Source organism: Coffea eugenioides, unplaced genomic scaffold, assembly GCF_003713205.1.
Source record: "Coffea eugenioides isolate CCC68of unplaced genomic scaffold, Ceug_1.0 ScVebR1_66;HRSCAF=323, whole genome shotgun sequence".
Lineage (NCBI taxonomy): Eukaryota > Viridiplantae > Streptophyta > Magnoliopsida > Gentianales > Rubiaceae > Coffea > Coffea eugenioides.
In genome coordinates, this window is record NW_020864529.1 from 210,598 (window position 1) to 282,686 (window position 72,089).

Below are 72,089 nucleotides of genomic sequence, written 5' to 3' on the forward strand. Positions count from 1 at the left end.
TAAAACTTCTTAGCTTGTCTAAGTGGGGCTTAGGGCAAGGAGGAAGTGCTCCCTCCATTGTACATCTAGTTGATCATCTTTCATCAAAGAGAAGTTGCTCAACCTAGTGATTGGTCTTCAAGTTTGAGGAAAGCTTGGTAGACAATCGGTTTGATATTCTATCTTATTCTTTTTGTTTAATAAAATTCTCATTGCTTATCTATACTTGTTTTTCTAATCAACATTGCTCACTTCTTCTAATCTACTTGGTTGATTATTACTAGAAAAGAAGGTAAATTTTTATTAAAGAAAAATTGCATAAATTTGATTAAGATTTTAATCAACCTAATTCACCCCCCCTCTTAGGTTGTCTTTGGGCCTTACAGAAAGAATCTTCATGAAACTCCTGTCACCCCTAGGACTCCTCGAGATCAGTCCATGTATGTATCACCCTTCACTATCCAACCTAGAAAGTCAGCCACTAAGTCCTCTTCATCCAACTCTGAGGTCATTTCTTTGCTTGAGGACCTCAAACAACACATCCTACTCCTTGAAGATGGTCTGATGATGACCATGTCATTCGAACAACAAGCCACCTTCATTGACAAAAGGAATCTGCTTGTGCCTCCCATTCCTCAAGAAAATGAAAATGCACACCGAAAGGTGCCGAGAACTGAGCCAACTACTGAAACTACTCCAGAATACCGTACCTCCAGTTCTCAGCCACAGGACAAGGGAAAGGCTCCAGTAACTGAAGAAGAAACTGATGATGATGATGAAGACACTGAAGAGGAAGAAGATCTTGCTCAGTTTCGCCTAGCAAGAAGAAGACCTGGATCCTCTAAAATCACCATTTAGGCACTTCTAGGCAAATGCACTTCATGATTAGGATGGTAGTTCATAATAGGCTTTTGGCATTTCCTACATTTTAAACATTTCATGTGTTCTGTACTAAGGATTCTATTTCCCTTCCTCTGCTGGTCTGTAAAAACTATTTGGTTATCTTTTGTGGTTTGAATTAATGTTATTTTTATGGATTATCCCTTTGTCATGGATTATCCCTTCTGCCTAACTCTGTTTGACCTCTAATTTCTGATATTGACTGCTGTTGACAATTGCTGGTTGCTGCCTCTAATATGGACTGCTGTGTTTTGGTTTCTAGTTTTTTGCTGATAATGGTTGATAATTGTTGATTGTATTGCTGATTGATTACTGGCCTTTGGTTGATCTAATGATGACAAAAAGGGGGAGAAATGGATACTGGTCTCTAAATGGATACTGGTCTCTAATGAGGTCAAGTGTAATAAAGGGAAGTCATTCTGAGGGGGAGTATTCACTCCTCGATACATTAAGTAAGGGGGAGTTGTGCCTAAATTATTTTCCTCCATCCATTGTTTTGTCATCATCAAAAAGGGGGAGATTGTTTATCTCAGTTCGCAACTTTTGATGATTACAAAACAAATGGATGTTACTAATGTTCCCTAAATAGACCTTTTCAGAAATGGAGCAAAACAGGGTCAAAGATTAAGCACAAAAGATGCTGAAGCTACCGTCGGACGCACAAGAAGACTGAATCGGCCGTCCGACAACCTTTGCACAACTTCGGACGCATGAAGAACTTAACCCTCGGACGTCCGAAGATATTGAGTCATTCCTTCTAAGCTCACTGACCTTGATCGGACGCATATTATCAGAGCATTGGACGTCCGACAAATGTTGCGACACTTCGGACGCAAAACTTTGGAAGCACCGGACGTCCGAAGAGAATTGAAGTAGAATTCTCAGTTTCACCCCTACCCTCGGACGCATACATTGAAGGTACTAGACGTCCGAAATAATTCAAGAAAAATTCTTGAGCTCACTACCTACGATCGGAAGCAAGAAAGTGGTCTACCGGATGTCCGACACTACCAACGGCTAGTTGACTTTTCAGCTACCTTCTGTCTGTTGGAAGCATTAATTGAGGAACTTTTGGTCCCATATAAATAGGACAAAGTCAACCACTTCCAGGCTACTTTGCAAATTGAGACTACATCATATCTAGAGTGATTCAAGTGCAAGAATACTCTTATAAGAGGATTTGTACTCTTAGTTGTGTAATTTTCGATTAGTTCTTCAAGTGTGTTTCAGTTACTTCAATAGTGTAGCTTTGTGAGGGTTATCTGAGTGATAGTAAAACTTCCTTACTTGACCAAGTGTGACTTGGGGCAAGGAGGAAGTGATCATTCCCTTGTACACAAGAGATTGGTTGTAAGTTGATCAACTTGAAGAAGCTTGCTCTATAAAGTGACATTCAAACTCAAGAGGAGTTTGGTATTTGGTTTGATACTTTATCTCTTTTACTTTCTATTTTGATATATAAATTGCTCATCTCTTCTACTCATAAGCACTTGTGCTTTCTCATTCATTGCTCCATTGTGTGGTCTTTTAGAAAAAGAGGGCAAGTACTCAAAAAGTGACTCATAACTTGGCCAGTTTTTAACCTACCTAATTCACCCCCTCTTAGGTTGTCTTCGATCCTTACATTTCTTAATTACTTAATTATTAGTTATTAGGAATAAATGGCAAGCTAAATTAGCTAATTGTGCTGTTAGATTAGTAGTGTTAAAGTAATAGATGATGTAATCTATGACCAGTTCGAATTTGGACAAGTCTTAGGACTTCGGCTATTAATAGGCTTACTTTTACATTGTAAAAGGGAAGATGTTTTATACAATGAAATTGAGAGTTTATTCTAAAGTGTCTTGCAAGCTAACTTTGAACATGTTAGAGGGATCTAAGTGTTATTTTGACTCTATCAGTCAAGAAACGCGCTTGATTACGGTGTCATCTACCTATGTTCTTCGTTCTTGAGCAATCCCAAGTTTGAATTAGATTTCGCTGCCAAACTAGATACCAAAATTCTAGATCATGTGGCTTATTGCGATTCGGGTCTCATCTAAAATAGGCGAGGTTTGTGTCAAAATAATTAAAGTATGAAACTTTATAAATAAAAACACTATTGAAGAAATTATAATAGAAGCATTAAATATATTATTAGAAATAGAAAAACAAAATTTGGAAAAGGTTGTAAGTGAAAGAAACTTATATTTAATAAGAACGCATACATGAGTTCGAAACAATACAAATTATTAGAATTTGGAAATTTAAAAATAGAACAAGATTTACTTAAAGTATAGAAAACTATGTTGTGGATGTACAAAGATTTAAAACAAGAAATTCAGCTAATCAAAGAAATAATTAAAAAAAAATCTAGAAGAAAGATACTTAGAAAAAGACATAAGACTACCATTGAGTATTTAACCGAACATATTTCTAAGATAAGATGAGTGACTCTGAAAATACATTTACTTATCTCTCAGATTCTGAAATAGAGCAAATATGTACTAAATTAAATAAAATGATGATAAATATAAAACCAGATGTAAAACCTGAAATGCATGAAAATCCAATATAAATGACATACTCCAATCCAATTATTTTAATCTAGCAACGTACACTAGACAAAGACCCGATTCAGGAAATTCATCAATCTCTTCATTAATGAATATAGCTAAACAAAAAGGATATTTAGATAACGAAACATATACATTTTTAGAAAAAGCAACACCTAAAACTATATTTCCTTTTGCAACATTTTTATATTTAAACTGCGTAAAAAACACAGAAGAAGCAAAGAGATAAATGGAAAATTGGATTGAGGTTAGCAACTTCAACAAAATAAGTTAACATATGAAGATGCAAAAGGATTTTTTAAAAAATTCCTTGTAAATAGTGCATCACGAGATCAAAAAACACTCCCCAATGAAACAAAAGCAGCAATATATATGGAGATGATTAAGATACAAATGGTATGATAACAAGAGCATTTGAATTAATTCACCTTGAATTTGTAGGTGAATGAAGTTATTTTAAAGACATCAACTCAGTTCAAAAATGTGAGGACTCGAAAATTATTTTTATTTTATTTTATTTTTTTGAGTACATTTTCTTTACTTTACTTTATTGCCTTAATTTCCTAGATATTTTTATACGTGAGTCACGTTTTTAAAACATTTTTCTTCTATAAGTTAGTGCATGTTAAGTTCGTAGTGCATTATGGAAGTAGGACCCAGTAGTGAAGTGTGTGCGATAAATTTTGAAGATTAGGAGGAGTTTTATACAAAAGGATATTATTTTATAAAGTGTTAAGGGATAATTAGAGGTTGACTAGATATTTTAGTAATAGGAAGACAATAGGATGAGGATTAACCCTTGGAAGACATTTGTCATGTGACGACCCCACCTCCCCCTAGGGCGTACCCCAGGGTTTAGCGGATCGCCTGCCCAATTCTCGCCAGGACTCACTCATGCGTAACTCGAGAAAAATACTGTGTCCATAGCGAAGAAATGAAACAACAATATCAAACTTAACATATACATTGATGTTCAAATCCAGCTACAAGGTTTATACACGCCCAAAACGTTAAAGTATTTACAACCCAAGTAAAATCAACCCTAGTCGGTTGTTAGCGAGTACAATAGCAAAATCCAAAAACTAGACTACGCTAGTCTGTACAAGTCTCACACCTCGCTCGTACCCCCTGTAAGGAAAATAAATGGAATGGAATGAGTTAAAAGCGCAGTGAGGTTCCAAATAGCAAGTTGACCATTATTTAAAAGTACAAGTATCAACGTAGCAAAAGAACGAGTATAACAAGTTCATAAAAGTGAACAATACACTTCAAGTAGCGAATTTCCAAGTGAACAAGTGAAAAATTCTTTTCTAAAAGAAACACTAACATTACGAATAACAATCCAGATGTAAGGATACCGATAGCTCTCAGGAGCCAAATTTCCCAGTGCTTCACCAGAGCTTGATCAAGTATTAGTTGACACTTCGTCAACTTTCAAGGAAAGTAACCAGTCCAGTAGTACTTCACTTAACTCCAATCCATCCACCATTCAACCCCCTTATCGGGCCCGAACACCAACTAAACACTGGTGGTAATACTCGAGTATACCGATTAGTCGAGGAGATAACACTCCACTCGACATCACTAACTACCCATGGTTCGTTATCTAATCGACCAAGTCCTTGCCGGCTCGACTCGATTAACTAGCCAGTAGGGTTTGGGTTCCCAAGATTGTCGATGAGATAACATCTCCAATCGACTGAATCAAAAAAAAAGTATGGAGACGGGAATAAGAGGTACCTCCCACTCGGATTGAGTGTGGTACATACTGCCGCTCTGTACTTACAACTCAAGTACAAGTATATCAAGTTAATTGCAACAATAAACAAGTATATACCATATTAGGACAAGTGCGATAAAGTACACTCTTGTCCGATCAAACAAATCACATATCATGTATTTACATTGATCAAGTATTAACAACAAGTGTCCAGTTCAACCAGGTATTTGAAAGCACTCACCAAAATGTAATGCTTTTCAAAAATCACGTTCAGGTCCAACTCCTTGGTTGGAGTCCAAATCTGCGATAAAATATCATTGACGAATGTAAACTCTCTAGAGTTCAAAACATAGGAGTTTCGCTTCAAGAAAATCAAATAAATGCAACTCGTTTAAGTAGTATTCAAGATACTTGTCAAATCCCAAAAAATTTATGCTCGCTCGTTTAGTTTCGGTAAGGAAGCAGTTAAAACTTTAGAACTCCCATTGGAGTCGAAAGAACGAGGAAAACGTATTTTTAGTAGTCGTTATTTCATTTCCCAACGGTACAAGTTCGGCCAAGTTCTAACTTATATACCTCGATAAAAGAAGACGCAATAGCCTAGATGGTTCAAGTGGTATCCACTCTCAAGCCTTACTCAAGTCACAAGTATATCTACCTAACCCTCGAGCGTAAATTTGGGCAGCATGCCTTTTGTATTTACCTATTTTCCAGCCATTTATGGTTTCATTCTTTTCCTCAATTAGTCCCAAAGTCACACACAAAATAATCTCATTTCAATAGCCGTTCAATAGGCTCAATGTCATACAAGTACAAAATCAAGCTAGGAAAATGTCCGAAAATGAAGTTTAAGTCATAAAACAAAAGACAGATTTGACGTCACTTAGTGTATCGGACACAACCGAAGCTACGCTTATCGAATTGGTGTGAAACTTATAGAATTTCAAAGCTAAGATAAAGGGTTACAACTTTGATGAGGACCACTCAGTTCAGTTCATAGTGTATCCAGGTCAAAATTTCAAATTACAGAACCAGAATCTCACAATCAGACTAGTTAACTGCACTATGCGTAAACGACAATAACTCAGGTTACCGAAGTCCAATTGAGGCGTTTTTAGGGCTGTTGGATAGCTAAGACATAGCACTACAACTTCTGTGTTTTGGCCAAATGCTAATTCAATACAGATCAAGGTGAACAGACGCGGTCAGATTGGTGAAATGTCAACACTGTCCACAGAGCTCTACCTATGACAGTCAGGGGTATTTTTATCTTTTCATGTGCTAAAGTGCTTGGATTGAGCTGAAAATTTACAGGCAGTTATAAAAAATCATTCCCTACAACTTTTATGTTTCGGCTAAGCCTAATTTGGCCTCCATCAGGGTCAACAGAACCAGGAAGAACAGGGGAATTACAAAACCGAAAACTGGAATTCATGAATACAAGTGCTAATCTTCACAATTCTAGCTTGAAACTCTACTTCACCTCCTTGTCTACACTTATTCACAGCATATGCCATCTAAACAAGAAGAAATATGGCTGAACAATACAAAACCCTAACTTACCAATTCTCCAAAAATCATCACAACTACTTGCATAGCTATCAATCAACCAAAAATATGGGTTGTATAGCAACTTAAGCAAGAATAAAGGAACTAAAGATGATGGACAGCCAATATACCTCAATAAAAGGGCTTGCAAGAGTTATCCTTCACCTTTCCTTGTGAAATTTAGCTCCCTAAGCTTCCCAAGCTCTCAATTTGCAAGTTAATCAGTTTAGTTTTCTTGTTTTCTCACTTAATCAAGCAAAACCCAAGATGGAATTGAAGTTCTTTTCTCCCTTTTCTCTCTCACAATTTTTGGCCACCATAGCTGTAAAATGAAGAGAAAGTGAAGTCCCAGAGAGATAAGAAGCTTGGACTTGAATTTGGTCAAAGATGGCTAGATGTTCTCCAAGTGTCACTTCAAGATCTTCCTCAATTTTTTTTTCTTTTCCTTGGCTTTCTTAGTCAAGAATTTCGGCCATGACATGCTGATTATGGCTGATCTTTTGGCTCTAATAACAATGAGATTAAGTTAATGAAGTGGTGGTCAAGTGGTGTGTTCAATCGGTAGTGAACGATACCCGTCGGTTCGAGCCGATTTTCCTTAAATCGCGTATACTAGGGTTTTAACTTATAATTCACTAATTTATTATTATCCCTTCTAATTATGCACTTAATATCATCTAAAACTCACTCTTAATCACCAAATTTGATCCACCCTCCGTACCGAATAGTCACACTACAAAAAGGCATAAAAAACCCTAATTTACGATAACTTGAAAACGAAAGGGAAAACCCTTAATTCTATGTTCATTTGCACTTATTGTGGGGTGATTGAGTAGTAAGGCTAGTCTAAAGCAATAAAGTTCAAATAAAAGGGAATTTTTAAGAAAAATATATGGAATTTTACGAGTCGTCACATGTCACCAAAGCCTTGGAGCTTTGACTTTGACTACAACCATTCTTAGCCTTTAATAAAACAAAATTTGACAAAAAACCCTTTCATCTTTCTTCTTCTTTGGCCGAAACTTTGAGAGGGAAAAGAGAGAAAGAAAACTCCATTTTAAACCTTGAATCCTTGGAATTTCATCCTAAGCCTGCAATTCCATCCATAGAAAGTGATATCAAGGTAGGAAGAAAGGCTTTTGTGGAGGAAGAAACTTTTGCTTACATTTCTTCATAGGGTTTGGAGGTAACTATGTCTAGAAGCCATCTCTTCTCTTTTAACTAGCATTTGTGTGACGGCCCCACTTTCCCCTAAGGCGAACCAAAGGGTTCGGCGGACCGCCTGCCCAACTCTCGCCGGGGCTCACTACAGTTCTCAAATAAATTACATCACTCCCTTCCAATAACATAGGGTACAATCCTCAATAATAAATGAAATAACATTTCCCAAGTTCAGAATGTATATTTGCATACATTTCCATCTCAAAAGTAGTACAAACCCAAATGTACAAAGGTTCTCAATTCTTCATACATCCAACCCTTGCCAAGCGCTGCGATACCCCAACTTTTAGGATACTATTGTTGTTTAGTTTCGAAAGAAAAAAAAATATTAAACTTCCTTTAGTTTATTTTTATTTTAAGATATTATTTTGTTTTAAAGACTAGAAACCCTAAATTCTAGAAATAAAGTCTAATCAGAACCCTAGTTTCATTTGTGACTGACCGTTTTCTCAAATTTCTCATATTTTAACCGAAATCCTAAATTCAATTTATGGAATTGTAAAACCCCTCACGTTTTCTTAAAAATGCCCTTTTTATTGGAAATTATGATTTTATAATAGCCCTACCACCCAATCACCCCACAATAAGTGCAAATGAACATGAAAGTAAAGGTTTTCACTTTTCGTTTTCAAGTTGGAGCAAGTTAGGGTTTTCACGTGTATCCGTAGTGTAATTATCCGGTACGGAGCGAGGATCAAATTTGGTGCTTAAAAGTGACTTTTGGGTGGGAAATAATATGTGATTAGAAGCAATGATATAAAGTTAGTGAATAGGAAGAAAAAAAACCTAGTACGTGTGATTTAAGGAAAAACGGTGCGAACCGACGTGTACCGTGCACTACCGATTGAACGCACCACTTGACCACCACTTTCTTACCATACAAGCTCATTAATATTTGAGCAAAATATCCTCTCATTTTCCAGCTAGCTTTGACCAAATTTTAGGGCTAAAAATGCAAGAAAGAAAAAGAAAATTTTGGTTGGTATTAGTGGTGACAAGTGTCACTCAACCATGGCTACTTAAACAAGCCAAAAGTCCAACCTTCTTATCCTTCATTTTGCTCCATTTCCCTCCATTTTTCTGCTGCTTGGCCGAGACAAGAGAGGAGAGAAAGAGAGCAAGAAACAAACTTCCTTCTTCTTGAGTTGAGCCATCCAAGTGAGGAATTAAAATTCTAAACCGATTAAAGTGTGAGTTGTGAGCTTGAGAAGCTAGGGGAACCAAGAATTCCAAGAGGAGGTGAAGTATTACTCTTGCAAGCTTCATTTGTTGAGGTATAAGGCTAAACCATGGCTTTGGTTCTTTTATTTTGGTTTAAGTTGTTGTATAATTCATGTTGTGGGTGGATTAGTAGTGATACAAGTTGTTATGATGATTTAAAGGTGATATATGTGAGTTAGGGTTTGAGGTATTTGCTGCCTATACTTGCTATATGGATGATATATGTTGTATCTAAGCTTATATAAGTGGTTGTAGTGATGATTGGAGCAAGAAATCAAGAAAGGTTGCATTGAAAACGAAAAATTCCAGATTTCTGGAAAATTTTAGCCCATTCTGTCCGGTTTTATTGCATCATGTTAGAGGCCGAATTAGGCTTGACATAAAACATTAAAGTTGTATAGAATGATATTTTATAGGTGCCTACAAAATTTCAGCTCAATCGGAGCAACGTAGCCTGTGAAAAGACCAAAATACCCTCGCTGCCCTAGGATGTTTCCAGTGATCTGTTTTGGACAGTTCATCCAATTGACTGTGTTTATTCACTATGATCCGTGCTGATTTAGCCATTTCCCAAAACATGAAAGTTTTAGTACTCTGTCTTAGCTTTTAAACGCCTCAAAGAAAGCCTTAAACGGACGTTGGCAGCCTGAGATATGACCATTTGAATGTAATACGGTTGATTAGCCGATTAGTTGGAACCTGGTTTGGTGAACTGGGAATTTGATTAGGTTACACTGGAAATTTGACCAAGTGATCTTCATGAAAGTTGTAGGACTTCGTCTTAGTTTCGAAATGGTGTAAGTTGTACACCAATCCGATAAGCGTAGCTTCAGATGTGTTCTTTCCGCAAAAACCCATCAAATCTTGTCTTTTGTAAACTTCATTTCCGCATTTGTTATTAGTTGATTTATGTCCTTGTATTGTCTTGAGCCTATGGAACGGCTATTGAAATGCATTTGTGTTGTGTATAAACTTGGGCTTGAATGAGAAAAATAATGAAGCCAAAATGGCTGGAAAATTAGGTAAACACAAAGGGCATGCTGCCCAAATTTACGCTTGAGAACTAGAGAAATATACTTGCGACTTGAGTAAGGGTTAAGAGTGACTACTACTTGAATCATCTAGGATATTTGCGTCTTCTTTTACCGAGGTATATAAGTAAGGATTTGGCCGAACTTGTACCCTTGAGAAATACAACTATGACTACTAGGAATACGTTTTCCTTGTACTTTCGACTCAAATGGCATTTCCAAGTATAAATGTTACAAAGTTATACAGTTTGAAAAGCGAGCGAGTGTTTCATGAATACTCTCCAAGTGAATTTTCATTTCTTGATTCTTATTGAACGAAACGTCTACGTTTCGAACCTTAGTCGATTTTTAAAGTTCTGAAACAAAGTTTTATCGCAGATTTGGACTCCGAACCCGGAGTATAACCCAGACGTGATTACTAGGGGCACTTCATTTTGGTGAGTGCTTCCAAATACCTGATTGAACTGGACACTTGTTTCCAATACTTGATCAATATGATTAAATGATATATGATTGGCTTGATTGGGCAAGAGTGTACTTTATCGCACTTGCCCTTATTTGATATATACTTGTTTATTGTTGAAATTGAATTGATATACTTGTTCATGTTGTGCGCACTTCCTGGAATTCCAGAAACCCTGCGGTAAGTTACTCGAGTCGATCCGGCAAGGGCTTGGTCGATTGGGTAACGAAGCCTAGGTCTCTTGTTTGTCGAGTGGAGTGATATCTCCTCGACTAATCGGTATACTCGAGTATTACCACCCGTGTTTCTTGAGGATTTTGGGCCCAGTAGGGGGTTTGAATGGTGGACGGAGAGTAGAGTAAGTGGTGTTCTACTGGATTGGTTACTTACTTGAAAGTTGATGGAGTGTCAACTATTACGTGATCAAGCTCCTGGTGATGTTTTGGGAATTTGGCTCCTAAGAGCCATTCGTATCCTTATACTTTGAGATGATTGTTACTTGTATTGTATTGTTATTGTTTCATTTAAAACTTTTCATTCGCTCATTTTGAAACTGCTACTTGACGTGTTATTGCTCACTTTTATGAACTCTTCATGCTCGTTACTTTGCTATATCGAAAACTTGTACTTATAAATAATGGTCAATTTGCTATTTGGAACCTCACTGGGCTTTTAGCTCATTCCACTCCATTTGTTTTCCTTTCAGGGGTACGAGCGAGGCGTGAGATATGTAAAGACTAGCGTAGACTAAATGTTTTTACTTTTGACTTGTACTCGCGCTATTACTCGAATAGAATGTTTTGTATCTGGATTGTATACACTTTGAACCAGTTTGGGTATATTGAGGTTTTGTATCTTGATTGTGCGTCAATGTAAATTATAAGATTGAATTGCGAAGTTATTTATTGTCGACGGTTGTATGCACGTGATACGAGTGAGTAAGTCCTGGCGAGAGTTGGGCAGGCGGTCCGCTAAACCCTAGGGTACGCTCAGGGGGAGGTGGGGCCGTCACAGATGGTATCAGAGCTCCTATTGAGCTCGTGCCGGGAGAGAGTTCTCGGACTGTTGGGATTGACTTGTTAAGTATGGAACAATTGTCTATTGTTGGGGACCTTAGATATGTATGTTGGGTAGGAATCTCTAATACGGGTGATTTGCTCTTGAGCCTGGCCAGCTTGAGTGGTGAATTATCATATTTTCGGATTCTTGTCCCCGAGTACCAAAGAGTGATACCTTTACGATAAGTTGAGATCTCGCGTAATATTAGGATAAGTTTGGATGGCGAAAGGAAAGGCACGGGAATACGAATAGTCTGCACTTGAAATATATTGAAGATATTCGTGGGATTTGGGATCCTTATTATTCACGTGCTTCGAGTTTTGATTAAGTGCTCGCTTTCCCCTGTTAAGGAAAACAAAACTAAAGGAATGAGTTAAAAGCTCAGTGAGGTTCCGAACACATAGGCAACAAGAAGTTCAATGCATTCATTACATATAACCAGTAATTCAAGATACAAATACAAAATAAAGCGATAAACACATTCATTAAAAGGATACGGGCTCACAGGGAGCCATATATTCGTTCGTTCGTTCGTTCTCCTGTCATTCCCCTTATTCCTCCGGTCATTTAAATAAAATACATTTTTGGTAAATAAAACCCTTGTTCGTTATTTCGTTTCGTTCACCCCCTCCTAGAAATTGGCCAGGCTCCACCAGACTACAAGGTAATACTCGAGTATACCAAATTCACCCAGGGTCACCATATTGCCCGACCGAGTCCGCTTCTGGCTCGAGTCGATCGGTAACGAAGGGCAGGGCCCAGTTCAGCCAAAAGGCTTACATCATGCGCAACTAATGTAGCAATCATTAAATCATTGAAAATTTCACGTTTCATTTAGGTCGAGCGCGGTAAAGTACACGCTCGCCTAGAAAACTCGTTTTGGAAATCCTTGAAAGCACTTAACACATTATCAAACAAGAACACAAGTCATGAAGTCAAGAAAATATAGCAAACAAGGAACACTCACCTATTTACGCAAAACAACGTGCAAATATCCTTCCGGATATTACCTCAGTCACCGAGAAAATCTAAGAGTAAATGAGAAAGAATATTACAGTCTATCTAGCACAAACATATCTAGCACAAACAATTAGGTGAAATCGAAGAAACCCAACAATTGATGAATAAAACGTATAGAAATGACTTTAAAGTGAAACGAGGGCATTTGGACCGGTGGACGGAAATAGCTAGGGTTTCATAAACTAAACGCAAAACCAAACAAAAAGGGGTATAAAATTTCCAATGGAAAACACTTGAACCAAAGACATGTCGGAATCCAACTATATAGACTAAGAAATATTGTTTTCGGGATTGTTTATGTGGTTCAAAATCATCTCATATTCAAGTAGATATTATAGACTAAATGTCTTAATGAAATTCATGTAAAAGGGAGGACAAAATACCCAAGAAAACCCTAAACCACTCCTTTTTATTTGGGTAAGAGTAAGTAAACATTTGGAGTTTCCAATTGAAGAAGGATCATGTTTTAAGATGGAAAAACGGTCATAGTATTTGCCAAACGAAAATATACAAGTTCAAGTAGAAACTTAGCCCTCGAGCGAAAATTTGGGCAACACGCCCTTTGTATTTACCTATTTTCCAGCCATTTATGGCTTCATTATTTTCCTCAATCAATCCCAACATTACACACAATATAAATAGCCACTCAATAGGCTCAATGTCATATGATTACCAAATCAAGCTAGGACATGTGCGGAAATGACGTTTAGGTTGGAAAACAAAAGGCAGATTTGCTGTTGCTTAGCGGAACTAACACAACTGAAGCTACACTAGTCGGATTGAGGTGAAATATACACCGTTTCGAAGCTAAGAGAAAGGGCTACAATGTTGAAGAAGGCCACTCAGTCCATTTTGCAATGTATCTAGGTCAAATTTACTAAAACAACCCCAGATTTTCCAGTTCGCAGTTCAACTAGCAGTCCGGATTCATTCAATCATATCTCAGCACATACAACTCCAATTCAAGTGATTCCAAAGCCATTTGAAAGCTAAGATAAAGGATATAAGTCTTAAAAAAACATTGACAACCAAATCAGTAGTATTCCTGGTCAAAACAACCAATTACAAAAGCTGATTAGCATGTTCGGATAGAAACAGGGCAGCAGGGGTATTTTGGTCTTTTCACAGGTTACGTTGCTCCGATTGAGCTGAAATTTTGCAGGAATATATAAAATATCATTCTATACAACTTTTATGTTTTGTTCCAAGCCTAATTCGGCCTCTAACATAGGGAACTGAAACCGGACAGAACTGAAGCATACAATTCCAGAAATCTGAAATTTTGGGATTTCAAGGGCAATCTCTTCATTTTCTTGATTCAATCACTACCACAACCTCTTATACAAGCCTATATACATCATATACCACTCCTACAACAAGTATAAGAATGAAATCAGTCAAACCCTAGCTTACATACATCACCCCAAAATCATCACAACAACTTGTATAGCTACTAATCTAACCAAAACATGAGTTATATAACAACTTAAACAAAAATAAAAGAACCAAAGCCATGGGTCAGACCTTATACCTCAACAAAAGGGCTTGCAAGAGTAATACTTCACCTCCTCTTGAAATTTTTGGTTCCCTTAGCTTCCCAAGTTCACAACTCACAAGTTAATCGGTTTAGTTTTCCTTGGTTGCACTCAAATGGTTGGATTCAAGATGGATTGAAGGTTTTTCTCTCTTGCTCTCTCTCTCCCCCTTGCTCGGCCAAAAGACAGAAATAATGAAGGAAAATAAGGTGAAATGAAGGATAAAAGAACAAGAAAAAAAATTTATTCAAAGAGCCATAGGGTGGTGACACTTGTCACCACCAAAGCCATGCAAATTTCTCTCTCTTTCCCTTGCATTTTTGGCCACAAATTTTGGCCATATGGATGAGTATGAGCGGGGGATATTTTGCAAAAATATCAGGGGTATGTGGTGGTAAGGAAGTGGTGGTCAAGTGGTGGGTTCAATCGGTAGTGATCGATACCCGTCGGTTTGACGCGATTTCTCTTAAATCGCGTATACTAGGATTTTTAGCTTATAATCACTAACTTATTATTATCACTTCTAGTCATTTAGTATTCCCTCATGCAAAAGTCACTTTTACCTATCAAATTTGATCCTCACTCCGTATCGAATAATCATACTACAGGAAAACGTGAAACCCTAATTCGCTCTTAACTTGGAAACGAAAAGTGAAACCCTACTTCCTAGGTTCATTTGCACCTATTGAGGAATGATTGGGTATTAAGGCCATAATAAATGAATAATTTCCAAGTGAAAGGCATTTTTAAGAAAAACGTGAGGAATTTTACAATTCCAGTGATTAAAATTAGGGTTTCAATTAAAATATGAGTGATTTAAGAAAACCGATTAGTCACAAGTAAATTAGGGTTTTTGATTAAAATTTTAGGGTTTCTAGTCTTTTAAACTAAAACAAGGTTTTAAATCAAACCCAAAGAAATAACTTTAGTTTCTTCTTTAAAACAAAATAATGGTTTCAAATAAAAATAAACTAAAAAAACCATAATATCCTCTTTGAGACTAAACAAAAGATGATCCTAAAAGTTGGGGTATCACAAATAACACCTTAGATAATCACAATTAATGGTACCAAATTAATTATGATTTATAGAGCTAAAGTGCTAAATAACTTGGTCAAATAATAGCAATCAAATAGTCAAATAATAAACACTAACAATCATAGAAAGTTCAACCAAACCCAAGGCATAAACTTTAAAGACAAATAATAAACATGAAATCCCAAACTTGCATATTAACCATATTTAAGAATCCAATTCAAAAGATTAAGAGTTGGAGAAGAGATAACCCATGTCAATTGAGTTTCAATTCCTCCTTCTTCATCTCCATCTTCATCCTAATCTAGCTAATATACAACAAGAATGAACTTACTAGCTAAACTATCCTACACCAAGGAAATGGAAGAACTACATTTTTGCAAACTCCAAGCTTGTCCCGTATGATGTCTAACCTCTATTTTCTTTCTGCCTATAAACTGATCAAAAGCTCTCTTTTCCACCGTTACATCTCTTCTTGATTGATCCTCAAATCTTCATTTTGTTAAGAAAGTCAAAAACAATGGTTTTTGACTTGGAACTTTGGCTATACCTTTTCCCTTTTGTCTTCTGAACCATGTGTAGCCGAATTCCCTTACCAAAAATAGCTGGAAAGTGGTGTGAACATAAGAGAAATGGCTGAGCAAATTGCAGAATTTCGGCTACAAAACGCGACTTGACAAAACTCAGCTTCAAGCCACGTTTTGTTGACTCGCGTTTTCAACTCTGTGTTTTTGGCCTCGCTTCAACTGTGATTGTCTCTATGATGGATGCTGAACTAGCTTTGTGCAAAACACAAAAGTTGTAGCCCTTTGAATTAGCTTTACAATGCTTCAAGAATCATCCAATTCGGAGCTTTGTAAACCAAGATATGACCAAAATACGAAAGCCTTGTCAGAGCTCTGTTTTCAGTCTCGTCCATAGAATGCAGCTTCTGTATTTTGACTTTTGTCCATGATAACAGTAGAATTGGATTTCGATGTCTTCATACCAAATATAGATATATCTCTTAGCTTCAAAATGGTTTAAAAATCACCTCAATCTGATATGTGTAGCTCCAGATATAGTCGAAATACAAAAATATGTCAGAGTTGTTTTCACTTGCATTTCTTCAATTCACTTCATTTCTTCTTTATCACTTAAATTCATCACCAATTATCCACTTTTCTCCTCAATTGACATCCTTTGGTGATTGAATCATTAATCCTGTATGAAAATGAAGTTTTTACCATTAAAATCAATAGAAATACTATGTTAGCCACTTTAACATAAAATGTAGATTTTTACCAAAACCTTAGTTGTTTTAGTTATAAAACTAAATAATCAAACCAAAATTAACTAATAAAATGCACTTAAAAATATGTAAAATAAACCCTTATCAAGAAACATCACCTTTATTCTTGCCATTAAAAGAACCGTTTTCATTCTTGAACAACAAGAGCTGAGAGAAAGCTAGGAAAGGAAAACCAAAAGAACCAACTACCGCCCTTCCTCTTCTTCAACCTTGAGCTTCAACCAAGAACCAAAAAATCACAACTCCTCTTAGCTAAATGAACCAGGTGAGAAAAAGCAAGAATTTCTAGCCCAAAAATCGTGAGGAACAAGAGGAAAAATTGCTAAGTTTCCTGTAATAGCTTGCTACTTTTGTTCCTTATTGTCATAGCTTGAGCTAACATCAAGAAAAGAAGAGATTCGCTAAGGAAAAGTTCATCAAAGCTGGAAAATTTTGCTTAAGTTGTTGAATGATGCGCAATGATGTTAAGCTGCAAACTTCTGATTGTTTTCCTTCCAAAACCTGTTAGATTATATTTGCATGCATTATATATGCTTCTTAGTTTACATATCTTGACATGCATATAGTTTTTAACTTGAAACAAAGCCTGATAAGAATAGATTATAAAGAAACTCTTGCTGGAACTCTTGATATGAAGATGCATGACTGCCGATAGAGTGAAGCTAGAAATTTTTAGTTTTCTTACCAAGAGCTTTTGTTGAACTTAGTTAAAACTTATTTTATGCACCACCTATTGCCTTAATCTAACCATGCATGTGATATTTACTGAATTAAAGACAAGAAAAGATCAACTTTTAGAAGAAACATCGAAGCTGTAATTTTCTCGACAAAGTGTTGCATGAAACTCGAGAGAGAGTAAGAGAAAGGTGCACCATTTTCCCTTGTTTTAGCTTTAAAACCTTGGACAATCCACTCCATTTCAGCCATGAACAAGGAGGTGGAAAACAAGGAAGAAATCGTCCACTGTTGAGCTAGAGAAACTAAGGAAGAAAGGAAGACTGCATCCCTTGAATTCAGCTTTTGTTTACTTGTCAAAAGGTAGAATTTTTCCAACAAAATACTCTACTTTCATAGTAAGATTAAGGAACTTAAATGCATGATTGAATTACTGAAGAAAGGTTGGACTTTAGAGCATGAAGCTTCAATAGTAAAAGCTGAAAAGCTACTGGAAATTTCTAGCCTAGCCGATAGTAAACCTTTTGATTTTGAGCGGGTATTTTGGTGAAATATGGCTAGAAAATCATGTTATATACTCAATATAATCTTTATTTAGTGTTGCAAGCTAGTTTTCCTTGGTGAAAACTTGATCACTGGGGCTGAAATGGGGATAAAATGACTGATTGACTGTATATTGGCTTGGTAACCTGCCTGATGGAGCATTAGCTGCGATTTTGGTTTAAAACTGGAATTTGATGAGAAGTTTTTGCTGGATTTCGAAGCTACATGGTCTTATTGCAATGTTTATGTGAATGCATGTCGAATTTGGTTGATGTTTGATGCATTGAATTTGGTCGAATTTGGAAATCCCAGCTTTGAACCCGAGAATGTTGTGTTTTCTCAAGCATTAGATTTTATCTTGTAACCTGAAATTTATGCATATATTGATAAAAAAACATCCTTACCTCCCAGTTTTACTCTGTATATTGTGGTTATCTTGATTTGGGAGGAAATAATTGAATCTTAGAGAAAGAAATGGGAGCTGGTCGAGCATGCGGAACTATTTTGGCAGATTTGGGTTGATTGGATGATTTTGATTGTATTGCTGAATTTTTCTGGAAATTTTAGCTAAGTCTTAATAAAAAAACGATCCATAACAGAATAATAGTAAAATGTGCCTTGAATTTGAGGAAGTTTAAGCAAGAAAATAACAAACTAAAGGAAGAAACTTGACTACCCATTGCTGAAAAACCGTTTTGAACCATTCTAAAACAATTGCTTAGATTTTGAATTGAACTTTGAATTCTAAAATGGAACTCAAAACCAAAACTGACCAAAAACCTCTTCAAACCATCTTATAAATAGTTTTACTTGTGAAAATTCATCCAAAATATAGGATAAAATCAAGGAAGTTCATAGGAATACTAAGCTGCCAATCTCTAGGAAATTTATCAACTATGAACTTTGATTTCTAAAATGACCCTTACGACCTAGATTCCAACTTTTATAAGAAAATGTAAGTTGTAACTACCACTTAATCATGTTAACTTACTGTATTTTGATAAAAACATAGAATTTTATGACTTAAGGGGGTTAAGTTGCCTAAACTTTGGAACTAAGAGTTACTAGAATAAGATAAGTACTAAGATTCCTCAAAACTCTATGTATAAATCCAAACATCTTGGAACATACATACATATATATATACACACTTTTAGCCCATTGTATCACATTAAGTTGAGTTTAGTTAAAAGAATCAAGTAAGCCTTAAAAGCTAGAATAATCACTTAAACCCTTAATTTCACCAATTAATATACTTAAGCATCACCTTTGGGAATTTAACAAGAAGTCTAATAAGTTTACAAATATCTTAGGAGCCAAGGGTGAACTGAAAGAAGGTCCAAGCACTGAAGAGTAATTTCAAACTACGTGGTGAGTGTTTCCGTATTTGCGTGTTAATTACTTATGTGTTTCTTAAGTGATGTTATGTGATAAATTGCTAACTATGAAACTATTGCTAGTGATTCATTGTAAAGTGTATCTCAATTGTCTCACACCTTCTAAGTCGGGGATGTACTTTATCACACTCAGCTTAGTTGAGATTGAAGATTGATAATTGACCAAGTGTTACTGTAAGTGTGCATGATTGTAAGCCATGTGTATACTTTACCGCACAGGCTGAACTAGGCCCCAAAACCCTCTAGTCAACGGACTATTTGAGTCGGCAAATGGCTTGGTCAGGTAGGACAGTAGCTTTGGGTAGGTGTTTCGATATGCTCGTAGTATTACCATGGAATAGCTGATTATTGATATCACCATCTAAATGAGGGAAGTATTTACTGTTTTTAAGGTTATAAGGAGGAGTTCGACGGAGTGTGTAGTATATTGAAGTGGCTCTAATGCAAGTACCGTATCCTTTTGAAAGTGATTGTTCAATGAAGTGTTCTTTAATTTATTTAGTGAAGTGTTCTTTTCTTGCTTAATTTTGATTACATGATAAGTGTTTATTGATTATTGCTTGTTTGGGAAACGTCATTGAGCTTTACTCAACCCATTAGTTTGTTTTCCTTATAGGAGAGGAAGACGGGAGTAGGGGGTGGCCAGGAGTTAAGTTGAGACTCGAAATTGTACTCGGAAGATTCCTTTTGCACTTAAATGTTACATTTCTTTTGACTTTTATCTTCAAGGGATATATATATATATTAAATGGCTTAGACTAAAACAACTCTTACTTTTGCTGGGGTATGTACTTAAATGTGAATGGATTGTTAATAGTTTAGTCTAAATAGTATTATCTCTCAAGTTAATATGAGTGAGTTCTGGCGAGAGCCAGGCAGGTGGTCCTCTAAGCCCTATGATTCACCCTAGGGTCTAGTCGGGTCATCACAATATTTATAATGAATTAGAGAAAAAACCAGAAAAAACAAGAGAATCTATAGGATGGATTCATATAGGTTCTATCCAAATAATTATTAGGTCTATATTTAGAGAAGGGCTAAATACTCTGATAGATTTTACTATAGTAGATAATAGGATAAAAAAATAGGGAAGAAACTACCTTTGGTATTCTTAGAGAAAATCTTAAATATCAAAAGATATTTTTTAATACATATCGAAAAATTTCTTATTATATACAAGATAAAGATTTTGAAAAATTATTTGTCAAACGAAAATGACAAGTCAATATAAAATTTACCTGATCGAATAGGTATTGATATCTCTACTGACATTATTAATTTAAATTTTGGAATAGTTAAGTCACAAATATTACTTGGCTTATTCTTTATTAAATGCCTTCCATTTTACTTCTTTGACACAGGACACGATATACTCTTAGGAAATAATTTTCTTCAATTATATCTATTTTTTTTAACCAAAAATTATTTTATTAATCATAAAACATGCATACACTAGAGAAAGCAGCCAAAACTGCAGTCATGAGTGTCCAACCACCCATCTACGAAACATTGAGAAGCCCAACTTATCCATCCTAAGATCCCCCCCAACTAACCATGGAAGGTTAGAAAAAGCAGTAAAAACCTGCCCTGCCTCAGAGTCGACTCCATAATTTGCCAGACGATCGGCCGGTGAATTCGCTTCCCTATAACAATGCGAGGTCGTTAGAAAGCAGTGATGAAACTGAAGCAGATCATCCATCTCCCTCCGCAACTGCCATGGACATGCACTAGCCCCCTGAACGATCCGAATGAGTGTCAGCGAATCTGCCTCAACATGGAACTCCTGGAACCCTCGGGCCATACAGTACTGAACACCTACAAGAAGCGCGCGCAACTCTGCATGCAGGCTGCTCATCGTCCCAAAAGCCACCGAGTAACCGAATACAAAATTCCCATGACAATCCCGCACCATCCCACCCCCTCCACTCTTCCCTGGATTCCCCCAAGAACACCCATCTGAATTTAACTTCCACCCTCCTGGCAGCGAGATCCATCGGACCGATTGAATGCTCACCTGCGTTCGGCAACAGGCCACCTCTCGAAGCAACCCGTCCCACGAAGGTGCAGACCTCATCCTCGGGAACCGGGCCTGCAAGAGGTCACCCAGTGACTGGACGATCCGATTGACAGTCTCCCTGATCCTCAGCTTTTGCCCTTCAAACACTCCCCTATTCCGTGCCTTCCACAATTCCTAACAGACCACTGCCAAGAGGATCCTATTCAAACATTCCGAGAGGACATTATTCCTTCTCCTCAACCATCAAATCCAAACTGTGACGCCCTCACTTCTCCCTAAGGCGAACCAAAGGGTATCGGCGGGACACCTGCCCAACTCTCGCCAAGACTCAGTACAATTCCAGTTCAAACTGAAAGGATAACGACTAATAACGAAAGTCGAAATACAGACAAGAAGTCATTTCCATATATGGATATTCAATCTTACATCACAAGTTTCCAAAATACAACCACTTTTCCAAAATATACAACTTCCAAAAGATGTCTAATCAAGTACATTCAAAACACTAATCAAAAGTGTCTCAAGTCGGCTTCTCCATAACTCTTTCCATCTCGGCCCCTGCTAAGGAAAACAAATCTAATGGAATGAGCTAATGCTCAGTGAGGCCAAGAAAACATGCAAACACATAGTTCAAGTAGCAATAGCATTTAAGCGAGAATAAAGCTGTAACATTCAAGCAATTCACAATTTTCAATTAAACACATTCAATGAGGATACAGGAGCTCTCAGAAGCTAGGTTCCACTTGCTTTGCCAAATCTCGATCAAATACCTCCCCGCGATGACACTCCGTCAACCGGGTCGGCATTAAGTCCGTAGAACTCCACTTTCTTCACAGTTTCGTCCACCATTTCAACCGCTCGGGCCGGCACTTGTGACAACCCCACCTCACCCTAAGGCGTACCTAAGGGTTCGGCGGACCGCCTGTCCAGCTCTCGTCAGGACTACGGAGTCGATTTACACAAACCCAATATAGTACGCGCGATAGGACCCAAAGAAAATGAACAATCGGAAACTACTAAGGTGAGAACATGCCCACCAAACCATAAAATCATAGTCTCAACGGAACACATTTAATAGACAAGGTTAAACACTTATACATATATGTACATTGGAGTCTTGAACAATTTAACATACAGTGCAATCCGAGGTATTCGTACTACACAAAATACAATTAGGGCTTCGTTTTCAAAAGAGCAAGTACAATTAGGGTTTCCAACCATTGAGGAGCAATACAAAATATCTAAACTACCTCAACTCATGCTTCAAAGTCACAGTTCCAAGAAATGGTTCCCTGTAAGGAAAACAAAGGTAACAGGAAGGGGTGAGCTTTCGCTCAATGAGGTACCAAACATATAGGGGTAAAATCATGGCCTTTCACGTTTAACCAATCAGATACATATACCAGATATAAAGGAAAGCAGATTAGACACAATGATTCAAAGGGAAGGATACATGTGGCTCTCAGGAGCCAGATTTCTATCTGCAGTACTTGATCCGAACCTGTTGACTCTCCGTCAACGTAAATAGAACCAACATATCCGTAGACCCCACTTTACACCAATTTTCCGTCCACCAAACATACCCCTACCGGGCCCGAACGCCGAACAGAACAGAAGTGGTAATACTCGAGTATACCGGAATTAAGGGTCTCAATACCCAAAGATTCCTGAAACAGACTACTGTGGGTCGTTATCTAATCGACCAGGCCCTTGCCGGCTCGACTCGAGTAACTTGCCACAGGTGTTGAGCTCAGAGGTCACAGAAAGGTCGTTGGATACCAGCCTCCAAACGACGTCCGAACAGACTCAAAAATAGATAACAGATTACACACAGTAAATAGGCATATGGACAGACAAGAGAACGAGTGTGATAAATTACACCCTCGTCTCAAACAGAACAAACAGATATTACAGTCATTTAAATCACAGATTGCAGGTGCAGAAACCAAGTTAAGCAACAAATGAGGGGAGTGGTACACTCACCTATTAAGGCAAAATAATGTCCAGAATATCTTTCCAGGTAACACTCTCAATCACCGATGAACCCTAAGGTTAATCAAGAGAAAATATTACAGTTCCTCCAACAAGAGTCAGGTGAATTGAAGACAATTCAAATACCACTAGTACAAAGTATAAATATGATTTTGGAAGTGAAAAGAGTACATTTAAATCGAAGGACATGAGTAAAATATTTGGAAAACTTATGCTCGCTCGAAAAACTATGAAATATCCATTTGAGTCGAAGAAAGGAAGAAAACGTATTTCTATTAGTCGTAAATTTCATTTTTCCAAGTACACAAGTTTCCGCCAGATTCGAACTTATATACCTCGAGAAAAGAGGACGCTAATATCCTAGATGGTTCATATGGTACTCACTCTCAAATCGTTACATAATCCTCGAGTGTAAATTTGGGCAGCACGTCCTTTGTATTTATCTATTTTCCAGCCATTTATGGCTTCATTATTTTCCTCAATCAATCCCAAAGTCATACACAATATAATCTCATTTCAATAGCCGTTCAATAGGCTCAAAGTGGTACAAGTATAAATTCAAGCTAGGAGAATGTCCGGAAATGAAGTTTATGTCCTAAAACCAAAAGACAGTTTTGACGTCATTTAGCGGAACGGACACAACTGGGGTTACACTTATCGGATTGAGGTGTAATTTACACCGTTTCGAAGCTAAGGAAAAGGGCTACAATGTTGAAGAAGGCCACTCAGTCCAGTTTGCAATGTATCTAGGTCAAATTTACCAAAATAATCCCAGATTTTCCAATTCAAAGTTTACTGTGGCAGTCCCAATTCATTCAGTCATATCTCAGCATAAACAATTCCAATTCAAGTGATTCTAAAGCCATTTGAAAGCTAAGATACAAGGCTATAAGTCTTAAGAAGACATTGACAACCAAATCAGTAGTATTCCTGGTCAAAACAACCAAATTACAGAAGCTGATTATCAGGTTCGGACAGAAACAGGGTAGTAGGGGTATTTCAGTCTTTTCACAGGGTACGTTGCTCTGATTGAGCTGAAATTTTGGAGGCAACTATAAAATATCATTCTATACAACTTTTATGTTTTAACCCAAGGCTAATTCTTCCTCTAACTAGGGGAAACAGTACCGGGCAGAATGGGGGTTAATTGAAACCCTAATTCCGAAATTTCCTTTCAAAGCGGAAATTTTCCGCAAATAGCCACAATTAGTGTAAAGAAATGGAAGAAATGGAAGTTGAAGGTTGGAGTTTTCTTTCTTTTCACTCCATATGGAGTTCAGCCAAGGAGCTTGTAAAGAAGATGAATTTTGGGTCAATTTTTGGTGATTTAGTAAAGGTGATAAAATGGTCAAAGTCCAAGCTCCAATAAAAAAGTGACACCTAGCCCCCTTTTAAGCTTAACCTTATCCTCTTGTCTCTCTAACATTAATCCTTTTAGGTAGGTCCTAATTATCTCTTAGCACCTAGTAATTTAATCCCTGTATACGAAACTTAACCCAATTGACCGAATTTTATCGAACTTACCGCACTAGTGGGTCCCACATCTGGTATATACTCTTAAAACCTCATAAACTAACTTATACTAGAAAAATACTTTTAAAACCCTATTTACTCATAAAATTATTTAGAAAATTTTCATAATAAAGAAAATATAGAAAAGGCATGCAATTAAATAAAATGAAGTCCAGAAAATAAGAAAAATTCACGGGTCCTCACAGTACTTCTATAAAAGGTACTACTACTTGAGTAGGCCAAGCGAGATCTCTTAATAGAACAAGTGTATGGATCGAAGACAACCTAAGAGGGGGGTGAATTAGGTAGTTTTAAAAGTTTGCCAAAATATAAATCACTTTTTCTGAACTAGCCGTCTTTTTCTAAAGTACCAGACCAGGGAACAATTTATGTTAAGGCGGAAGTAATTTAGAGCAGAAAAAATAAACAGTTAGTGTTGCAAAACAGTGAATAAGAAGATGGAATAGCAAACTAAATCTCAAACTCGTCTAGAGTTTGAATATCCTCTTTATATTGTAAGCTTCTTCAAGTTGATTCAACAAACAACCAATCTCTTGTGTACACGGGAAGGATCACTTCCTCCTTGCCTCAAGATACACTTGATCAAGAAAGGAAGTTTTACAAACACTCGAATAACCCTCACAGAGTTACACTATTGAAGAAATTGAATCACACTTGAAAAGCTAAAAGATGATCACACAACTAAGAGTACAAATCTTCTTTTTGGAGTATTCTTATGCTTGAATCACTCAAGATCTGATGTAGACTTACTGTGTATTCGTGCTTTTGGTGGTTGACTTTTATCCTATCTATAATAGACCAAAAACATCTTCAATTAGAGCCACCAAAGGACACAAGGCAGCTGAAGAGTCAACTAGCCGTTAGTAGTGTCGAACGTCCGGTAGGCTGGTTTTGTACGTCCGAACGCAGGCAGTGAGTTCAAGAAATTTTTTTGAAATCTTTAGGATGTCCGGCAGCATCAGAATATGATGAAAAACTTGGAATCCTTCATTGATTCTTTCGGACGTCCGGTGCTTCTAATGTTTGTCGTCCGAAGTGTTGCAACGATTTTCGGACGTCCGGTGCTCAGGTATTGTGCGTCCGATCGAGGTTAGAGATCTTGGAAGTGCTGACTTATCAGTTTCGGACGTCTGAGGATAGGTTCTTTGCGCGTCCGAAGATACTCAACGGTTATCGAACGGCCGATAGGATGTATTTGTGCGTCCGACAGATGTTTTAGCAGATGCTTGGCCTTTGAACCTGTCTTGCTCCATTTTCTGACCAAAAACAAACTTGGAAAACATTAGTTTTATCCACTTGTTTTGTAATCATCAAAAGGTACGATCAAAGATAAACAATCTCCCCCTTTTTGATGATGACAAAACAATGGATGAAGTGAGGGAATTTTGATATAGTTTCCCTTTACAACTCCCCCTCAGAATGATATCCACATCCCTTCAGTGACTCCCCCTCAGAAAAATTTTATACCCCACAAAAAAATTTACTTGACTCCCCCTCACATATAGATCAAATTCTTGACTCCCCCTCACATATAGATCAGATTTATATACTGACTCCATCCATGTTTCTCCCCCTTTTTGTCATCATAACAGTAATATCCATATCAGAACCAAAATTAATCAGAACTAAGATCAAAGCAGCAACAAATGACAGCAATTTACAAGGAACTGACATAAACAGACAAGAGAGATAGCTAACAACGGATTTAAGACAGCCATTTAAGATAAGAGAGACAACATCCATTTAAGACATGATAGACACAACCATAATATAGAAACATCTTCCAACAACGGATAGCTAAATATTTTTACAGACCAGTAGAGGAGTAAACTCCTTAAAATTAACAAACACACCAGATGTCTTTTAAGAGCAAAATATGCAAAAAAGAGAATTATTGAGAACTACTCATGAAGTGCAGTGGCCTAGTAGTGCCTATATGGTGATCTTGGATGATCCAGGCCTTCTCCTAGTCTGACAAAATTGCTCAGGATCCACAAGATCTTCCTCTTCAGTATCTTCAGCATCAACTTCAGTCGCCTCTTCAGAGATGGGAGCTTTTCCTTTATTCTTGGGTTGAGAACTGGAGGCATGAGCTTCTAGAGTATCTTCAGTACCAGGAGTGTGCTCAGTAGGCTCAGTTTTGGGCTCTTTTTGATAACCATGTTCATTGTTCATAGGAGTAGGAGGCACAAGAAGATTTCATTTTTCAATGAAGGAAGCCTGCTGGTCAGGTGTCATGGTTGACATTAGACCATCTTCAATGAGCATAACATGTTGCTTGGGGTCTTCAAGCAACGTGATAACCTCAGAGTTGTATACAAAGGACTTGTTGGCTGATTTCCTAGGGTGAATGGTGAAAGGAGAGATATACATGGATTGATCCCGAGAGGTCCTAGGAGTGACTGGAGTTTCGTGAAGGCTTTTTCTTCTGAACTCTGACAGAGGTTCCTTATGACACCAGTGACCCTCAAAAAACTTCAAATTTTTTCGTTCAAAATAGGCCTTTGAGAAAATAGTTGAGGCACTATCTCTAGGAGACTTTCCAGTGAAGGGAATTTCAAGGTGAGCAAAGATGGGAGTCAGGAATTTTCCATAGGAAAGCTTCCTACGACTGTCGGTACTAATCAGGAATTTGCACATCACAAAACCAAAATCGATTCTGATCTTTTCCACAAAACAGTAAAACACATACAATTCCATTTTGTTTGCATCGGTTCTGTGACCATCAGTGGGTACCAACAGATTGGAAACAATGGTGAAGATAATCAAGTTCTGAGGACTGAGATCCTCTAATCTCGCCTCAGCAGGAGTGTTGAAGTGAGTGCGAAAGTAAGTCATTAACTTGGAGATGTGAAAATGATGGTAAGCAGAGGGGAATTCTTCATAGGAAAAGAAATTTGCAATTTTTCTTTTGAAACCATCTTCAATCTTAGTTTTCAAAACAGAGTTAATGACATCAGGAGTTAAAGTGATATCAACAGAATTGACTCTAGAGATAAGCTCGGTGTGTGAGTTTCCTTTCCTAAGATTTGCAAAAAACTGGTAAAGCATGTCAGGGTAGAAGGTGTGTGGGATAGTCAGGAGGTGAGTCCATTTTTGGAACTCAAAAAGCTTAAGCACAGGTTCTAAATCAATCTTACGAAATTCATATGCAATGACAGACCTCTGAATGATGAATCCTTTTTGAGAGATTAACTCAAATCTATCTCTGGCCTCGTCATCAATGAACTTTGGCAAGGGTGTAGGTTCTTTGACAGGCAGAACCTCTGGTTCCTTTGAAATGTGTTTCCTTTTTGCACTTTGTTTGGCAGATGACCCAGTAGTCTGAGCACCAGACCTTGTCCTAGATGACTTTCCGGTAGAGGGTTCAGGTGTTTGCTGTTCCTCAGCAATTTGTTCCTCAGTTTGATGTGCTTCCACTTGTACATGAGATGAATCAGCAGTTGGAGCATCCTGTATCTTCTTTGCAGGTTGCTTTGCCTTTCCACCACGAGTCCCTGTCCTCTTTTTGGATACTCTGGTGAAAGGTTCTACGATCTCAATATCTTCATCCCTGAGTCTAAATGTGCGTCCGGTACTTGCTGAACCGCCTCTAACTCTCACCATGATGTAATGCAGTTGATTTTTGAGATGCAGTGTAGTGCAGATGCGTGTCAAATTGACTACTAGCGCGTTAAGAGCTGCAGAGGATGGTTGAGATGATTACAAGTAGTGGATTTGGAAAAGTTAGGGTTTTTAGTATGAATTGGGAATTATGAGGCAGTTGGGAGTTATGGGGTGTTATGAGTGAAGTAATGTCGCGCCCCATTTTTTAATAAAATAAATAAATAAATAAATGGTTTGATCATTAAATTGAAACCAACAAGGACCCAATTGAAGCAATTAAAGAAGTTAAAGCGGCCAATTTGATTGATTTTTCCAATTGTTGGCCAAAGCAGCATTATAGAAATTTAAAAGGCTGAAATGCACTTTTTCCTTTGGTTTTCCATGCATGCACACGTATAGACATTGTTTCCCTGAAGGTTCTGCAATTTTCTATTCTGTTAGTGTGACGACCCCACTTCCCCCTAAGGCGAACCAAAGGCGGGCCGCCTGCCCAGCTCTCGCCGGGACTCACTGCAAAACTCAAGCATGAATATAATCGATGGTTCTTAAAAGGTCAAACGGAGTATAATATATCCACCAGTCCAACATACCAAAGTACAAGTCCAATACTTCATCTAAATTCTCATACTAATAACTTAAGTACAATCCTTATGTTCGCAATTCAAATCATTCTTACAAAAGTATAATTTCCAAAATATCATGAGATTTACATTCACTTCAACCACAAGTACATCATACCATAAAGTTCACAAATCTTTCAAAATAACCGTTACATTCCACAAAGAAAATCAATCACAACCCAGATAAAGGATAATCCACGGTACTCCAAATCCTTGTGCTTGAGTAACTATCCTTCTCGAGCCCTGCATAGAACTAAAATGTTTTTGGGGGTGAGCTAAAGCTCAATGAGGTTTCAAAAGGGAAAATCAAGTATTTATAAACCAGTGCGTAAGTGTTACTTTGGAAACACATGTAGAAGTAATACTTTTGTTGGCAACTTTATTACGAGTACAACTCATAAATCATTTAAAAACCACTAACGTACATTTGGAATGAATGACCATATAAATATATTTTCACGAATTTCAGTCAAACAAACAGTGACTCGTCCGACTAGAAGAACATTACAAGGATTGCTTCGTCTCAGAGATTAATGCTCATGAGGAGTCTTACCCGAGAAATGTCAACTAGGAGAGCAATAACAGTATTAATAAAAAAAAAACAAACACAAAAGGATACAGTACTCGGTCCACTTTCTGTCCTTATAACTCCCATCGGTAACTCCTTCGGTTGACTGGCCATCACCTTATCCCTCCAGTGGTAATACTCGAGTATACCAAAATACAGTGCCCAGGGTTATCAACCTATCCGACCGAGTCCGCTTCTGGCTCGAATAGGTGATAACGAAGGGGAAAGGCCTTGTTCAGCCAATGTGATAAAGTACACATGGCCTACAGCATACGCAAATAACATATAAACAATGAAATATTGAACAGTTAAGCGATACAGCAACAGTTAGGTCGAGTGCGATAAAGTACACACTCGCCTAGAAATAAGTACTTTTCATTCAAGTGAACAAGATTCATCAAGTATTTGACCACTTAGGCATGAAAGAAGCACTCATCAAGTCACATCACGTATATATATAAGCAATTATACAAACAGTGGTTATAAAAGTTCGAGAAGCAATTTTGTGCAAAACAGTTTGGAATCCCTCACCGTAATCCGGAGCAAAGCAAGAGCAAAAGCAGGAAATTAAAAAAGCTTCTCGGTGTCCTCTGAATCACCTGAGATTAATCACAATCACAAATTACCTAGATGCTCGATTAAGGCGAATAAAATATTTCGTATGATCTCTTTAGAGATACTTTTCTTTCCAGAGGGTAACTAAAATCAATTTAATTCAAACAAGTTTTCTTGCCGAACAAGTTTTCTAAGCCTTTTCTTTTTTAAAAAAAATTATTAAAATCTCATGTTTTTAACAATTTCCTCAAAACAACTAACCAGGAATAATTTTACAAAAAACTTAAAATTTAGAAGTTAATACGATTATTCCCTAAAAGTAATAAAACTAGTTTAAGCAAAGAAAAGAATTAACTAGTTAGCAAGGTTTTAAAAGTCCTGTCATTTAAATTTTAATATTAACGCACTATTCTCAATCTCTATAACTTGATAGTAAGATAAAATAATTCCACAAAGCTTGATTTAAAGTTACTTGAATTCAAAAGACTAAAACGGACTTCACGATTCCAATTCATTGGCACATTGTCTTCCAAATTGCCATAATAGCTGAAACACAATTCGAATATAAATTTCACTAGGCTTCATCAATCTTTAGCCCTAGGTCTCAACAGCTTCAGTTCCAGACAAGATTCAACAAAGGAAGTTCAAGTTATTGAAACAATCCCAAATCACAAACCATGGACCTTCCAAATACATTTCAGCCAACCACTTGAACAAATTCACCAAAATTAAACTCTTGTAAAAATTTACTCAAATGGCCAAGAGCTTCATCAATCATTAGCTCTTGACATCAAACAATTACTTTCAATCACAATTCAACCAGGATTTCAATCCAAAACAAGAAGAAAAACCACAGCCAACTTGACCCCCAAATAATTCTAAAATTCAGATTTTCTTTTCTGGTTTCGATAATCAAGAAAATTCCAGCAAATTTCAATCCAAGATGTCCATTAGATCTCCAACTTTTACTTGCTAGAAACACTAAACGTATAGCTTATAATCGGTCCAAACCAAGCTAAAGTAAATAATACACAAATCCAGCAAATCAACTCACCAAAAGTCCCAACCAAATCGGCCAGCAACCTTGAACAATATCCAGCAATATAACAGTTTAATTATAGAGCTTTGTCCATAATTTTCTTCAAGTTTTACTTCAACTCAACACGCGAAAAGGTAACTAGCAAGCTACAAGCAAATCTTTAACATCCAATATGACAATCTTAGCTAAAATTCGAAGGAAAAACTAATCAAATGTTCAACCCCTTTTTCTAGGCCGCAAAATTCAGGTTTCTTTTCTTTCTTTTTTTTTTATCCACGACTCATATTCGAATCTTTCATGCATGTCCAAACCAAGTTAATATTCAGTACATATACTAGTTCAACATAAGAATCCCAGGCCAAAGTTCATAAAATATTTGGAAACTTCACCATTTCCTACATTCGGCCAACCTGGAAAAATTTCCAGTAACTCTCCTCCCACGGTCTCACCCAAAATTCCAACTTTTCCCCCTAGTTTCTTCAACTAAACTTCACTTAGCACATAAAGCTAACAAATTACATGTGTTACCAACATAAATTTCCATTATACTGGAATTACAAGCTGCCAAACAACATGCAAGCTCTCGGTTCCTCATTTTAGGTCCAGCTTACACTTTTTTTTTATATCAAAACTCCCTTCAGCCAAATATTATTATTCATGGTTAAAACCAACATGCAGCCCGTGTTTCAGCTATATGCATGTTCAAATCAACAACTATCTACCAGATTTAATCCAAAACCAAGTTCGGATGTCATCAAAATCACCATCTAACCAGAAATTCATCAAGCTCTCTCGGTTGACATGCATGCAACCAGTTTTCAGTTTCATTTTTTTTTTCTTGCTTAATCCGAGCTGATTACCCTCACGTATAGCATATTCATCTAGTTTCTAGCTAGCTAAACACATAACTAACTCAGATTATCATAAATTGGTCAATTAAAGCTGCAAATTTCCAGCTTAAGCTCTCGGCAACCACAGATCCTTCAACATCAGATTTTTCTGTGACTTAATCTAACATCTAACCACACAACCACCACATGCAAGCCCATAGCCAACACCACCTACCCTTAACCAATCAATCTAGTTCCAGAAATTACCTCAGCTTGGACTACACACGCACGATTAGCAGCAGAAATTATTTTCCTCCCCTCGGCAGTCCAGAAAAATGCAGACCGCTAGCTCTCTCTCTCTCTCCCTTTCTCTGGCTTGCGGCTGGATGAAGGAAATATGGTCTCAAGCTCTTTACCAGCTCACGGATGGAAGACAGAATGAATCGCAAGTCTCTCTCTTCCCTCTCTAGTTTACGGACAGAAAGAAAAGAAACAAGAAGCTCGGCTCTCTCTCTCTCTCGGTCGTTAATTCCAAAGGGCTGGTTATTCACGGCTGATGGTAGAGAAACAAATGAAATGAAGATTTTGTGGTGAATGGTAGTTGTTGTAGTGGAGCTGGGTCGGCAATAACAATGGAAGATGCTGGAATGTTAATGTTAAGTGGGAAATGGAACCGGCAGGAATTGGGAAGTGTTTGGAAATGATTTGATTCAAGAATTTTCTCCCACGGCTGCATGGTGAATTTGACTTGGGAAAGGGCTAATTTGGTCCTTTCACGTTTCATCCGAATTTCCACTTAAGCCCTCAATCCTAAACTAAATCCAAAATTTATCCCAAATGTAATTCGAATGCCTACTAGTATACTAATCTCGCAAAAATTAAATTATCGAGATTCAACGTCCTAAGTGTAATTATAAAGAGTTTTGACCTAAAATGATTTCGTCTTAATTCTAGGTTCCCGTTAACACCTAACATTAATAATACTTAAAATTAGCTATTGAAATTCAAGGAATTAATATTAAAGCAATAACACACTCTACGTCAAGAAATATTAACTTAACTTGGCAAAAATTCAAATAACCCAATATTTTGCACAATTAACTTATTTGCAACTTTAAACTTATTTTTACATACTTATCTAAGAACCAACAATAATAAATTTATTAAAAGTCAAAGATGCAACTGCGACAAGTATATATAACAATCAAAAGCACCATAAATAATTCAACTCGAATAAATTTGGTCATTAAAATAATAATTGTTTAAACAATCAATTGTTTAGACTCATTTTCGAGAAATTCATGCAATTTGGGAAAACTTGAGTAATTCACATGCAAAAATACTTTTAAATGACCAATTTAAGAATATTTTGCAATAATTAAAATATGATTCCTCACATCCTCTCCCCCTTAAGAGAATTTCGTCCTCGAAATTCATACCTTCAACTACCTCGGTCGACCCCAGAGTCTGTCGACCAATAGAGACATATGTTCCAGTTGGCACTTGTGGTCGGTTCCCTCCTTCAGTAGTTCGTTCAGAAGTAGTTCCATATCCTTGTCGATGATTATTCTCTCGTGGTTGCTTTCTTGGGCAGTTGCTAACTTGATGGTCTGCACTCCCACAACGCAAACACTTTCGCTCCTTCACCCAGCAGTTATTTTCGGTGTGGTTTCCTTTTCCACAGTATCCACAGATTGGTTGAAAATTCATGGCTTAACTTCCCTGTGGCGTCATCCTTGATTGACCCCTTTTAATCTGAGTTCCTTGTGACGGAGTTCCTTCTAATTGCTGCATCTGAGAAGAAGATGGAAGTGGTAGTCTCACCCCACCAGCTCCTTTTCCAACTTTTGGTGGTGGTACAGTGTTTCTAGATGCCTCAGGGTGACTACTACTAGGTGCATCTCTTTTCCGTACTTGAAAAACTCTCAATTTGGCTTTTGAAATCTGAACCCTTTGGGCTTTCTCAAGGGCATCACTAAACGTTTCAATTTGGGCCGCTGCGAGGCCATCTTGAATTTCTAGATTGAGGCCCTGAATAAACCGCCTTATTCTCTTTCGCTCTGTAATTACCAATTCCGGGGCAAACCTAGACAGCTTCGTGAACTCAGTTTCATATTCTGCCACACTTGAAGTTCCTTGGCGAAGTTTTATAAAATCATCCTCTCTTTTTTCTTGGACTAGTGGTGGAAGGAATTTTTCATTAAATTCTAGGACAAAATTCATCCAAGTTCTCGGAGTTTGTTCCCTTTCCCACTTATTTCTTATAACATTCCACCATGCTCGAGCCGGTCCTTCAAGTTGGAACACAGCAAAGTTTACTTCTCTCTCCTCGGAATAATCTAGTGCATCAAATATATTCCTTATATTCTCCAACCAATTTTCAGCTATATCGGGGTCAGGACCCCCAGAAAATTTAGGAGGGGAAAACTTTTGAAATCTCTCTAAAGCCCTATCCTCCCCTATTTCTTGGTTTCCAAGTTGGTTCAGTTGTCCAATTCCCTAGCCTTGTTGAGGTACCAATCGCTCTAGTATGTCTGTCATGCGAGTCAAAACTAACCCAATTTGGTTTTCTACCCCAACCCTAGGTTCAACGTTTCGGTCGGCGGTAGATTCTTTATCTCCTCCTTGATTTTGAGGTCGTCTGGGTTGACGCCCACGTCGTCGTCTCCCAGCTTCCATTCTCACAACTAATCTATACATGTATGTGTAGATGGCTCACTAAACCAAAATTATCTATGCACACGTGTATTTAACAATTTTCAAAATGAGCAATAAAACTATATCCACAGATAACAATTTCACAAATAACACATTCACGGTTAACATAGAATTTAAACTAGTCTCAATTAAGTTGTATGCCATTACAAAATTAGAGCTAATCAGGTCATAATACAAGTTGAAACCAAAAGTCATTCATTCAAAGTTTAAAAATCTTTAGCAAGCCAACCAATAACTAAAGTACATTCATCTCCAAGAATAACCAACCTTGGGATTTCTAGTTAAAGCCTCAAGTCCCATGTTCAAACTCAGAGAATATGTACAACTGGCTCACTTAAGCGTCAAGTGGAAACCAAGTCAATTTGCACTAGGACTGGCCATCTCCAGATGCAAATCAACTCAATCCCCACTATTCCTCAAAGAAAATTTTTGCAAGAGGTCTCACTCAAGCAATCGATCCAAGATTCACATTCAGTTTTATACATATACTTACGAAGATTACAAGCCTAGAGGATACCTCGAAACTTACGATTTACCAAATCAAATTCGATCATATAGATATTACTAGTACCAATGTTCAAGAAACTCAACTATCACTTTTCAAATCAACCTCACCCAATTCTCTTCAGTTTCTTATAATATAAGAAACCCTAGTGTGCAAACCCACTTAAAAACAAGCACTTCAATATTACTCAATCAATAATCAAGTACTAAGATCACATTCCACTTGCAAGACAATCAAACTCCACAGTCCGGCATCCTATACTCAAAGCCTAGGATACTCTACAAAGATCTAGAGCCTAAGCTCTGATACCACCTGTGACGACCCCACTTCCCCCTAAGGCGAACCAAAGGGTTTGGCGGGCCGCCTGCCCAGCTCTCGCCGGGACTCACTGCAAAACTCAAGCATGAATATAATCGATGGTTCTTAAAAGGTCAAACGGAGTATAATATATCCACCAGTCCAACATACCAAAGTACAAGTCCAATACTTCATCTAAATTCTCATACTAATAACTTAAGTACAATCCTTATGTTCGCAATTCAAATCATTCTTACAAAAGTATAATTTCCAAAATATCATGAGATTTACATTCACTTCAACCACAAGTACATCATACCATAAAGTTCACAAATCTTTCAAAATAACCGTTACATTCCACAAAGAAAATCAATCACAACCCAGATAAAGGATAATCCACGGTACTCCAAATCCTTGTGCTTGAGTAACTATCCTTCTCGAGCCCTGCATAGAACTAAAATGTTTTTGGGGGTGAGCTAAAGCTCAATGAGGTTTCAAAAGGGAAAATCAAGTATTTATAAACCAGTGCGTAAGTGTTACTTTGGAAACACATGTAGAAGTAATACTTTTGTTGGCAACTTTATTACGAGTACAACTCATAAATCATTTAAAAACCACTAACGTACATTTGGAATGAATGACCATATAAATATATTTTCACGAATTTCAGTCAAACAAACAGTGACTCGTCCGACTAGAAGAACATTACAAGGATTGCTTCGTCTCAGAGATTAATGCTCATGAGGAGTCTTACCCGAGAAATGTCAACTAGGAGAGCAATAACAGTATTAATAAAAAAAAAACAAACACAAAAGGATACAGTACTCGGTCCACTTTCTGTCCTTATAACTCCCATCGGTAACTCCTTCGGTTGACTGGCCATCACCTTATCCCTCCAGTGGTAATACTCGAGTATACCAAAATACAGTGCCCAGGGTTATCAACCTATCCGACCGAGTCCGCTTCTGGCTCGAATAGGTGATAACGAAGGGGAAAAGGCCTTGTTCAGCCAATGTGATAAAGTACACATGGCCTACAGCATACGCAAATAACATATAAACAATGAAATATTGAACAGTTAAGCGATACAGCAACAGTTAGGTCGAGTGCGATAAAGTACACACTCGCCTAGAAATAAGTACTTTTCATTCAAGTGAACAAGATTCATCAAGTATTTGACCACTTAGGCATGAAAGAAGCACTCATCAAGTCACATCACGTATATATATAAGCAATTATACAAACAGTGGTTATAAAAGTTCGAGAAGCAATTTTGTGCAAAACAGTTTGGAATCCCTCACCGTAATCCGGAGCAAAGCAAGAGCAAAAGCAGGAAATTAAAAAAGCTTCTCGGTGTCCTCTGAATCACCTGAGATTAATCACAATCACAAATTACCTAGATGCTCGATTAAGGCGAATAAAATATTTCGTATGATCTCTTTAGAGATACTTTTCTTTCCAGAGGGTAACTAAAATCAATTTAATTCAAACAAGTTTTCTTGCCGAACAAGTTTTCTAAGCCTTTTCTTTTTTAAAAAAAATTATTAAAATCTCATGTTTTTAACAATTTCCTCAAAACAACTAACCAGGAATAATTTTACAAAAAACTTAAAATTTAGAAGTTAATACGATTATTCCCTAAAAGTAATAAAACTAGTTTAAGCAAAGAAAAGAATTAACTAGTTAGCAAGGTTTTAAAAGTCCTGTCATTTAAATTTTAATATTAACGCACTATTCTCAATCTCTATAACTTGATAGTAAGATAAAATAATTCCACAAAGCTTGATTTAAAGTTACTTGAATTCAAAAGACTAAAACGGACTTCACGATTCCAATTCATTGGCACATTGTCTTCCAAATTGCCATAATAGCTGAAACACAATTCGAATATAAATTTCACTAGGCTTCATCAATCTTTAGCCCTAGGTCTCAACAGCTTCAGTTCCAGACAAGATTCAACAAAGGAAGTTCAAGTTATTGAAACAATCCCAAATCACAAACCATGGACCTTCCAAATACATTTCAGCCAACCACTTGAACAAATTCACCAAAATTAAACTCTTGTAAAAATTTACTCAAATGGCCAAGAGCTTCATCAATCATTAGCTCTTGACATCAAACAATTACTTTCAATCACAATTCAACCAGGATTTCAATCCAAAACAAGAAGAAAAACCACAGCCAACTTGACCCCCAAATAATTCTAAAATTCAGATTTTCTTTTCTGGTTTCGATAATCAAGAAAATTCCAGCAAATTTCAATCCAAGATGTCCATTAGATCTCCAACTTTTACTTGCTAGAAACACTAAACGTATAGCTTATAATCGGTCCAAACCAAGCTAAAGTAAATAATACACAAATCCAGCAAATCAACTCACCAAAAGTCCCAACCAAATCGGCCAGCAACCTTGAACAATATCCAGCAATATAACAGTTTAATTATAGAGCTTTGTCCATAATTTTCTTCAAGTTTTACTTCAACTCAACACGCGAAAAGGTAACTAGCAAGCTACAAGCAAATCTTTAACATCCAATATGACAATCTTAGCTAAAATTCGAAGGAAAAACTAATCAAATGTTCAACCCCTTTTTCTAGGCCGCAAAATTCAGGTTTCTTTTCTTTCTTTTTTTTTTATCCACGACTCATATTCGAATCTTTCATGCATGTCCAAACCAAGTTAATATTCAGTACATATACTAGTTCAACATAAGAATCCCAGGCCAAAGTTCATAAAATATTTGGAAACTTCACCATTTCCTACATTCGGCCAACCTGGAAAAATTTCCAGTAACTCTCCTCCCACGGTCTCACCCAAAATTCCAACTTTTCCCCCTAGTTTCTTCAACTAAACTTCACTTAGCACATAAAGCTAACAAATTACATGTGTTACCAACATAAATTTCCATTATACTGGAATTACAAGCTGCCAAACAACATGCAAGCTCTCGGTTCCTCATTTTAGGTCCAGCTTACACTTTTTTTTTATATCAAAACTCCCTTCAGCCAAATATTATTATTCATGGTTAAAACCAACATGCAGCCCGTGTTTCAGCTATATGCATGTTCAAATCAACAACTATCTACCAGATTTAATCCAAAACCAAGTTCGGATGTCATCAAAATCACCATCTAACCAGAAATTCATCAAGCTCTCTCGGTTGACATGCATGCAACCAGTTTTCAGTTTCATTTTTTTTTTCTTGCTTAATCCGAGCTGATTACCCTCACGTATAGCATATTCATCTAGTTTCTAGCTAGCTAAACACATAACTAACTCAGATTATCATAAATTGGTCAATTAAAGCTGCAAATTTCCAGCTTAAGCTCTCGGCAACCACAGATCCTTCAACATCAGATTTTTCTGTGACTTAATCTAACATCTAACCACACAACCACCACATGCAAGCCCATAGCCAACACCACCTACCCTTAACCAATCAATCTAGTTCCAGAAATTACCTCAGCTTGGACTACACACACACGATTAGCAGCAGAAATTATTTTCCTCCCCTCGGCAGTCCAGAAAAATGCAGACCGCTAGCTCTCTCTCTCTCTCTCCCTTTCTCTGGCTTGCGGCTGGATGAAGGAAATATGGTCTCAAGCTCTTTACCAGCTCACGGATGGAAGACAGAATGAATCGCAAGTCTCTCTCTTCCCTCTCTAGTTTACGGACAGAAAGAAAAGAAACAAGAAGCTCGGCTCTCTCTCTCTCTCGGTCGTTAATTCCAAAGGGCTGGTTATTCACGGCTGATGGTAGAGAAACAAATGAAATGAAGATTTTGTGGTGAATGGTAGTTGTTGTAGTGGAGCTGGGTCGGCAATAACAATGGAAGATGCTGGAATGTTAATGTTAAGTGGGAAATGGAACCGGCAGGAATTGGGAAGTGTTTGGAAATGATTTGATTCAAGAATTTTCTCCCACGGCTGCATGGTGAATTTGACTTGGGAAAGGGCTAATTTGGTCCTTTCACGTTTCATCCGAATTTCCACTTAAGCCCTCAATCCTAAACTAAATCCAAAATTTATCCCAAATGTAATTCGAATGCCTACTAGTATACTAATCTCGCAAAAATTAAATTATCGAGATTCAACGTCCTAAGTGTAATTATAAAGAGTTTTGACCTAAAATGATTTCGTCTTAATTCTAGGTTCCCGTTAACACCTAACATTAATAATACTTAAAATTAGCTATTGAAATTCAAGGAATTAATATTAAAGCAATAACACACTCTACGTCAAGAAATATTAACTTAACTTGGCAAAAATTCAAATAACCCAATATTTTGCACAATTAACTTATTTGCAACTTTAAACTTATTTTTACATACTTATCTAAGAACCAACAATAATAAATTTATTAAAAGTCAAAGATGCAACTGCGACAAGTATATATAACAATCAAAAGCACCATAAATAATTCAACTCGAATAAATTTGGTCATTAAAATAATAATTGTTTAAACAATCAATTGTTTAGACTCATTTTCGAGAAATTCATGCAATTTGGGAAAACTTGAGTAATTCACATGCAAAAATACTTTTAAATGACCAATTTAAGAATATTTTGCAATAATTAAAATATGATTCCTCACATCCTCTCCCCCTTAAGAGAATTTCGTCCTCGAAATTCATACCTTCAACTACCTCGGTCGACCCCAGAGTCTGTCGACCAATAGAGACATATGTTCCAGTTGGCACTTGTGGTCGGTTCCCTCCTTCAGTAGTTCGTTCAGAAGTAGTTCCATATCCTTGTCGATGATTATTCTCTCGTGGTTGCTTTCTTGGGCAGTTGCTAACTTGATGGTCTGCACTCCCACAACGCAAACACTTTCGCTCCTTCACCCAGCAGTTATTTTCGGTGTGGTTTCCTTTTCCACAGTATCCACAGATTGGTTGAAAATTCATGGCTTAACTTCCCTGTGGCGTCATCCTTGATTGACCCCTTTTAATCTGAGTTCCTTGTGACGGAGTTCCTTCTAATTGCTGCATCTGAGAAGAAGATGGAAGTGGTAGTCTCACCCCACCAGCTCCTTTTCCAACTTTTGGTGGTGGTACAGTGTTTCTAGATGCCTCAGGGTGACTACTACTAGGTGCATCTCTTTTCCGTACTTGAAAAACTCTCAATTTGGCTTTTGAAATCTGAACCCTTTGGGCTTTCTCAAGGGCATCACTAAACGTTTCAATTTGGGCCGCTGCGAGGCCATCTTGAATTTCTAGATTGAGGCCCTGAATAAACCGCCTTATTCTCTTTCGCTCTGTAATTACCAATTCCGGGGCAAACCTAGACAGCTTCGTGAACTCAGTTTCATATTCTGCCACACTTGAAGTTCCTTGGCGAAGTTTTATAAAATCATCCTCTCTTTTTTCTTGGACTAGTGGTGGAAGGAATTTTTCATTAAATTCTAGGACAAAATTCATCCAAGTTCTCGGAGTTTGTTCCCTTTCCCACTTATTTCTTATAACATTCCACCATGCTCGAGCCGGTCCTTCAAGTTGGAACACAGCAAAGTTTACTTCTCTCTCCTCGGAATAATCTAGTGCATCAAATATATTCCTTATATTCTCCAACCAATTTTCAGCTATATCGGGGTCAGGACCCCCAGAAAATTTAGGAGGGGAAAACTTTTGAAATCTCTCTAAAGCCCTATCCTCCCCTATTTCTTGGTTTCCAAGTTGGTTCAGTTGTCCAATTCCCTAGCCTTGTTGAGGTACCAATCGCTCTAGTATGTCTGTCATGCGAGTCAAAACTAACCCAATTTGGTTTTCTACCCCAACCCTAGGTTCAACGTTTCGGTCGGCGGTAGATTCTTTATCTCCTCCTTGATTTTGAGGTCGTCTGGGTTGACGCCCACGTCGTCGTCTCCCAGCTTCCATTCTCACAACTAATCTATACATGTATGTGTAGATGGCTCACTAAACCAAAATTATCTATGCACACGTGTATTTAACAATTTTCAAAATGAGCAATAAAACTATATCCACAGATAACAATTTCACAAATAACACATTCACGGTTAACATAGAATTTAAACTAGTCTCAATTAAGTTGTATGCCATTACAAAATTAGAGCTAATCAGGTCATAATACAAGTTGAAACCAAAAGTCATTCATTCAAAGTTTAAAAATCTTTAGCAAGCCAACCAATAACTAAAGTACATTCATCTCCAAGAATAACCAACCTTGGGATTTCTAGTTAAAGCCTCAAGTCCCATGTTCAAACTCAGAGAATATGTACAACTGGCTCACTTAAGCGTCAAGTGGAAACCAAGTCAATTTGCACTAGGACTGGCCATCTCCAGATGCAAATCAACTCAATCCCCACTATTCCTCAAAGAAAATTTTTGCAAGAGGTCTCACTCAAGCAATCGATCCAAGATTCACATTCAGTTTTATACATATACTTACGAAGATTACAAGCCTAGAGGATACCTCGAAACTTACGATTTACCAAATCAAATTCGATCATATAGATATTACTAGTACCAATGTTCAAGAAACTCAACTATCACTTTTCAAATCAACCTCACCCAATTCTCTTCAGTTTCTTATAATATAAGAAACCCTAGTGTGCAAACCCACTTAAAAACAAGCACTTCAATATTACTCAATCAATAATCAAGTACTAAGATCACATTCCACTTGCAAGACAATCAAACTCCACAGTCCGGCATCCTATACTCAAAGCCTAGGATACTCTACAAAGATCTAGAGCCTAAGCTCTGATACCACCTGTGACGACCCCACTTCCCCCTAAGGCGAACCAAAGGGTTTGGCGGGCCGCCTGCCCAGCTCTCGCCGGGACTCACTGCAAAACTCAAGCATGAATATAATCGATGGTTCTTAAAAGGTCAAACGGAGTATAATATATCCACCAGTCCAACATACCAAAGTACAAGTCCAATACTTCATCTAAATTCTCATACTAATAACTTAAGTACAATCCTTATGTTCGCAATTCAAATCATTCTTACAAAAGTATAATTTCCAAAATATCATGAGATTTACATTCACTTCAACCACAAGTACATCATACCATAAAGTTCACAAATCTTTCAAAATAACCGTTACATTCCACAAAGAAAATCAATCACAACCCAGATAAAGGATAATCCACGGTACTCCAAATCCTTGTGCTTGAGTAACTATCCTTCTCGAGCCCTGCATAGAACTAAAATGTTTTTGGGGGTGAGCTAAAGCTCAATGAGGTTTCAAAAGGGAAAATCAAGTATTTATAAACCAGTGCGTAAGTGTTACTTTGGAAACACATGTAGAAGTAATACTTTTGTTGGCAACTTTATTACGAGTACAACTCATAAATCATTTAAAAACCACTAACGTACATTTGGAATGAATGACCATATAAATATATTTTCACGAATTTCAGTCAAACAAACAGTGACTCGTCCGACTAGAAGAACATTACAAGGATTGCTTCGTCTCAGAGATTAATGCTCATGAGGAGTCTTACCCGAGAAATGTCAACTAGGAGAGCAATAACAGTATTAATAAAAAAAAAACAAACACAAAAGGATACAGTACTCGGTCCACTTTCTGTCCTTATAACTCCCATCGGTAACTCCTTCGGTTGACTGGCCATCACCTTATCCCTCCAGTGGTAATACTCGAGTATACCAAAATACAGTGCCCAGGGTTATCAACCTATCCGACCGAGTCCGCTTCTGGCTCGAATAGGTGATAACGAAGGGGAAAAGGCCTTGTTCAGCCAATGTGATAAAGTACACATGGCCTACAGCATACGCAAATAACATATAAACAATGAAATATTGAACAGTTAAGCGATACAGCAACAGTTAGGTCGAGTGCGATAAAGTACACACTCGCCTAGAAATAAGTACTTTTCATTCAAGTGAACAAGATTCATCAAGTATTTGACCACTTAGGCATGAAAGAAGCACTCATCAAGTCACATCACGTATATATATAAGCAATTATACAAACAGTGGTTATAAAAGTTCGAGAAGCAATTTTGTGCAAAACAGTTTGGAATCCCTCACCGTAATCCGGAGCAAAGCAAGAGCAAAAGCAGGAAATTAAAAAAGCTTCTCGGTGTCCTCTGAATCACCTGAGATTAATCACAATCACAAATTACCTAGATGCTCGATTAAGGCGAATAAAATATTTCGTATGATCTCTTTAGAGATACTTTTCTTTCCAGAGGGTAACTAAAATCAATTTAATTCAAACAAGTTTTCTTGCTGAACAAGTTTTCTAAGCCTTTTCTTTTTTAAAAAAAATTATTAAAATCTCATGTTTTTAACAATTTCCTCAAAACAACTAACCAGGAATAATTTTACAAAAAACTTAAAATTTAGAAGTTAATACGATTATTCCCTAAAAGTAATAAAACTAGTTTAAGCAAAGAAAAGAATTAACTAGTTAGCAAGGTTTTAAAAGTCCTGTCATTTAAATTTTAATATTAACGCGCTATTCTCAATCTCTATAACTTGATAGTAAGATAAAATAATTCCACAAAGCTTGATTTAAAGTTACTTGAATTCTTTCAATGGGGGTAGGATTGAAACCCTAGTTTTGTATTAATTATAAGTTCGAATGGTGCTTAAAGTGAGTTTAAAAGTTAGGAAAACCCTAAACTAGAAAAGTTTCTAGTGATATGATTTGTTAGAATTCTAAGTTGGGTGTAAAACCCTTAATACTACCCAATCACTCTATAATAAGTGCAAATGAACCTAGAAAGTAGGGTTTCACTCTTCGTTTTCAAGATTGGAGCAATTAGGGTTTCGCGATTTTTCGCCGGATGATTTTTCGGTACGAAGCAAGGATCAAATTTGGTGCTTAAGAGTGACTTTTGGGTGAGAAATAATATGTGATTAGATGCAATGATAAAAAGTTAGTGAATAGGAAGTAAAAAAAAAACCCTAGTACGTGTGACTTAAGGAAGAACGGTGTGAACCGACGTGTACCGTGCATTACCGATTGAACACACCACTTGACCACCACTTTCTTACCATACAAGCTCACTAATATTTGAGCAAAATATCCTCTCATTTTCCAGCTAGCTTTGACCAAATTTTAGGGCTAAAAATGTAAGAAGGAAAAAAGAAAATTTTGGTTGGTATTAGTGGTGACAAGTGTCACTCAACCATAGCTTCTTGACCAAGACAAATTCCAACCTTCTTATCACCAATTTTGCTCCATTTCCTTTCATTATTTCTGCTGCTTGGCCGAACAAGAGAGGAGAGAAAGAGAGAGCAATAAACAACTTCCTTCTTCTTGATTTTAGCCATCCAAGTGAGAAATCAAACTTCTAAACTGATTAAAGTGTTAGTTGTGGGCTTGAGAAGCTAGGGGAAACAAGACTTTCAAGAGGAGGTGAAGTATTACTCTTGCAAGCTTCATTTGTTGAGGTATAAGGCTAAACCATGGCTTTGGTTCTTTCATTTTGGTTTAAGTTGTTATATAATACTTGTTTTGATTGGATTAGTGGTGATACAAGTTGTTATGAGGATTTAAAGGTGATTTATGTGAATTAGGGTTTGAGATACTTGCTGCCTATCCTTGCTATATGGATGATATATGTTGTAGCTAAGCCTATGTAAGTGGTTTTAGTGATGATTAGAGCAAGAAATCAAGAAAGGTTGCATTGAATCCCAAAATTTCAGGTTTCAGGAAAATTTCAGCTCTATTCTGTCCGGTTTTATTGCACCATGTTAGAGGCCAAGTTAGGCTTAGCATAAAACATGAAAGTTGTATAGAATGGTATTTTATAGTTGTCTACAAAATTTCAACTCAATCGGAGCAACGTAGCTTGTGAAAAGACGAAAATACCCTCGCTGTTCTAGGTTACATTCCAGAGTTCCGCGTGGACAGTTTAGTCTTTTTGGTTGTGTTTATTCACTATAATCCGTTCGGATTTATCCATTTTCCAAAACATGAAAGTTTTAGTACTCTGTCTTATATTTTCAACGCCACCAAGAACACCTCAAACGGATCTATGTAGCCTGAGTTATAGCCAAAATAGTCGCATCTATTCTAAACTTCGGATTCTGCCGTGTTTCTGGATTTAGCTTCTGACCCTGTTTTGTCCGTTCTGATAATGTATGAAATGGGTGTTGGTGTCTTCATAAGAAAGGTATATCTTGGTCTTAGATTCGAAACGGTATAAAGTGCATCCAAATCCGAGTTTCGTAGCTTCAGTTATGACAAAAACAAGATCAGTTGTCAGAACTGCCATCGAATTGGACAGTTCTGACAGGAATGTTTGGATCCATTTTCCTCCATGCTCTGTATTGATTCAGCTTTTGGTCCAAACATGAAAGTTATAGCCTTATGTCCTAGCTTTCCAATGCCTTGGGAATTTCTTGATTTGGATTTGTGATCTGTGAGTTATGTTCCAGCAAACAAACCCTGTTCGTCACCCGAACACGTAAATTTCTGGTACTGTGTTCCATAATTTCGACCTGCTTCCATTCAGATCTAGATTAAGGTGTCTTCATGAGAAATGTAGCCCTTCCTCATAGCTTCGAAACGGTGTCTCTCTCACCTTGATCCGACATTCCTAGCCTAACTTTTGATCAAAACGGTTTGAGATGGCAGATTTGGCCATTTCCGTTTGCCGTTCCGCGCGCGCGCGTGCGCCCATTTTGCCGTTTCCGCACTTGCATGTGCCGATTTTGCCGTTTTGCTTGTTTTGGGAATGTTAGTGGCCGTTTGTGATAATATGTGATACAATCTTCTTGTAGACACCAAATTTTTAAGGTATTTTGTTTACTATTATTTCTATTTTTGATTAATTTCATTTAGTCTTTTATTTTTAAGTCATTTTTATCATTTAATTAAACTTTAATCATTTAATCATTTAAATTTTATTTTTATTTGTTTCGATTTTAGGTTTTTGGAAAAAAAATCAAAGGGACAAGAACAAGACACCTAAGCCTGTTCTAGAGTTTGAAATCTTGGCCTTTCATCTTAGGTTTAGTTTTTCTTTGGGGTGCCTTTAAAATGAAAAGAGCCGCAAGAGAGGGGAGGAGGATTTCGTCTGAGGGAATCAACAAAAAGGAAAGGCTAAGAAGCAATGAAAAACAGAGGAAAGGGGCCAGAGGGCAAAGGGAAAAGGGGGAGGCTACGGAGAAAAGGCTAAAGAAAAGACTAAGGAAGAGCCGACAGAGGGGAGGTCGGAAGCTTGGTGAAGAAACAGAAAAAGAACAGAGAAAGGGAAAACAAAACAGAGGAACTTCGTTTGGGAGCCAAGGGAAGGGAAAGAAAAGAAACGGGCGGCGAACGAAGGAGCTTTGGGGAGAGCAAAAGAAAAAGGAAACAAGCGACGGGGGAGAGATTTTGGGGCTGAGCGAAAAACAGAGAAGGAAATAGGGGCGGCGGATGGAGGGTTGAAGGCTAAGGAGGAGAAAGCAGGAAAAAGAAAAGAAAAGGGCCGAGAGGAAAAAACAGAGAGGTGAAGGCTTCGGCCAAAGAAAAGAAAGAGAGCTTCTCGGCGAAGGGAGGAACGAAGAGAGCCAAGGAAAACAGAGAGGGCTTCAATTGAAATCAAAACAGGGAAAAAGGGAAAAACAGAGCAACAAGAAAAGGAAAAGGGGCGGCAGACGGCCTCTCCCCTTCCAACAGCTCTTGAACAGTCCGGCGCCGCCATCCCCACCACCTCGTCGGAATCCGCCATTGCCACCGGCGGATCTTCATAAACAGAGGGCACGGTAAGCTATCCTCTTCCCTCAAATTTCGGTTTCTCTCCAAACGTAGATACTGAAATCTTTCAAAGCATGTTTTTTCTAGTTTGTGAGTTTGTCCATCGGAAAGCTTTTGTTGATTATGCACGATTTTGGAGCGTACATAGTTTATGTGTCGATTGGACTGAAGTTCTTTTGTGTTTATGACAAATTTTTGGGCTGATCATTACACCATTTGACCAGAGAAATTGCTGAATTTGTAATGCCCGGTAGCTGTTCGATTAAGTGCCTAATTGAAAGTTCTATTTGAAAGACGATTCATCTGCAATTTAACGTGTGAAGGAAAATGAACATTCAGTTTGCTCAGTTGCTTATCCGAACATAATAACCAACTTTTTCATGGGAAAAGATAGTGTTGGTCCGTTTGTACCTTTTCTGTTTCATTTTTTTTTATTTCCTTATGCTTGAATCCGAATTGATGTGATAAGAGGAAGTGTTATGAGTTTCAATGTTTTGTTGGGAATGATGTGATTTGAAACCAATTTCTGGTGCTGCTAACCGAAAAGGTAGCTGAAATGGCAGCGAACGTTGAGCCAATTTGGAGAAGAAGATTACTTGATTAAATTCATGATTCCAGTCCCTCAATTTCCCTTTCCATTATGATTTAACCCCAGAATTTTAGGACTTCATAATTTTGCCTCCAACACCTTCATAAGTCCTTCAATTAGGTCCCTGCTCTTGTTGCATTTGAACCCCTCAAGCTTCCCCAAATTCACCGTGGCCCAAAATCTGGAAAAATCGAACTAATTTCACCCTTTTAAGCTTAATCCTCTGTTTGCGTATTTTCTGTAACTTTTTGGATAGATTAATTCTGGAATTTAATTCATAATTAGTCCTTAATAATTTTAGTTGTTTTGTTTATTTTGTTGGATTTAGTATTTTGGGTTTAGGTTTTGGGTAATGATATTGGTTTGGGTTTATAAAGGTGGGTCTGATTTATTTTGATTGGGTTTCGGGCTTGGGCTTAGGAAGTAGAAGCCCACCAGATTTGTTGGAAGTTTTGGGGTCATAAATAATAGGCTGGCCCATTCCTTTTTGTTCCGGACTTCCGTTGGGCTGAAGGGTTAAAGCCCATCAGTCTTGTTGGATCATTCTTGGGGTTAGAATAGTAGACTAGTCCATCAGTTTTGCTTGGGTTTCGATTGGGCTGGGGAAGGTTTTGGCCTAAGTAAATAAATAAAATAGCCCAGTGGCTTGATCCATTAAGAAACCAAAGAACGAATTTGCAGATCAGTCCCTGTACTTTTCTTTAATTTCACTGTGGCCCTACAAACTTTCAATTTCATTCAATTGGGTCCCTAATTTAATTGCAAATAGGCCCCTAAACTTTATTTTTCTTTAATTTTGCCCCCAAAATTTTGTTAATCTTTGCAATCAGGTCCTTTCTTATCTTGACTTCTTAAATGTGGGTTGTTGACATGATTTAATTGATTCAAATTCATGTTTATTTTTATCATTTATGATTATTTGTTAATTAAAGTGATGCCTTGACCTTTTCTTTGTATTTTGGAGGGTAAATAAGTGACTTTACTTCATTAGAGCCCCAACTCAAGGGAGGTACACTCTATTCCCTTATTCTTTACATTATTTGACCCTATGTGCCCTATGTGATGTTACGTGCTTAATTGCATGCTTCTTAAATGTTTTATTATTTATTGATTGATTTATTTATTTCATTTATTTATTTATTCGCTTTATTTGCTTTAGTTTGTATATTTATTTTTAGTTCAATTTTGATCATTTGAAAGGCACTTGAATGCCAAATTTGTAATAGTTAGGTATTTATTCTAATTATTCACTTTTCCCCCGTTAGATTGTAGTAGGTCCCCCCTCTCAAATGTAATAGCTAGGGTTTTATTCGCTTTCTTTTTGCTTGTGTGATTTGCATGCTTACGTGCTATGTGTTACCGCTTTCTTAGGTTTTGGCATCTAGATATCATGCTTATGTGTTATGTGCTATGTGTTTATATGTGATTGGCATGTCTACTTGCTTTCTATAGTCATAGATGAATATGATGGATGAATGCACGTCACCACACGAGTCCAACGCTAGTTATGGCTCACTGTCTCGTTTTCCACTAGTCCAACGCTAGTAGGAATTCATAGATATGGGCTAGTCCAATGCTAGACCCTTAGGGATCTCCCTCGCTAGTACATACTTGCATGTCTCATTACATTTCATGCATTTTTCTTAGTTTTCTAGCATTTGGCATGCCCCTCCACCCTTTCCCCTTCATTTCAGGTTTTTGCATCCTCATGCTAGGTATAGGGTACATTTGCCTGAGAGTCCCCTTTCGATAAGGGAAACGAGCGAGTGTGGCTACAAAATAGCCTTAGCACGCTAGTTCTTCCTTCTAATCAAAGGGAAAATTAAAGTCGTGAAATTAGGAGTCATTCCCGTACCCGATTTGATGCATTCCTCTAGGTTCATGCACTCTCAATCTTATCATATCACTTCCTCACTCTTTTATCCTCATTTTCTCACAACTTATATTTTTCTCAATCCACATGCCATGTTTGCACATTTTCCTTCTTTTATCATTTATTTTCTACCTCACAAATTGCACCCAATTGCACTTATATGTATCTACTATCATATTTTCATCCAATTGCACACAAACACCTTTATTTTCTCAATTTGCACACATGCACTTGTCTTATATTCGCACACATGCACGTTTTCTTACATTTTCACACTTGCACTCATATTTGAGTCTTCATTTGCATCATTCGCGACCTCTATGAGGACTTTCCTTATTGGCCACCACAACTCATGTGGTTGGGACCAAAAAGCCTCGTAAGAGACATTTCAAATTTAGGATTGCATTTCTTTTTCATATCCATTAGTCATATCCAACATGCAACGCATATTTTGGGTAGAAGAATTGGGAAAAGAAGGGCTAAGTCACGCAACTAGCTTTGGCTAGGGTAAAGGAGTGCCTTAGGCTTTGCCTTTGCCCTCTCCCTTATCAAATGTGACCCCGATCCCTTTCTTTGGTTACGTAGACCTAAAAGTTCTTAAAAAGGGGTTTGTTTACTTTGCTTTTCAAAAAATTCATTTTTGGGTGACTTGGTACACCCTAACTCTATACCAAGTGGCGACTCCATTTTCCATGCAAAAAACCCTTTTTGAACTCTGTTTGGCCAAATCGTCGCAGTTTCAAGTCCCACGGCCTTTTATTTTATTTTCACACACATTCACATACATATCTCACACACTACTTTCACACCATGTGGGGCGCGACAGTTGGCGACTCCACTGGGGATTTCCTAAGTGGGTCCAAGCATTTGATTTAGCTATTCTTTTTCTTTTTCTACCCTTTTTATGCATAGCATTTGGATATTAGGGTTGCATTTTTCCTTTTTTAGGATTTTTGCATTTCGCGCGTATCAACTCACTTACTCACCCATTTGGCGTACGATTGATTTGATGGATGGATGATTTATTTATGTGATTCTGCGCTTTGCATTGTATTTGGGTTGGGGACATTACCCTAGAGCCTCGCGTTGGTTCTCGATCCCTCCCCTCCAAACGAGCACTAGCATACGTGCATACGCTTTAATTTTTCACCCCTCTTTTATTTTTCTTTTAGTGGCTTGTCACGCCACTCCACCCTATTAGGATTTTAGGCGACCCACTTGGACGTGTCATCGTGGCACGACGTGTGCGTAGCACGATCCGAGGGGTCACTCAATCTTCCGCTTTAAGCTTTGGGTTAATAGCCTTTAGCTTTCAGTCGAATGTTGAGAATTTTTTGATAGATTCACTCAGGCATGTAGCCGTGACACGACGTGTGCGAAGCAATGTCTGGGGAATCGCTCGAGCCACCGACAAAGAACCTTGGGATTGATGACCCTTGGTTTCCAAGTCTGAAGGCTCGGGGACCTAAAACCCATCGAGTCTAGATGCATTAGTGAGCCAATACATCATGCATCCATGGTAGTTTGCCTAGGGTAGAGTCTGCCTTGCCTTATTAGGGACACTATTCACGAGGGGAGGGATCCAACCCTTTTTTCCCTTTTATTGCTTTGTATTGATTGCTTCATCTCGTTGCTATAATGTGTTATGTGTATTTATCTGCCTGAACTAACTTTTCTTGATTTTGTCCCCATTGCATTCACAAACCCTAGCAAATAAGAGGTCTGGCATGACCTTCTTTTAGAACCTACCCTCGTAGATAGGTTATTGCACGTTTAAAGATTTTGGTATGTTGCATTCATAGATTAATAATTGCATATCATTCTAGGCCTACCTTGGCGTATAAAAGGTCCTTTTAGGTCATGATTTCATTTCAAATTGCATGTTTTATCGCTTTAATAAACTGGCATCATGCATAAACCCTAGAAAGGGAATGCCATTTAGGGGATCCCACGTTAGAAATAAACCGTCTTGTGTCTCGGATACTTAATCCAAAGAGACTTGCACGTTTACATTTTGTACCATCCAAAGGGGTAGTGCACAAGGTAAGGTAGGATCCGATCATTTTCATAGAGCTATCTTTGGAATATGAGTGTTTAATAATCACTTTTTGGTCATTTTATCAAGTTGGTAAAAATCCCTTGCGTAAAGGACATTAATTTGAAGAAATTCACAAATAATTCCTCACTATTGAGATGATAAACTCATTGAGGCCAAAATTTGATTTTAGAAGGCTCATAAACTAATGCATCGCAATGTATTTTCGAAACTACCAAAGGGGGAGATAATTCCATCGATTTTTGAGTAAACCATCATTTCCATTCATTTGATCAACTTATCCATCAAATTCATCCAATCCATTTGGTCAATTCATTCATTTTTAGAACAATTCGGTCAATTTTGAATAAACCGTCAATTTTAATTCATTTGACTAGTTTCCCCCCTTTTAGGGCAATCTAGTCAATTTTGAATAAATCATCCAATCCATTGGACCGATTTGCCTAGTTTTAGGGCAATTTGGTCGGTTTTGAATAAATCATCATTTCACTCGATCTGTTTGATCAATTGACTTCATTCAATTCGTTTGATTAGTTTAATTCATTCTTAGGGTTATCCATTCAATTTTCAATAAATAATCAAATTTCATTCAATGAATTTGACCATTTTACCCCTTTTGACACATCATGCGTCGATCAAAATAAGCAATTCATTCGGACTTTGTCCTTATTCTTTAGGATGAATGTTTCTTCTCACTCCAGATTGGCCAAATTTTTCAAATCATTTTTCACTCAATCAATTGATCGGATTCATCAGGTATGGTATAGTGCCTACCCTAGAGGATTGCATTTTCATGCTAGGCCTACCCTTGGCATAAAAAGGGTTCCCCCATAGGGCATGCATATCGATTTTATAGTATTGATTACTAACTCTGGGTATTTTTCTTTTGTTTTCCCCCTCCCCTGCATTCATAAAAATTTCATAAAACATGAAAACATGAAATAAAGTGTGAAAACAATTCTGATTTGATAAAGTTTAAAAATTACATGATTCTTGGGCAGGCCCTGCAATGTGAATTTGAAAATTCATCTGAAAGCGCTCGTGTAAAACATTTAAGAAATTTCATTGCTCAAAGGGAGAAGGGGGCTATTAAGAGGGAAAAGTGTGTACATGTGTAAAGGGGTTCCTTAGAATATTTTTCATATGTATTGCTTTTAAAATTTTTCAAACATTGGCATTAATGAAGCTTTTATTCAGACAATTATTGTTTTGTATATATATTCATGTACATTTCATTGTTTATTTTTGCTCATTGGAGATTTCATGACGAATTTTGAGAAATAAGACTAAATTGAGATTTTTTCAACCTCTCGCCTGAAAACTCACAAATGTATACACTAGATCGGTGATCCGAACTATGCAATAAGAGTGCTCAGAATTAAAAGAGATCACTCAAAAGACCCCATGAGATACCTTTTCTCCTTCACTGTACGATTCATATTTTTGCCCACTTCACTTAACCCCAAAATAAAATCAGTCACATTGATTGATAAACTGGGGCAACTTTTGCTTGAAAATGTTCAAAGTGTCTAATTCGATTCAATCACATCTAAGTGAAAGCAAAAATGTGCATTATTCTTGTTTGTTTTGAAAATTTGGAATGATACTTCGAGCTTTCTTTTCTCCACCTATACACATTTTATCATTTGCTCTCCCATTTGAGCCTTTAAAAGAATAATTTCGTTCCAAATAAACGCCTTGATGATCACTACCCTATATTGGAAAATTTTCAAATATCAAAAAGGGAATGGATTTTCAATAACCATTTCGTTACTTTGGTTGTCATGAGGTGTAAGAATGATGCTTTGGCCGTCGTTTCTACAACCTAAACACTGATCATCCCTTGCATCCTCTTTTGAGCTAAAATTGGTGGTTCTTTTCAAAGCACTTACGATCGTACCCCGCATTGGGAAGGGAGATTGGAGAATTTTCCAAAAAAAAGGGGAAAAGCAAAAATGCTAGAATAAGGAGGGAACCGCAAATTTGGGAAATTTGATTCCACTTGGGTTCCAATTTTGAAAAAAAAGAAGAAAAGGAAGAGTTTTGTCCGCATAGATCGCCTATGTTTCACAAATATGGATGAACAAGGGTCTTCCTCAGTCAGTTAATTCAGATACATGCCAGAAATTTCGCATTAATGAAAGTTTCCTCTCAGAGTTATTGTAAGGAACGGAATACAAGTCAGGCCATCTTCTTTTCCAATCAAACATTCTATCCCTAGTTATCCCTTTTGAGCCTTCAGAATAAATTATTTCGTTTGGCAAAACCCCTGAGAATCGCAAACCCCACACTGGGGCAAGTTTGAGTTGGAAAAGGAAAAGTCTCAAGAAGTGAAAAGTAATAAAGCAACAAAATCCAAATCAAAAGAAGAAAAGAGAACCTCAGTTCAAAAATAAACTGGGGCAAATTTCAAAGAATGGCAAAAGGCCGAAAAGTCAAAAAAAGAAAGAAAAACCAGAGAGAGGAGTGACGGCTGAGGGTTGAGGGAAAGTGTGAGAAGAGATCGAGAGGAAAAACGAGAGATCTGAAAAGGGGCAAGAAATGGTTTCGGATGGGTAAAAAAGCAAGAAAAGTTACAGGCTTTGGGTTAGAGAAATGGAGTGAACGGAAGAAAAAGGAGAGAAACTAGGTTTTAGGGTGGCTAAGAAGCAAGAGAAGAGCTAGGGGGCTGGCCGAGAGGGGATCTGGAAGTAAGAGGGTTGCGGCTAGGAAAAGAGGTCGTGAGAACGAGGGAGAGTCTTACGACGGCCATCACCCACACGGAGAACCCTCCTGCGACAAACATCACTGGAAGAACCTTGCAGCGACGAAGCTTTCTGGGCTTTCGTTCCAGCAAATCCGTACGACTTCCTCAGAACACTTCACCTTCATTGGACTGCGCTAGACTCATCAGGTGACCTTAGCCTTTCTCTTGTTGATTTTATACAACTCGTGTGAAGATTCAAGCTTAGTAAACGAAAGTTTTGTGCCATTCACTGTCTTGCTTGTCAGTATGTGGTTTGAGATGCCCGTCATGTCGTATGTGATTAAGATGATGTTTAAATGGCGAGTCTTGGTTAGAGTTCAGGTTGCATAATTTGTTTTTGCTTGGTTCGAGTCGTGGGTGTGTGTTGGCAGCATTTTTTTTAATTGCTGAAAACCCAGAAATTTGAAACAATGAATGAATCTGGGCTGCTAAATGGTTTCAGTCGCAGAAGGCTTTCTTCACGGTTTTGCTGTTTTCTTTTATGTTTAGTTTCTGGGAGTAGATCTTTTGGGAACAAATGGTTGCTTTGACACTAACCACAAGAGTAGGAAGCTATAATATTGGGGCTCGATGGATAAACCCATAGGTTTCATTCCCAGCACTGCATATAATCATATTTGGTTTGCATAAGAAAGCAACAGAAGCTTTTGTTCTTCAAAGCGAGCATGTTTACAGATCATGTTTGTTGCATACTTTAGTTCAAGGGCCTGTTTTATTTTCCTCCTGCCTTCGTTTGTAAGCCTTTGCATTGTGTGCTTGAATATGTGAAGATGTGTTGGGTCTTTGGCATGAATGTTTGTCTAGGCCGAATGAGTTGAAGCTGCGAAATTGCAGCAGAAAAATGCAGCGTCTTGCACTTCTTGCTATTTCTTCCCTGTGACTGCAGTTTGTTACTTATCGAATGTCCAGTGATTGTGTATTAGTTGTTTGAGATGTTGAAATGTGGATTGCTTAAGATCATGAATTGGAAAGAAAACAGCTTTTTGAAGAGAATCTGCATTTTGTATGATCTCAATTCAATTGTTTGTCTATTGAATGCTAAACGTTGCTGCTGGCCTGGTGTTAGATTCAGGTTTAATGTTTTGGTTAGAAGTTTTTTCGATGAAAATGGTGTTTAAGGTTGAGGTCCGCATGCAAAGAAAATGAAAATAGCGGCTGTATGTTGTTGTAGAAAGCCATCAGCAGAAATGTTTGTTGTAGAATGTTTCTCACGCCACTCTTGCATGAATTTGCATGATCTATCTCTCTCTAAGTTTTCCTGTCAGTTGGGATGTCGAAGTTATGGGTTGTATTGCTGACTTTAAAGCTGAGATGCTGAAGCCTTGGTTGAGTTTCTTTGATTGTCAATGAGCTGCAAAATTGCAGAAAGAAGAAATCGGCAGAAACAAAGAAAGTGTCGTTGCATGCATGAAATGTTTTTCTAAAAATTGCACTTTGGCCCCCTAAGTCTCCCCTTGTTCCAGTAGGACCCAATCAATTGAATAATTTCATCAATTTGGTCATTGGTAGTTTTAATTTTTGCAACTTCATTACTGGTTTGCTTCAATTAACTACCATGCTTTGTTTAATTGCACTTAATTTGTGATTTTAAGAGCTTTATGACCAAGTGAGCTTGTGTTTTGCATATTTTCTTTAATGTTCTTAATTAAATTGGTACCCTGACCATTTTATTGTTTTGGAGGGTAAATTAGTAATTTCACTTCGTTAGGGCATCAACTCAAGGGAGGTATAACTTCTTTTATCTTTTTTGTCTCTCCCCTATGTGATCCAACGTGCTAAGTGAGAATTGCATGTCTACTTTGCTTTCCTAGCCTTTCCTTAATTCCTTTCATTTATTTTATTTACTTTTGCTTTCATTAAGCTATTCTTTTATGGGGTATGTGTACACCTCTTGGCTTGTAATAGATAGGGCTTGGCAAGCATTTTTTTATTTTTCCCCTCCCCCTTTTGTTTTAGTTAGCAAATGTAATAGGTTCATTAGCTTGATTGCTTGCTTTTATTGCTACGTGTTAATTTGCTTCATTAGGCTCTTGCATCTAGTCGAGCATGCTAAGTGTTATGTGCTACGTGTTTATAGGTGATCGGCATGTCTACTTGCTTTCTATAGTCGTAGATGAATATGATGGATGAATGCACGTCACCACACTAGTCCAACGCTAGTTGTGGCTCATGGTCCCGTTTTCCACTAGTCCAACGCTAGTAGGAATTCATAGATATGGGCTAGTCCAACGCTAGACCCTTAGGGATTCCCCTCGCTAGTTCATACTTGCATGTTTCACTACATTTCATGCATTTTTCTTAGTTTTCTAGCATTTGGCATGCTCCTCCAATCCTTTCCCCTTCATTTTAGGCTTTTGCATTCTCATGCTAGGTATAGGGTACATTTGCCTGAGAGTCCCCATTCGATAAGGGAAACGAGCGAGTGTGGCTACAAAATAGCCTTAACACGCTAGTTCTTCCTTCTAATCAAAGGGAAAACTAAAGTCGTGAAATTAGGAGTCACTCCCGTACCCGACTTGATGCATACCCCTAGGTTCATGCACTTTCATTCTTAACATATCACTTTCTCACTCTTTCATCCACATTTTCTCACTACTTATATTTTTCTCACTCCACATGCCATGTTTGCACATTTTTCTTCTTGTCACTTGTTTTTCTACCTCACAAATTGCACTCAATTGCACTCATATGTATCTACTATCATATTTTCATCCATTTGCACACAAACACCTTTATTTTCCCAATTTACACACATGCACTTGTCTTACATTCGCACACATGCACGTTTTCTTACATTTTCACACTTGCACTCATGTTTGAGTCTTCATTTGCATCATTCGCGACCTCTATGAGGACTTTCCTTATTGGCCACCACAACTCATGTGATTGGGACCAAAAAGCCTCATACGAGACATTTTAGATTTAGGATTACATTTTTGTCATATCCATTAGTCACATCCAACATGCAACGCATACTTTGGGTAGAAGAATTAGGAAAAGAGGGGCTAAGTCACGCAACTAGCTTTGACTAGGGTAAGGGAGTGCCTTAGGCTTTGCCTTTGCCTTCTCCCTTATCAAATGTGACCCCCGATCTCTTTCTTTGGTTACGTAGATCTAAAAGTTCTTTAAAAGGGGTTTGTTTACTTTTCTTTCCAAAAATCACTTTTTGGGTGACTTGGTACACCCTAACTCTATACCAAATGGCGACTCCATTTTTTCATTCAAAAACCCTTTTTTGAACTTTATTTGGCCAAACCGTCGCATTTCACAATCCCCTGGCCTTTTATTTTTCATGTTTACACACATTCACATACATATTCTACACACTATTTTCACACACTCAAAAAGTGGGGCGCGACAGTTGGCGACTCCACTGGGGCAAGAAAGAAAATGAAAGAGAAAAAGCCTCAAGTGAGCATAAATTGGGGCAAGTTCTGATTTAGCCCTAAAATAGGGTTGGCACAACAATGCGATCTCAGATTACTTAAACCACTATTGAAATTTGCCTTCAAGCCTTAACTTTTCTAAATACCCCACCAGACCCCATTACAAAAGCCAAAAGTCCTGACTTCTGTTCTTTACAATGGCCCTGTCAAGAAAATTTCTGATGCCAGAAAATTTTAGCTGTATTTCTGAATTGATTAGGTGTGAGGTTGACACTGCTCTTCATGTGAAAACCCGCGAGGGCACTTTTGAAAAAAAAAGGGGAAAAGAAAAAGGAAAAAGAGAGCGAATGCAAAAGAAAATGCAAAAAGATTTGATACTGAAGTCCCTGGTGATTGATGAGAAAAATGCAAACAAAGTCTGAGATCTTTGAATTCAAAATAGGGGCAATTTTGGAAAAAATGCGATCTTCGGTGCAATGTCCTTGAAAGTTTTATTCTTTAGCTATCGTTTTCAAGCCAAATTACAAGCTAATAAGTCCATCGTTGATTTATTCCTTCATGACAACTCAAAGTGAGGATTATGCTCATAAGAAATCCATCGATCACTCATGATCATAAGGGTATAACCAGTTTTCGTATGTTTAGCTATCGTTTCTACCCATTTGTTGCAAGCTTAAAGCTTATATGCTGACTCAATTTTCTTAAGAAATAAGGGTGACAAACTATTTGCTTTCACTAAGATGTGGTATTGAAGGGATTACATACCATTTGGGCACAAGAATAAGACAAATCTTGACCTTTCATTTCCAAATCAGAAATAATGCCCCACTTTATTGGTCCTGAAAGATGAGCCAACAAAAGGTAGTGACCCGCTACTCTAAACACAGATGCTAAAAGTGAGGTAGAAATCTTCAGAAATTTGGCGTTATTCTGAGAAATTCATCATGAAATTTCTGCATGAGTTCAAACTCAACGTTCAAATGATTACTTTCTAAATTTTGGAAAGTGCGATTTCTCTTTGTTCAAATAAATGGGGAATCATCTGAACAAATTTTTGCAATCAAATGGACCCACACTGGGGCAAATTCTTTTATTTGTAAAATTTCGCAAAATAAGCCCACACTGGGGCAAAATTTTTATAGTTCATTTGAGGACTTCGTCAAAGAGCCAAGCAAGACTTCCAAATCAATCACACTGCTCTTTCCAAGAGTAATAGTTGCAATATTTTAAAATAAAGTGCATGTTGTACTTTGGCAAGCCCCTGTGCAGGTACTCATAGCTGAAATCGACGAAGAAGAGTAAGTCAGAATCTTACGAATCAAGGCCTCAAGGAGGAGCAACCATGCCGTAATGCAAATCAATTGATCGGTTGCACAATAACTGGTGGAAATTTGGGCAAATTATTTTTGAAAAGATTCTCAAAAATCAAATTTGGAATTACTTTCTTGTTCCTTGACAAATTTCAATTTGATCTCAACGCCCGCCGCGCACCCTTCCATTCCCCATTCTCGACAACCACATTGAATTCACTGACTTCCACCACCGTTAGCATCGAGTCTATCTCACTAACGTGTGCGTTCTTATCCTACCACCGTTAACATCGAGTTAACATCGAGTTTATCTTACTAGTGTGTGTGTTTCTTTTCTTTTACCACCGTTAACATCGAGTTTATCTCACTAACGTGTGTGTTTTATTCTACCTCGGCAGAACTGGGTTCTATCCCGCTGACCGCTTATACCACGTTGGGCCTGGATTTTGTGCCGCCAACATCACAAAGTCCACGTTGGGCCTGGATTTTGTGCCGCCAACATCACAAAGTTCACATTGGGCTTGGATTTTGTACCACCAACTAAGGCCGGTTTGGGTTTAATCCCACTGACCAATTCATCACACTGGGGCAAATCTGCGGATAATTTTTCGAGCAAGCCTTATACAGTCTTTTCATACATAGCAGCATTTCACGTATACTGCCACTAGCCGTTGGGTCAGTCCCACTAGTGCGCATTACTTTTGCATCGCCACTAGCCGTTGGGTCAGTCCCACTAGTGCGCGTTTCTTTTATTCTGCCACTAGCCGTTGGGTCAGTCCCACTAGTGCGCATTTCTTTTATTTTGCCGCTAGCCGTTGGGTCAGTCCCACTAGCGTGCCTTTCATTTTCATTGCCGCTAGCCGTGGGTCAGTCCCACTAGTGTGCATTTCATTTTCATTGCCGCTAGCCGTGGGTCAGTCCCACTAGTGTGCATTTCATTTCATTGCCGCTAGTGTGCATTTCATCGCCACGTTAGCCAGTGGGTCAGTTCCCACTAGTGTGCAATTTCATTTACATCGCCACTAGCCGTAGGTCAGTCCCACTAGTGTGCATTTTTTTTTTCATTTACATCCACCCAAACTAGCCGTGGGTCTGTTCCCACTAGTGAGTTTTTCAATTTACAATTACTACCACGAAACGTGGTACTATGCCCATTTAACATTTCTTGTTCCGGCGCGTTCTATTCCCGTTTACCATTTATGTTCGGATCCTAATCCCGTTTACATTTCTGTCCGCGAATCTATCTCGTCGGGGGTCTAGCCCATTTTAAAAATGCCTGTTCGGCGTCAATCCCGTTTTATTAAATTTTCTGTTTCGGGTCAATCCCGTTTTAAATTCCTGTTCGGGTCAATCCCTGTTTAAATTTCCTGTTTCGCCGGTCAATCCCGTTTTAAATTTCCTGTGCGGTCAATCCAGTTTAAAATTTTCTTGTTCGGTGTCAGAGTCCCGTTTTTAATTTCTTGTTCGGGGCCATTTCCCATGGGATTTGTTAAAAAGTCTTATTCGGGTCAAGTCCCATGATTGTTTTTAATTCGGGTGTCGAGTCCATGATTTTGTAAGCTTTATTCGGGTCAGCCCATGATCTTAAATTTTTCGTTCGGGTCAGTCCCATGTTTAATTTTTCGTTCGGGTCAGTCCCATGACTAAATTCTCATTCGGGTCAATCACATGGTTTAAATATTTGTACAGTCTTCATTGCAAAAGTGTCAGTCATTCGAGTCGTTCGCAGCCGAATAACACAGGTAAATATTTGGTGTCTACTTATTTGTCTCAAGTTTTTCCAAAACTCAGACAAAGAGGGGCAAACTGTAGACACCAAATTTTTAAGGTATTTTGTTTACTATTATTTCTATTTTTGATTAATTTCATTTAGTCTTTTATTTTTAAGTCATTTTTATCATTTAATTAAACTTTAATCATTTAATCATTTAAATTTTATTTTTATTTGTTTCGATTTTAGGTTTTTGGAAAAAAAATCAAAGGGACAAGAACAAGACACCTAAGCCTGTTCTAGAGTTTGAAATCTTGGCCTTTCATCTTAGGTTTAGTTTTTCTTTGGGGTGCCTTTAAAATGAAAAGAGCCGCAAGAGAGGGGAGGAGGATTTCGTCTGAGGGAATCAACAAAAAGGAAAGGCTAAGAAGCAATGAAAAACAGAGGAAAGGGGCCAGAGGGCAAAGGGAAAAGGGGGAGGCTACGGAGAAAAGGCTAAAGAAAAGACTAAGGAAGAGCCGACAGAGGGGAGGTCGGAAGCTTGGTGAAGAAACAGAAAAAGAACAGAGAAAGGGAAAACAAAACAGAGGAACTTCGTTTGGGAGCCAAGGGAAGGGAAAGAAAAGAAACGGGCGGCGAACGAAGGAGCTTTGGGGAGAGCAAAAGAAAAAGGAAACAAGCGACGGGGGAGAGATTTTGGGGCTGAGCGAAAAACAGAGAAGGAAATAGGGGCGGCGGATGGAGGGTTGAAGGCTAAGGAGGAGAAAGCAGGAAAAAGAAAAGAAAAGGGCCGAGAGGAAAAAACAGAGAGGTGAAGGCTTCGGCCAAAGAAAAGAAAGAGAGCTTCTCGGCGAAGGGAGGAACGAAGAGAGCCAAGGAAAACAGAGAGGGCTTCAATTGAAATCAAAACAGGGAAAAAGGGAAAAACAGAGCAACAAGAAAAGGAAAAGGGGCGGCAGACGGCCTCTCCCCTTCCAACAGCTCTTGAACAGTCCGGCGCCGCCATCCCCACCACCTCGTCGGAATCCGCCATTGCCACCGGCGGATCTTCATAAACAGAGGGCACGGTAAGCTATCCTCTTCCCTCAAATTTCGGTTTCTCTCCAAACGTAGATACTGAAATCTTTCAAAGCATGTTTTTTCTAGTTTGTGAGTTTGTCCATCGGAAAGCTTTTGTTGATTATGCACGATTTTGGAGCGTACATAGTTTATGTGTCGATTGGACTGAAGTTCTTTTGTGTTTATGACAAATTTTTGGGCTGATCATTACACCATTTGACCAGAGAAATTGCTGAATTTGTAATGCCCGGTAGCTGTTCGATTAAGTGCCTAATTGAAAGTTCTATTTGAAAGACGATTCATCTGCAATTTAACGTGTGAAGGAAAATGAACATTCAGTTTGCTCAGTTGCTTATCCGAACATAATAACCAACTTTTTCATGGGAAAAGATAGTGTTGGTCCGTTTGTACCTTTTCTGTTTCATTTTTTTTTATTTCCTTATGCTTGAATCCGAATTGATGTGATAAGAGGAAGTGTTATGAGTTTCAATGTTTTGTTGGGAATGATGTGATTTGAAACCAATTTCTGGTGCTGCTAACCGAAAAGGTAGCTGAAATGGCAGCGAACGTTGAGCCAATTTGGAGAAGAAGATTACTTGATTAAATTCATGATTCCAGTCCCTCAATTTCCCTTTCCATTATGATTTAACCCCAGAATTTTAGGACTTCATAATTTTGCCTCCAACACCTTCATAAGTCCTTCAATTAGGTCCCTGCTCTTGTTGCATTTGAACCCCTCAAGCTTCCCCAAATTCACCGTGGCCCAAAATCTGGAAAAATCGAACTAATTTCACCCTTTTAAGCTTAATCCTCTGTTTGCGTATTTTCTGTAACTTTTTGGATAGATTAATTCTGGAATTTAATTCATAATTAGTCCTTAATAATTTTAGTTGTTTTGTTTATTTTGTTGGATTTAGTATTTTGGGTTTAGGTTTTGGGTAATGATATTGGTTTGGGTTTATAAAGGTGGGTCTGATTTATTTTGATTGGGTTTCGGGCTTGGGCTTAGGAAGTAGAAGCCCACCAGATTTGTTGGAAGTTTTGGGGTCATAAATAATAGGCTGGCCCATTCCTTTTTGTTCCGGACTTCCGTTGGGCTGAAGGGTTAAAGCCCATCAGTCTTGTTGGATCATTCTTGGGGTTAGAATAGTAGACTAGTCCATCAGTTTTGCTTGGGTTTCGATTGGGCTGGGGAAGGTTTTGGCCTAAGTAAATAAATAAAATAGCCCAGTGGCTTGATCCATTAAGAAACCAAAGAACGAATTTGCAGATCAGTCCCTGTACTTTTCTTTAATTTCACTGTGGCCCTACAAACTTTCAATTTCATTCAATTGGGTCCCTAATTTAATTGCAAATAGGCCCCTAAACTTTATTTTTCTTTAATTTTGCCCCCAAAATTTTGTTAATCTTTGCAATCAGGTCCTTTCTTATCTTGACTTCTTAAATGTGGGTTGTTGACATGATTTAATTGATTCAAATTCATGTTTATTTTTATCATTTATGATTATTTGTTAATTAAAGTGATGCCTTGACCTTTTCTTTGTATTTTGGAGGGTAAATAAGTGACTTTACTTCATTAGAGCCCCAACTCAAGGGAGGTACACTCTATTCCCTTATTCTTTACATTATTTGACCCTATGTGCCCTATGTGATGTTACGTGCTTAATTGCATGCTTCTTAAATGTTTTATTATTTATTGATTGATTTATTTATTTCATTTATTTATTTATTCGCTTTATTTGCTTTAGTTTGTATATTTATTTTTAGTTCAATTTTGATCATTTGAAAGGCACTTGAATGCCAAATTTGTAATAGTTAGGTATTTATTCTAATTATTCACTTTTCCCCCGTTAGATTGTAGTAGGTCCCCCCTCTCAAATGTAATAGCTAGGGTTTTATTCGCTTTCTTTTTGCTTGTGTGATTTGCATGCTTACGTGCTATGTGTTACCGCTTTCTTAGGTTTTGGCATCTAGATATCATGCTTATGTGTTATGTGCTATGTGTTTATATGTGATTGGCATGTCTACTTGCTTTCTATAGTCATAGATGAATATGATGGATGAATGCACGTCACCACACGAGTCCAACGCTAGTTATGGCTCACTGTCTCGTTTTCCACTAGTCCAACGCTAGTAGGAATTCATAGATATGGGCTAGTCCAATGCTAGACCCTTAGGGATCTCCCTCGCTAGTACATACTTGCATGTCTCATTACATTTCATGCATTTTTCTTAGTTTTCTAGCATTTGGCATGCCCCTCCACCCTTTCCCCTTCATTTCAGGTTTTTGCATCCTCATGCTAGGTATAGGGTACATTTGCCTGAGAGTCCCCTTTCGATAAGGGAAACGAGCGAGTGTGGCTACAAAATAGCCTTAGCACGCTAGTTCTTCCTTCTAATCAAAGGGAAAATTAAAGTCGTGAAATTAGGAGTCATTCCCGTACCCGATTTGATGCATTCCTCTAGGTTCATGCACTCTCAATCTTATCATATCACTTCCTCACTCTTTTATCCTCATTTTCTCACAACTTATATTTTTCTCAATCCACATGCCATGTTTGCACATTTTCCTTCTTTTATCATTTATTTTCTACCTCACAAATTGCACCCAATTGCACTTATATGTATCTACTATCATATTTTCATCCAATTGCACACAAACACCTTTATTTTCTCAATTTGCACACATGCACTTGTCTTACATTCGTACACATGCACGTTTTCTTACATTTTCACACTTGCACTTATATTTGAGTCTTCATTTGCATCATTCGCGACCTCTATGAGGACTTTCCTTATTGGCCACCACAACTCATGTGGTTGGGACCAAAAAGCCTCGTAAGAGACATTTCAAATTTAGGATTGCATTTCTTTTTCATATCCATTAGTCATATCCAACATGCAACGCATATTTTGGGTAGAAGAATTGGGAAAAGAAGGGCTAAGTCACGCAACTAGCTTTGGCTAGGGTAAAGGAGTGCCTTAGGCTTTGCCTTTGCCCTCTCCCTTATCAAATGTGACCCCGATCCCTTTCTTTGGTTACGTAGACCTAAAAGTTCTTAAAAAGGGGTTTGTTTACTTTGCTTTTCAAAAAATTCATTTTTGGGTGACTTGGTACACCCTAACTCTATACCAAGTGGCGACTCCATTTTCCATGCAAAAAACCCTTTTTGAACTCTGTTTGGCCAAATCGTCGCATTTTCAAGTCCCACGGCCTTTTATTTTCATTTTCACACACATTCACATACATATCTCACACACTACTTTCACACCATCTCAAAAAGTGGGGCGCGACACTTCTATTTCAGACAGTGGTGAGCCAGGCGGAGCCGGTGGGGTCCACTACTAGCGAACACGCACGAAGTGATTTTGCTCTTGTACTACTTTTGTATTTTGAGTAAGTATTCAGGCCGTTTATGTGTATAAGCTGCTTATGTGTTTTGATGTGAAAAGGGGGACTTAGGCGAAGGTGTACTTTATCACACTCGACCTAAACCCTAGTTTGTACCTATGTTTCTCCATGAGATGTGTATATATATGAATTATTTAGGTGCTGAACCCCTTGAGCTTGGAGCTCGAGGTGACTTTCGTGAGTTCGTGAAATAGGTTGAAGTTGTGGGCCCGATCTCAAGACCTGGATGGACTATTCGAGCCGGCCGGGGCTTGGTCGGAGCCAGTCCATCCTAGTCTTGAGGTCACCAAGTTCTAGGTTTCCAGTTGTGAACCAAGTTTTATGACCCGAGCTTTGTGACTCAAGCTCAAGTTTGTGATTTTGTTATCGCCGGGGCAAGTTTGTGAGGTACTGGCCAGTGAGGGTGATAAGGTGTTCGGTGGTGTACAAGTGGAGTTCTACGGACCTTATTATGGGTCGACGGAGTGCGACAGGAGATCACGCATGGCAAATGCTTGCTTTTGGAGCCAACCTGTATCCTTCCTTCTGTTTGTTACTTTTGCACTTGACTTTACATTTTGTGAATAGTTGTTATTAAATGTGAAATTACGCTTTTACCCCTGTTTACTTACTAAGCTTCTAGCTTACCCCATTTCCTTTGTTTTCCTTAGCAGGAGACGATGCGGGGAACTTTTGGACACCTTCACTAGTATAGTTAGGTTTGATTGTAATAGTCGGGCAATTAGGATGTTTGTTTTTGTTTTGGTGGTTTGTATAACGACCCTCCTTAGGGTCTACCTTCTACTGGTTGTTATTATAATGTATTAGAGTGGTTTGACTCGATACTTTTGAAGATGTAAATAGAACTTTTGGCGGTTGTATATATTATAAATAGTTCTCTTTTGGCTTAATAGAATTTTACTAGCTTTGTGTTTTGAGCCCTGGCGCGAGCTAGGTAGGCGTCCCGCCGATACCCTAGGGTTCGCCCTTGGGAGAAGCGGGGGCGTCACAGGTGGTATCAGAGCGCCTAGGTTAGAGGACTTGGGTAATTGTGAGACATACGTGATAGGTTCATTAGGAATATGTGATTCTCTTTAAGATGAATGATATATTTTAAGCTGAAATGTCGGCTAACTAACGAATTAATGTTTGTAGGTATGGACCCAGGCAGTTCTAGTGGTGTTGGACCTAGCGGCGTGGGACCGGGACCGAGACCTCCTGGTGCGAGGGGCCCGGAGGACCGGGTGTTGCGTAAGCGTGCGATCCGATATCGGAGGAGGCTTGGGGAGCCCTACATTTTGTATTCCCCCTTTGGTCAGGTGTCGCTGTGAGACCCCGGTTGCCCTAAATTGTGATTTTATGTGAAATATAAGTTTTACTGTGATTATTATTCCAAATAATCCGAAAATCCTTAATTGGGAATTTTGAGAAACCCTAATGCTCGAAAATCGAAAATTTTAAGCGAAACCCGAGATAGCCATTTTTTATTGCAATTGCATGTTTGAATGTGTATTAGACATGTGTAGGTATGTGTTGGATATATTGATATAGGGTTAAGTGGGTTTAAAAGGTTATAAAACCCTAAACGAGGAGAAACCCTAGTTAATCCTTGGTTGAAAGTGTTTAAGTTTGTTTATACTTTAATTTTGGCCTTGACATCAAAGTGGTTATGTGGTTAATTTTAAGTGTGATAAAGATTGATTTAGAATAAGTAAGTAAGGTTTAAGGGTGATTAGTGCAATGGCTAAGTAAGATTAGGGCATTTGGATTAAGCTAAGCTTAAGTCCTATGGAGTAATATGATAGAGAATGAAAGTTATTAGGGCAAGAGTGGATGATTTGGCATGACAAGGTTGCAAGGACTTAAAGGCAATTCCTATGCTATTTTGTGATTGGTTGAGGTAGGAAAATATCTTGAGTTGTTAGATGGGTTTGTTTTATAACCCTTAAGTCATAAGACATAAGAAACCATAGGTGTCATAAGACAAAACAACAAGAAAGAAAAGGAGAGAGGGAGCCGAGAGAGAGACAAGAGAAAAGGAGAAGAAACTTTGCAAACTTCTTGCACTTGGAGCTTTCATCTTTGGTCTTGAAGCTTGCTAGGAGCATCTTGGAGCTTGGTGGAGGTTGTCCTACTCTTGTACTATATCTTAGTTGGAGGTAAGAAACTCCTTTTGAAAGTTGCTTGGAGGATTAAGGCTTGTAGCCTTTGAAATTGTTGATTCTTGTTGTTATTGCCTTGTTGATGATATAGTTGTAATTTGTGATGGTTTTATGGTTTAATTTTGCTCATATTGGGTGTCTTGAATTTCGGCCAAGAGGAGATAAATTAGGGTTTCCATGGTTTATGTTTGATTAAAGCTTTGGTGGTGAAATTGAGCTTGTAAATGACTTGCTTAAGTTGTTAATTTCATTTGTTGGGTGAGGTGTGATGATGTCCAAAATTTGGGTAAGAAACCCTAGGTTGAGGGGCTGATGTTTTGGGTTTGATTAGGGCTTAGATGATTATGCCTTGGTTAGATAGGGATTGGTTTTGGTTAGAGATGTTAATGAAGGTAGAACTTGTCTATTTGGTTAGAAAAGGTTAGGGTTAGGGGCTGTTTTCATGAGGTATTTCGGGAGTCTTGTTAGGGCAATTAGGGAGTGTTTTATATGTGTTAGAATGGTGTAGTCATGGCTTAGAATCTTGTGTGTGTGGTGCGGATTTGTTTCACGCGATTGCGCGCGTTGGTCCAGCAAAACAGCAAACCAGGACAGTTTACAACTGGAACTTTGGCTTCGAATTTGACCAGGTTACAAGCTGATCAGGCTCGTGACCAAAACACCAAACTTATAGCTCTATATCAGAGCTTTCCAACGCCTTTAGAATTTCATGAATCGGATTTATAAAACCTGAGATATAGCCAATCAAACAGGGCCTGTCCGCGAAAATGACCTTAATCTGTCCGAACCTGTTTTGGTCTAGATGACCTATTTACGTTTGGATTCAGGTTTTCCAGCCTTCATGAAAGTTGTTCATCTTGGAATGAATTTTCTAACTGTTAAGTTTCAGACCAATTGGATATGTGTAGCATATAAAATGGCCAGCCCCCCTGAAACTGACCATTTGACCTTAGACAGCTTTCGTGACCCAATTTGTTTGGTTCTCTTGGTACTGAAGATCCCAGTTTCAGTTCTTGAGGTCTTCATAAAAGTTATAGGGTATTCTCTTAGCTTCGAAACGGCGTCTCATACGCCTTAAACCGACACTTGTAGCCCAACTTATAATCAAAATGAAAAGAGGTAGCAAATCTGCCGTTTCCTCACTGACGGCCGTTTCCGTTTCCGTCAGTCGTTTCCGCGCGTGCGCGTGTCGTTTTTGCCGTTTTACTTATGAGTTACTATTTGATAACCGTTTATGGTCTAATGTGACGCAATCATCTATTGCAGACCGCGACGAGCTAGAGGCGGCTGCTGGGGCCCACTAGCGGAGTGAACGACGCTTTTGCTTAGTTGTAGCTCTTTTGTACTTTGGTAAGTATCTAGGGCTATGTGTTTAAGTCAACGCCCTTATGTGTTATGCTTTGAATGAAAGGGGACTTTTGGCGAGGGTGTACTTTATCACACTCGACCTAAACCCTAAAATATACCTGTACTTGTACTTGATATGTGTAAATAGCATGCTGTTGGGACTGAACCCCTAGAGCTTGTAGCTCAGGGTGACATTTGTGATATGAATGACATGTGATAGGTGTGGGGCCCGATCTCAGGATCTAGTTGGACTATTCGAGCCGGCAGGGGCTTGGTCGGAGCTAGTCTAATTTAGACTTGAGGTCATCAGGGTAACTAAGTATGTGAATTGGTTTGTGAACCAAAGATGTGAACCCGTGTGCATGAACCAACCTTGCTCGAGCTATTATGTGTGTGTGGGTGACTGGCCAGTGTGGGTGCTAAGGTGGACGGCGGGTTGACAAGTGGAGCTCTACGGACCATACTTTGCGGTCGACGGAGTGTCGGCAGGTGGTCGATCAAGACAAACTACTTGGCTTTGAAGCCAATCTGTATCCTACATCTGTGTTATTATTTTGCTTTTAACTTGACACTATGTGACTTTAATTGCTCCCACCATGTGAAATTTACGTTTTTACCCCTGCGTACTTACTAAGCGTTTAGCTTACCCCTTTCCTTTGTTTTCCTTACAGGGGTCGACGCGGGGACCACTTTTGGGCGTTCGACTAGTTTAGTTAGGTTTAATACCTTTCTTTGGGATAATTGGAATGCGTGTAATAGTAATAGTGATAAGTGTTCGGACCCACCTTAGGGTCCACCTTATGGTTTTAGTTGGAGTGATAGTATGAAGCAGTAGTACGGACTTCTACTTTTGAATTGTATATAGAACACTTTTGCTGCTGTATATGATGTACATAGTGAACTTTTGAACATGTATATAATGTGTATAGTAACCGTTTGGGTGTGACTAGTTGTTATTAGTTTTGATTTCGAGTCCTGGCGCGAGTTAGGCAGACGGCCTGCTAAGCCCTTTGGTACGCCTCTGGGTACAGTGGGGTCGTCACAGTCGCGCCGACCCTGTGCGTGTTGGTATACATATGGCTATCCCGACGAGGTCATCTTAGCGGTGGATGACGAGCGTTATCACCTAGACAGGACGGTCGAGACTTTGAGGGCGCAGCTGGAGGAGGCTAGAGAGTTTAGCCGCTGGCAGGCGTTGCGCGTTAGGGACCTGGAGTGGGACCTCCGAGACACACACTAGCACCTCTTCGCTATGAAGAGGCAGCTTAGGGAGAGGGTCCGGAGTATCACGTTTGACTGCGGGGTCTTACTAGATATGGCCGCGGAGGCACCGCCGCGAGCTACTGGGCCAGAGCAGATAGGCGAGATAGATACTTTAGGTTCCGTTGGGAACCGGGGCCCTAGGTGAGGCGTTTGGGGTCGCTTTTGTATTTTTGATTAGCTGGCAGATTACTTTTGTTAGAACTGGCATGGATAATTTCTTTTGTTATCTGGTTGACTGACTAGATTTTTGGAGCCGGAGTGCTCGTGTGTATACTGGGTTTTGTACCGACTGGAGGTCAGGTAATTTGTATATCTTTTGGTGTGACTTTGTAAATAAATGTATATATTCGAGTATTATCTTTTGCACCTATCCTTTGCTTTCGTGTATTTTGTTTTGTATGTTTATTTTGTTTCGAGTTTGAATACTAAGCACACGTTATGCATCTATAGCCCTTTGCACCTAAATGGCCTCCGGTACTCGAGGTAGAGGTAGAAGGCGAGGACGAAGCCCTGAAAGGCAACAAGAACAAGAGCCAGATCAAGTAGCTGGATGGCTGACTTGTTAGAACGTATGGTTGACCAGCAGGGTCAGGGCCATGGGAATACTATAGGAAACCCTGGAAATAATCCAGGCAATCACGAGGGAGAGGACCGTGCTTCAGAACGGTTCCAAAAATTTGCACCTCCCAAGTTTGTAGGTGGACCTAATCCTGACCTAGCAGAAAACTGGATGGACCGTATGTTAGATATATTTGCCGCACTTAGGTATTCGGAGGAGCGGCAGATATCTTTTGCTGTTTTCCAGTTTGAGGGGGTCGCCCGAGCCTGGTGGAATGTGATTAGAGCCAAGTGGGAGCGGGAAGAGACCCCCCGGACATGGGTCAATTTTACATGAGAATTTAATGAAAAATACTTACCTCCTATTGTACAAGAGAGACGTGAGGATGATTTTATCCGCCTGCGCCAAGGGGCATCCAGTGTGGCGGAATATGAAACCCAATTTACAAAACTCTCTCGCTTCGCTCCGGAATTGGTGCTAACGGAGCAGAAGCGAATTCGCCGCTTTGTCCAAGGCTTGAATGTGGAGATCCAGGAGGCTCTAGCAGCTGCTCAGTTGGACACGTTTAGCCAAGCGCTAGAAAAAGCACAGCGGATTGAGACAGCTAGGGGGCAGGTAAAATCCTTTCATGATCGGAAACGGAGACAACCCGATTCGAGCCATTTTGTGACTGGACAGAGTTCGCAAAGTGAGTCACCTTCTAAGAGGAGTCGAGGAACAGATGGTCCCCGACCCGCAGGAACCCTAAACCAGGGTAATTTTGGAAGAGGTTGAGTAGGGCAAGAGCCCCAGAGGAGTGCCCAGCGTGGAGGGCCAAGTGTGGGTATTAAGCCAATCTGTGGTTTCTGTGGGGCCAATCACACTGACGAAAACTGTTGGAAGAACAATTCGATCCGAAGATGCTATAAGTGTGGTAGTGCAGAACATCTGATTGCCCAGTGCCCTAAGATGCAAAAGGAGAAACCTAAGCCACCGACTGAAGGGACTATAGCTAAGCCGTCAAATGCAGTGAAAAATCGACCCAAAGGACCAGCTAGAGTATACGCAATGGGTCAAGAGGTGATAGACCCTTCGGCGGGCATCGAAGATACGCCCTTTCATATCAGTGCACCGCCAGTGTTTAATAGACCCTGACGACACATATTCTTGTAACCCTACAATTTCGGTTCACGAACAAAGGTATCAATTTCGAGGACGAAATTATTCTAAGTAGGGAGGTTGTGAGGCCCCAGTCCGTTCTTAGGTTGATATTAGGTTATATTCATTACTTGTGCAGTAACATTTGGTTTTGGGAATACTTCGAAAACCCTAAGTTGGGGGTAGGATTGAAACCCTAGTTTTGTATTAATTATAAGTTCGAATGGTGCTTAAAGTGAGTTTAAAAGTTAGGAAAACCCTAAACTAGAAAAGTTTCTAGTGATATGATTTGTTAGAATTCTAAGTTGGGTGTAAAACCCTTAATACTACCCAATCACTCTATAAT

The 72,089-nt window shown here is 38.3% G+C and overlaps 1 protein-coding gene across 1 annotated transcript; it reads right to left on the minus strand.

Moving 5' to 3' along the window:
* Positions 1 to 40,382: 40,382 nt before the first annotated feature.
* On the minus strand, positions 40,383 to 47,128 carry LOC113758727. The gene is made up of 2 exons (XM_027301457.1): positions 47,057 to 47,128; positions 40,383 to 41,168 (listed from the first exon to the last, which is right to left on the minus strand). Exons 1-2 carry the CDS (start codon positions 47,126 to 47,128, stop codon positions 40,383 to 40,385), a joined length of 858 nt encoding a protein of 285 aa, XP_027157258.1.
* Positions 47,129 to 72,089: the final 24,961 nt, after the last annotated feature.

Excerpts from the sequence above, each read along its gene's own strand:
- LOC113758727 (XM_027301457.1), bottom strand. The coding sequence starts at position 47,128 with ATGGCGGATTCCGACGAGGTGGTGGGGATGGCGGCGCCGGACTGTTCA. Across the intron at positions 41,169-47,056 it reads CTGTTGGAAGGGGAGAGGCC|GGAATTGGACAACTGAACCA; the intron begins GTCTGCCGCCCC and ends CAACAAGGCTAG.